Source organism: Cryptomeria japonica, chromosome 9 (assembly GCF_030272615.1).
Source record: "Cryptomeria japonica chromosome 9, Sugi_1.0, whole genome shotgun sequence".
NCBI lineage: Eukaryota > Viridiplantae > Streptophyta > Pinopsida > Cupressales > Cupressaceae > Cryptomeria > Cryptomeria japonica.
Window position 1 is genome coordinate 573,093,727 of NC_081413.1, and position 72,089 is coordinate 573,165,815.

Here is a 72,089-nt window from a genome sequence, read left to right on the forward strand (position 1 = left end):
GTTCCTTAGTGCATAATACTATTTAACAAATTTTCCTGTAGGTGTCGACGCCGGCGGAACACAGATTAGCGCTTCTACATGACAGACTAGCGCATAGACCCATAGATGTAGCGCTTCACCTGCATATTCTAGCGCGTATAAGCGGACAGTTAGCGCATGAAAATTCACCATTTTCCGAGAAAAACCGAAACACAAATCAGCGCGTCTATTTTATATATTAGCGCATCGACCCAATATAAAAGCGCTTATACAGATTCTTATAGCGCATCTAAACAGAAAGTTAGCGCATTAAAATTGCAAATTTCCCAAAAACAGTCCGCTGAAAAACCCAACCATAAATTAGCGCATCAAAGCCACAGAGTAGCGCTTCGGAGAAACAGGATAGCGCATGCAAACGGGACAGTAGCGCATCCACCGAATATTGTAGCGCGTATAGTTTGTTCTGTAGCGCATCAACAACAAAACCAACAAAAAGATTGTGTAACCGAATAAATAATTTTAGACTTGTGGAAGTCCCCCGAAACAAACTAACCGATTTCTTTTGCAGGATTTTTAACAAATTTCTTGCAGGAAAAGCGAGGAGATTTGTTTTACAAGCAAAACGTTTTTCCTTTCGTTGACCTCGAAAATCGAAATTTGCTTTGTTGACGATCTATTTTCCATAGATTAAATAATCATTGTTATAAAGGGTTAAAAAGAACACCATGCTGATTGGAGCAACATCTCCAAATAGAGGTTAGCAAACCATTGTCTTGAAGGCTAAAAAGAACAACTTATCTACCGTGTATCGAAAGTGGAAGGTATATGCTCTCCCCTTAACTGGGTGACCAAAAAGCCAAACCACTCTTATGCTTTCTTTTATTCAAGCAATAAATCCTTTAGCAGGCCTGCCTTCCCGAGGAGTTGCACTCAACTCTTAAAGCCGTTTATGGTCGGTGTGAAGGGAACGACCTAAGTGGGGAACGGCTTTGACGCCAAGAATTCCAACCCACTATAATCAAATGTGGAAAGTGACGAAAGTCCTTTTCAACGGTTGCGCGCAGCGATTAGCCTTCCTCCAGTATCCTTGAGATACGTAAAGCCTTTGTTCTAAAGGTTGGGAAGCCTCCTGAGGGAGTTTATCACTGACGGCCGAACGGGAAGCCTGATTAAGAACCTTAGCATTAGAAACTTCGAGCTGAGTCAGTATCCAAACATTTGTAACATCATAGTGCAAGGGTGGGGAAGAATCCGCCCACAAGATTACTCACCATATATCTCCCAAGATAACTACTCAACTAGGAAGCAATTCACTTTGGGTTAACTTCTAGCAAAAGGCAAAAAAACGGGCGCCCTCTAGGGGGTGACACGGCTGTTTGAGCTGACGGAGTATCGAGACTAGTGAGCTATGATGTTGCTTATGACCCTTGAATAAAGAGTCTTTCTGAAGTGTTTATCTTGTATCCAACCTGTTAAAACATTGGGGATTCGAAAACATCCTCGACAGAACATACACTTTATGTTAGATTAAGTAAAATGATTATACTTTGTATGCCGTGTTTACATTTTGTATTTTAGAAAATCATCCATCCTACTTGATAATTCTCTCAACAAAAATCAAAAACATCACAAAAGCACCAAGAGGAAAAATCAAGGCAGTTTAGCGCGTAAGAACAACATATTAGCGCGTCAAACAGTTACTTTAGCGCATCTGAAGAACAAAATAGCGCGTCCAACAAAAACAGTAGCGTTTCAACTGAAAGTAAAACAGAGACCAAATGTTTTAGCGCGTGGGATCTCTGCTTTAGCGCATCAACCAAACCAGTTAGCGCGTAAAAGTCACAGTGTAGCGTGTCAATTTTCTGAAAACTTCACAACAAAATTCAAAAAAATATGTTTTAGCGCGTGTAACGAGCATCTTAGCGCGTGGGATCTCTGTTTTAGCGCATCAACCAAACCAGTTAGCGCGTAAAAGTCACAGTGTAGCGCGTAATTATCAGAAAAACTTGACAGCAAATTTCAAAAAAGTCTATTTTAGCACGTGTAACGAGCAGCTTAGCGCGTGGAAACTTTGTTTTAGCGCATTAACCAAATTAGTCGGCGCATGGAAAATACAGTTTAGCACGTGCATATTTCACAGTCAACCACACAAAATTTTTCAGAATCAATTGTTTAGCGCGTAACCAGGGGCAAAGTAGCGCGTAGATAAATAGTTTTAGCGCATTGAGAGAATTTACTAGCGCATCGAACAACTGTTTTAGCGCGTGAGAAAGAGGAGAAAAACAGAGAGTTGGAAAAACCAAAATTTTTGAAAATCTCAAAAATATTTCAAACACAGTTTTTCATCAAAACACGTTTTTCATCAAACCAGAGTGACAAAAACAAGCCATAAAACTATTTTTCAAGTCAAATTTGCGTCAAACAAGGTTGTCCAAATCTGAAAACGAATCAAGCATTAGAGGACATCTTTTCTATCATAATCCGAAAACTTGTCATCATCAGTGTCAATTCAATCCTTTAAATATCTTACGGATCTCATCTCAAAAACACTTGTCTAGAAATTTTCCAAATTGTCAAATTTAGTTTCCAGATTGGGAAACTCTTATCCATATCATTTGACATACTTTATCGTGAAGGAATAGCTAAACCTTCATTCTGATAAAGTAAAATTTGAAATTTTCAAAACAAGAATCAACTGAGTCCAAATCAATCAAAGGAAATCATTGATCACTCATGCATGACTAATCGCCTTATTCTGAGAAAGAAGAACCTCTATCGCAATATCACGTTAAAGAAACAACAACCAAGCTTTTCCAAATTCATCAAGAGAAATAAATTTTTATACATCAATCGTCAACTCTTCAAATCCCATCGGGTATTTCTTTATCACGTCAAACGTTATATCCAAAACAAATCCAGCGAATTTGACAAAGAACCCCTGAAAACAAGAGCATACTGTCAAAAGTCTGCTTTTAATCAAAAGATAAACCGCGGAGGAAAAATCAATCCAGCATTCCTGCCCGACGAGTGCATCACATATAACACACCTAGACCAGAACCACCAACACCAAAGCAAAACATCAACGAGGACTTTGTTCCTTTCATCACTGAAAGTTTCTATTGAAATGTCTGTCACTCGTTCTCAACGAAACAAACAAAGCGAGACACCCGCGGAATCAAGTATGAATCGCAGGTTATCAAATCCTTTTGAAGTTCCATCTTCAGAAGATCCTGAAATTACTGATGCAATTCTTCAGGAATGCCAAGAAAATCCTTCATTCCAAAAACTCATTGAAAAACTCATGGAAAATGACAAAGAAAAATATCTGCTTATGCTTACAAGCAAAGGTGTCAAAATTCCTGAAGATTTCAACGCAAATGTCTTTCAAACAGGATCTCAACAATACACATATCAAGAACAACAAAGGGAAGAAGAGACTCGCATACCTGAACAACGTATTCCAGAACAACATATACCAGAAATGCGAGTACCTATGTTCGAAACCCCCGAACAACACATACCATTTGCTACACCTTTTCAAATGAGAACAAATCCAAGGGAAGAACTCTTCCCTCAGCAAGATAATACGCCTTTGGTTGCTCTTACTCAACAGATGCAAATGTTGCAAAGACAAATGCATGATATGCAACAAGGGACAACAGTGCGGTATTCTATAAACGAAATCTGTCCTTATCCATTTGACAGAAGCTTAAACATGATACCTTTTCCTCCAAACTCAGACATTCCTAAATTTGATAAATATGATGGGAAAGGTGATCCTCGAGATCATGTTCGAGAATTTTGTACTATGAGTCTTGAATTTGCTCATAATGACACGTATCTGATGAGGTTATTCCCAAGAAGCCTGGGAGGACAAACAATGGAATGGTTATCCAAGATTACACCACCTGTTAGATCATTTGACGAATTAGTCAACAAGTTCATCACCCATTATTCTTACAACATCCAACATGCCATAACCATGTTAGATATCTGCAACACCAAACAAAAGAACAATGAAACATTCATGGTATACCTTCAACGTTGGCGATGCATGGTATCAAGATATCCTCGCGATATTCCTGAAAAAGAGAAAATGGAAATCTTCATTGATAACTTGAATGGGGAAATGAGTTACAGACTCAAACTTCAATGCATCCCATCTTTTGACAAGTTAATTGAAAATGGCATCCAAGTAGAGGAAGCTTGTGTCAAAAAGGGAACACTCAAATTTTACAAAGAAGGAACGAACTCATCAAACTACAATAACCAAAACAATACCAATCTAGACAAAACTCGATTTTGGACTCGAAACAAAAACGACGACAACAATGAATCCTATGATCCTAAATCTAAACAGCCAGTGCTTGCTTTATCAGGAAATACTCAGAATACGAAAAATCCTAAAAATGCTACTCCCAACACACCAAACAATACTCAAGGACAACTCAACACCCATAATGCCAACGATAATCAAAACAAAAATCTGAATCCAGGGTCTAACAACAATTCACGCAACAACACCAACAATTTCCATAAGCGTATTTTCACACCATTGGGCCAATCATTAGAGTCCGCATTCAGAGAGCTGTTAGCAAACAAGGTTCTTTCTTTACCTCCAATCAACAATTATGAACCCCCAATCAAACCACCTTGGTGGAATGATTCACACTATTGTGATTTTCATCGAAACAAAGGTCATAGAACAAACGAATGCATGAGATTGAAACACATAATCCAAGACATGATTGATCGGGGTGACTTAACAGTAGATGGTCTCAAAACAAATAATGATCATGAAGCCTTCAAAGATCCTTTACCAAATTATAACAAAGATGGAGCATCAACTTCAAATGATACACGAGGAGCTTGTATTAATCACATCTACAACAACACAATCAATCACATATCAGCTGAAGACCATCAAGTCAATGTTATAACCATTCGAGATAAACGTGATCATGAATCTGTCAATGTAACAACCCGGACCCAGAAATATGTCTTAAAAGGGCATACTGCACCTCCAACCACCACACCAAAGATCCAATACGACTTAGTTACTCAACTGCGAAAAACTTCGGCTCAGATATCTATCCTAGAATTGTTGAAACTATCTCCAACACACAAAAACATATTGGAGCAAGCCCTCTTAGAAACAAATGTACCTCAAAATCTGGCTACAGACAGATTCCAAGCTATGGTGGCCCACATGACAGATTCTCATAACCTCACTTTCTCAGAGCATGATAATACTTCATTGAGTCATCCGCATAATACTCCTCTACATATTGAAGTCATTGTTTGCAAACACCGTGTCAAAAGAGTCTTAATAGATGGAGGAGCCGGACTTAATATATGTACTTTAAAGCTTATCCGTGCACTAGGTTTCTCAGAAGAATCTATTGATCCTTGTAAAAAGATTACCATAAAAGCATATGATGATGAGGAACGGTCCTCTAAAGGAACAGTGATATTACCTATTCAGGTAGGCCCAGTGCAAAAGGATACTATATGTCAAGTTTTAGATATTGATCTCACTTATAATATCTTACTAGGCCGACCCTGGATACATGAAATGCAAGCAGTACCTTCTACATACCACCAGTGTGTCAAATTTCCTTATGATGGACAGGAAATCTCCATATCAGCAGATCACAATCCATTTCAACATTGCAATACAATGGGGGCAGCCCAAGACAGTTTGGTTCCTTATAATAGAGAAAAGAAACAGTCTTCGACACTTGACCCACCAAAAGCAAAATCCAACTCCTTATGGGGAGATTTCGAACAGAAAATGCAAATCAAAGACCAAGGCATGGGCGAATACTCTATGGAGCCTTTGTGTTTAACCAAATTGCCAACATCACCTAGATCACATGGTTTACCTACTCTATCAACACATCTGGCAACTCAGCCCATAACTAAATTTGATGGTACCTTCATCCAATTGGGGACTCTTGCACATGAATCAGAAGATAAAGATGTTCTTAACTGGTTATACAAAGATGAAGAAGAAGCTAATAGAGCGGCTGCTCTAGACATTGTTCTACCAACACACTTGTATGGAAAAGGCTACCTGATCATGAAACAAATGGGATATGGCGGTAAAGGACCTATTGGGAAATGCCAAGAAGGAGTCACTGAACCTATAGATCTTCCTTCACAACCAAGTAGAAATAAAGCAGGATTAGGTTCTACATTCACTTTCCTATTAAAAAGGCCGCCAAATACAAATACAAAACCTCAATGGAAAGAAAAGAAGAAATACAAGGAAGAATCATGGCAGGAAGCTCTCTTTGAATCAGCAGAAACAATCCGTAAGGCAAGAGAACGTCAAGATCAGAAGATACATCAGGGAAAGCTTCTGAATCATAAGAAGACCATATCTACAGCAGTGGCTCATATTCACACACCAGTGGCTCAAGAACCAATCCTATCATCACAAGCACCCATCATTCCTCCCCGAGGAAGCACAATATATGAACAAATCCAGAATGTAGAAGATGGATCAGATACAGAATCCACACAAAATGTCAAAATAGTATCTATCATCAAGGATTTATTTTCGCCATACAACATACCTGTCTACAACACAGATAGAATTTGGGATGATGCCTATGAGACCGATTCAAATGAATATGAATGGGGTACCTGCTCCGACGCTACTACAAATATCCCCGATGATACTGATTTCATATCCATTTCTCAAGAAGAACATAACGCAGAAGATAGACCTCTTGAATTTGGACCACAACATATCTATGACGTTCAGGAAAGCGAACAGCAATATTACGAACAAGTCTATGTAGAAGATGATACCATCGAAGACCACGATGAAACCCTAAATTTCTTTAAAAACAAGACCCATCACGATGATAACTCTATTCTAACACTTACAGTAGCTGAACTTGACCCACCCCATGATTCCTTACCACTTGTCTTCCCTGATCTCATCGACTGGATTGAACCTGAGACTCATGATATCCCAATTTTTCTAGATGATGAATCTATTATCCACTACCTATGTACCGTAAATCCCGAAACAGGCTCTACCAGTGAACCGCATAACGACGTCTGTTCTTCAGGGAGTGCCAAGTCTCTCAGTCGCAAAAATGAATCAAATAATGAATCTAATGCTGAAAACCAGTCAATGGCAGCAATGGATCCCAAAAAAGTAAAAATAAAGGACGCATCTGAGGGTGAAAACCTTTTTAAGGCACCTAATGATGGGAGACTTGACACTCTTCCTGAACATTTTCATGAACGATCACCCATATTGATTGAGCCCACTCAATCAATCAACATTGGTACCACTGAAGCAGTCAGAAACATTCACCTTGCAGAATCTCTGACCGAAGAGGAAAGATTGGCATTCATCATCTTCTTTAAAGGACAGCAAATTAACTTTGCCTGGTCATATGCTGATATGCCTGGAGTGGACCCACACCTAATCATGCATCACTTGTCCATCTCTGCAGGGGTCAAGCCAGTCAAGCAGAAACTACGAAAGATGAATCCACAAATAGCACTCATGGTCAAAACGGAATTAAAAAAATTATTAGATGTCGGATTCATCCGACCTATTGACTATGCAGAATGGATTTCTAACATTGTTCCAGTCTCAAAACCAGATGGTAGTATCAGAATATGCACCGACTTCAGAGATGTCAATAAAGCTTGCCCAAAGGATGACTTTCCTCTACCAAGTATTGATATAATTGTAGATCTCACAGCAGGCCATGCAATGCTCTCATTAATGGACGGTTTCTCAGGCTATAATCAAATCAAAATAGCTCCTGAAGATCAAGACAAAACAGCATTCACCTGTCCTTGGGGAACATACTGTTGGAATGTAATGCCTTTTGGCTTAAAGAATGCCGGAGCCACTTACCAAAGAGCAATGACAACCATATTCCATGATATGATGCACACATTTATGGAAGACTATGTGGATGATTTACTAGCCAAATCTTTCACCAGAGCTGAACATCTTGGCATCCTAACAAAGATCTTTGATCGATTGCAGAAATTCCAAGTCCGACTCAACCCTAAAAAGTGTGTCTTCGGGGTTACATCAGGCAAGTTACTAGGTTACATCGTCTCAGCTAAAGGTATTGAAGTGGATCCAGCAAAGGTACAAGCCATCATGGATATGCCACCACCGAAGAATATCAGTCAACTTCGATCTCTCCAAGGATGACTTCAATCAATCAGACGATTCATCGCTCAACTAGCAGATAAAAGTCTACCATTTAACCACTTGTTACACAAAAATGTGCCATTCAAATGGGAGACTAAATGTGCAGAATCCTTTTACCAAATTAAACAGTACCTGATGAATCCACCAGTTCTAGTACCACCAATTACAGGAAAGCCTCTTATATTGTATATATCAACGACAGATGTTTCACTGGGGGCATTATTGGCACAAGAAGATCAACAAGGAAAGGAACGTGCCATATATTACATCAGTAGAACATTGAATGGATATGAGCTCAATTATACATTCATTGAAAAGGCTTGCCTAACAGTTGTTTTTGCATCTCAAAAGTTCCGACATTATATGCTAGCACACACTATCAAGCTAGTAGCCAAAATTGATCCTCTCAAATATTTACTCAGCAAGGCAGCTCTCACAGGCCGATTGGCTAAATGGGTTATGATTCTCAGTGAATTTGACATCCACTACACAGAAAGACGCGCCATCAAGGGACAAGCAATTGCAGATCAGCTGGCTAAAGCACCGCTACCAGGAAAACAAATCATGGACATTGAATTTCCAGACAGGGACGTTTTTGCTCTTTCCTCCAAACAATGGATCCTATACTTTGATGGATCCTATACCCAACATGGTTCAGGGGCCGGCATTCTATTCATCACCCCTGAAGGACACACTATGCCAAGATCATACAGGCTTATGTTTCCATGTACAAATAATATGGCTGAATATGAAGCATTGGTCATAGGCATCAAAATGGCCGTCGAATGGAAGATCACAGAATTAAAAGTCTATGGAGACTCACAATTGGTCATCAATCAAATCAACAACAACTATCAGACAAAGGATGATAAGCTACTACCCTACAAACGGATGGTGGATGATTTCAAACAGTATTTTGTGCACATCACTTTTGAGCAAATACCAAGGTTAAATAACAAAGCAGCCGATGCAATGGCTACGATCGCTTCATTACTACAAATTCCAGAACAACAGAGTCGTTATGAGTTCCTGGTAGAGCAACTGTTCTCTCCCGCCTATGACCATTCTGAATCTCATGTTATATATGCCTTAACCGGTTCAGATTCTCCGTTATATGGACCAATATATGACTACCTCAAGCATAATATATTACCCATTGACCAATCCCGCAACCAAAAACGTAACTTTATCCTACAAGCTGCCCATTACACCCTTACCGCTGATACCTTATATCGTCGGGGTCTAGATGGTACTCTTCTTCGTTGTCTTGATCATAATGATTCTGATTCAGCTTTACACGAGCTTCACGAAGGTATTTGTGGTACACATTCGAGTGGCACTACTCTTGCTAAAAAGCTTCTACGAATAGGATACTACTGGCCTACCATGGAAAAAGACTCATATCATTTCGCCAAGAAATGTCCTAAATGCCAAATCCATGGCAATCTGATACATGCACCAGCACAGGAACTGCAACCATTTACCACATCCTGGCCCTTTTGTCAGTGGGGATTAGATCTGGTAGGCAAAATACATCCTTCATCTTCAAATGGACACAAGTTCATTATAACTGCCACAGAATACTTTACCAAATGGATTGAAGCAGTTCCCATGACCACAGTAACTGGGAAACAAATTGCTTCTTTTATCTTAAATTATCTGATCTGCAGATATGGTATTCCAAGTTCAATTGTCACAGATAATGGACGACCTTTCAAAAACCAAGATGTGCAGGAACTATGTGAAAAATTCAAAATCCAGCATCGATTTTCTACACCATACTATCCACAAGGAAATGGTCAGGCAGAAGCATCTAACAAAACGATCCTAAAAATCCTTAAGAAAACAGTGAATGATGCAGGCAAAGATTGGCATATACAACTCAATCCAGCTCTTTGGGCCTACAGGACTAGCATCCGCACACCTACAGGGGCAACACCATATTCCTTGGTATATGGATCAGAGGCTATTTTACCCTTGGAGGTAGAAATTCCATCTCTTAGAGTCTCTTTGAAAGGTTTGATTCCAGATGAAGAGTATCGGGTCAATCGACTGCAAGAATTGGAACTATTAGATGAAAGACACCAACATGCTTATACTCATCTTAAAGCATATCAGCAACGCATGTGCAGGAGCTACAATCATAAGGTCATTCCTCGTAACTTCAAAGTTGGTGATCTAGTCCTAAAAGAAAATCCAAGAAACCAGCAAGATAGAGAAAAGAAAGGGAAATTTGAACCTAATTGGTTGGGTCCCTATGTCATCATTTCAGTCTATGGGTCAGGTGCTTATCAGCTAACAAATTCTGAAGGAGATGTGCTTGATGATCCAACTAATAGCATTCATCTAAAGAAGTACTATACTTAAGGTAGCCTAGTGCACGGAAAACACCAAAAACAAACAAAAAAATACAAAACTCCTGAAAAAGTCAAAATACAAAGTACAATAAAAACAAATGGTGAAAACCTGGTAAACAGGCGCCTTTGTGAAAGCCCGGCTCCTTTCTCTATATCCATGCCATTTTATCCATCAACACGCTATCGGCCATCGCCCGACACTTAGCCTCTATCCATCCAGGATATACTTAGCGTAGTCATTATCCTGAGTTATCTATCTGTATCTATTCTCTTATCGTACCACACCATGACTTGGAAATCACTGTACATAACCATATCCAGACACACACTCACCTTAGCGCATTAAACTATTCACAAACTTGCAAACATTCAAAGACATTCCAACTATTGTAAAATCTCGAGACACAGGACATCCAACAAACACAACTGCACTTCATTACAAACAACCAAAACACGAACAATACACAAGAAACTCAAGGATGGATGATTTTCTAAAATACTAAATGTTGCATAATCGCATTAAAGTCTTGATTATTTTACATTTTGAACTTTTTAAATAAATTGGAATCTTCTCATCAAAAGCTTCAAAGCCAGAGATCATGAGGAACTTCCAAAATTTTCTTAGTCTTCTGTCTAGGAGGCAATCACTTGTACTATGTGAATATTTGCCTCGAGATGTGATCCATATCACTGAAGGCTTGATCCCATTTCACGCATTATAAATGATCTACTCTTGTCTGTTTACGCAATACGCACTCAGGTCGTCCTGGTTCAAATATACCTTGGCGCTTGTGCTATCTTGCAAAATTAAAAATCATGTAAATTTTACTCAGGTTATTATGGTTCAATTATACCATTATGCTTGTATAAATTTTCAACATTTCCAAAAATCAAGAAAAGCTCCATGATGATATTTACAAAGAAAGCAAATAAATGGTTATATCGGATGGCAAATACAGAATGAGAGATGATCCAAACACAATTAGTTGCATATCATTTTACAATTAGTTGCATATCATTTTACAATTAGTTGCATAACATTTTACAATTAGTTGCATCTCATTTTATCATAAGTTGCATCTCATTATTATCTCTTCTATCATTATTACATCATTACACATCATCTTACATAAAGCCGCATATTAACATCACACATCTCCTTTTTAAGATACATCTCATAACATACAAAAACATACATATATATCATACATTACATCATGTATATAAGCATTACATCATCATGAAAAAAAAAGGAAGAAGCACACATAAAATGCATCCATAAACACACCACGTCGGTCAAAAATGGTGCTCTATAAAAAATGATCAACATCTACAAAATGTGTCAAAACTGTGTCCGGTACAAAGAATACACTGCTCAAAATACAATAGAGCCCATGTCTCTCAAGTATGACTATCCCCTGATGGAGATGGTCTAGCCCCTGAGGCACCTGCTCCCGGATCGGCAGGAGGGTCCTGTCCCGCTGGCCCTGTCACTCCACGGCTCTCCGATCGTGTCCCGGCAGTTCGAGATCGACTCGATCTCGACTGCGCAAAGCTCTCTACACGCCGCTCTCTGGGAACCGCCTCCTCATAGTACTGCCTGTAATATGCAGCCTCCTGCACACTCCGTGTCAGCTCTCTCAGGGTGTCTCTCAAGGGACCACCCGCCGCAGCTCTCTGTACGGTCGCCAAGGCCTCCTCTGCTCGCCCCCGCCGCTCCATCTCGGTATCTCTCTCAGTGATCAACTGAGAGATCTGCCTCTGATAAGTCAAAATATGTGCCTGCAGCTGCTGCACAGTGATCTGAAGAGTCCGGATCTGGGCGTCCTCTGCGTGTCCCGGCACTCGAACCTGTAGTGGTACCTGTGCTGGTGCCACTCCCCCCACTCGGCCTGTCCTGGGTACGGGAGGTGGAAGAATATCTATCCTCCTCCTCTGCACTGGTCTCCCCACCTCCTCCTCTCCTCCTCCTACTGCCGCTAATACCTCTGTAACTCTGTCCTCTCTACCAGCCCCAATGGCCAATCCTCCCCTCCCTCTCTCAATCCGGCCCAGCCGTACTGCCCTCTGCACACCTCTCCCTCTCCTCCTCCCTCTATCTCCTCTATCTCCCCCATCATCTCCATCATCCCCCTCATCTCCCCCGTCTCCCTCCTCTCCATCTGAATCAAAAACCGGTCTCATCTCCTCTGGATCTGAGATCCTCGCAACCGCCCGAGCAACAAATAAACGAGCGAACTCGTCAGTCATACCGGCATCCTGTATCTCTGGGGCATAGTCCCAGATCTGCCCGGCCAAACCAGTAAACTCCTCAATCGCAACGGCACTGTCAATAGTCGGCCCCAAATCGGCCACATCCTGCTGCCGCCGTGCATATAAGCACGTCCCCTGTGGAACACCCTGCTGCCTCCCGAACTGCCTCAAAACTCGGGTAACCAAAAACTGCTCAATGACGAACGGGGTCCTCCCAATCAAATGCCTCGTCATAAAAATGAATGGCATCTCCATCCCATCCTCAGCCCATACCTCGCAGCCTGTGTACGGTCTCCAGGTGACCGTATCTATGTCATCAAAAACCTTCCTCCAGTGCTCTAGTTTGCCCAGCTTACGTTGGACAACTAGGCCTCTATAACCATATGCATAAGCTACCCCCACGGGCCTATCCCTGTCTACCAGTGGCCTCGCTGCTGGAATGTGCTCCCAGCACCATACCTATAAGAGTGTCACCCCTGCTGATAAACTCCCATATCCGAGGTATACCACCTCATGTAGGCTCCTGTAGAGGTGGGCCAGCATCGCTGACCCCCATGCAAATCTCCGGCCCTGTGTGACCATCTGCTCCAGAACCAGCCCCCATCCCACTGAAAATCCCTTTGACCTGCGATCAGGACAAAGGAATCCTCCAATAAATCCTGCCAATACAGATGGCAGCGGTGCATAATCCAGATCCAGGAACTCCTGCCACGGGATCTCATACCCACAGACGCTCTCATCATGAAAAATCCGGCGCAGTGCCTCTGTGCCACCCTCCTCTGTCTGCTCATAGGGCAATATAGCCCCTACCACAGGAATACGCAGGATACGATAGCAGTCCTCTGGTGTCACGGTCATCTCCCCAGTAGCAAAATGGAAGGTGTTCGTGTCACTATGCCACCTCTCTGCCAGTGCTGTCAAGAGTCCCCGGTTCACAGTGAACCGAGGCATATCTAAAAGTGAGGTCAATCCACACCTCTCAATAATGTCCAGGTCTGCCTGTGATAGACGTGGTATCAGTGTCCATGGTCTCGGGAATCTCTCCCTCGACTGCACGATCCCCAATCGCTCCTGTCAATAAACAAAACATATCCAATATCAGATTCCACTTCAACAACAAGATATCAAAATAAAACTTACATCAACAACATGCCACAAATTTGCTCATCTACATCAAGTTCAAAAACCTATCATTTCATATCAACTTGTAAAACAACTCAAGTTCTCAAAAACCATATCAAAACTTGTAAAACAACTCAAGTACCACAATCACATAAACTTGTAAAACAACTCAAGTTTCCCACCCGTATCAGCTTGTAAAACAACTCAAGTTTCCAACCCATATCGGCTTGTAAAACAACTCAGGCTTCCATACACATTTGAACTTAAAAAACAGATAACACAAATAATCATGTTCTGATCCACACAAACAGCTTGATATCTATACATAACTTGGAAACATTCAAATCAAAACAAGTTATACAAATACTCATATTGGATACGTACAACAAAAACACGACAGACACGCAAAAACACAACTTTTCCAATTCGGCCAAAAACACAAATTTTTCATGCATGCGCTAAAACAGACCTTAAATGCGCTAAAACAGACCCATGCGCTCAGCTGCTTGTCCTACGCGCTAACCTATCTCTCTTATGCGCTAGATTCCATCCATGCGCTATCCTTTTCTACCTGTGCGCTATCCAATTTATCCTATGCGCTAGACTCTGTTCACGCGCTACTTTTTTCCTCCCATGCGCTACCTAAACTAACCTATGCGCTAGAATATTTCTACGCGCTAACCTATCCTCTCTAAGCGCTCTCCTTTTCATCCTATGCGCTAGACTAGTTCTACGCGCTAAATCCCTCTGCCTAAGCGCTACCTTTTCAGCCCTATGCGCTCGGTTATGCCTACGCGCTAAACCTCCTGTTTGATGCGAACTTCTATGCTTCCTATGCGCTGTGTTCTTCTAAACGCGCTATCCTGTTCTTCTAAACGCGCTACTATACACATTACCTGCGCTATTCTACATAGACGCGCTAACCTAAACGACCTATGCGCTATCAAAATCATTTCGGACGCAGCAATTAAAATGGCTTCTATGCGCTACTTCACATTGCGTATGCGCTACTATGCGCCTTAGACGTGCTAAAACGATGAGTCCGAACTTTAAAATTCAAAAAACAGCTAAAAACGACAAAATAAAAAAATCAAAAGGGGGTCAAAAACGTTGACTTACTGGTGGTCCACGCGCGGCTGGTCTCCGGTACCTCCGAACGCGCTCGAAACGGTGTCTGTGATACGGAATAGGCATTTTCTCTCCAGAGCAAATTCTCTTTTCTTCAAAGTCAACAAGCACAAATGAATTCAAATCAAGCCCTTTTCCCCTTTTATAGGAGGAAAATGAAATTAGGGTTAACTAACTGGGCCTGTAATACGGTCGTGGTCTCCCCTATACTAACACATTTGTAATTTATCGGGAGATGAATCAATTTACACACTAACTACACGCATGAAATCCTACACATCATACGAACGTCATCAATTTAAATCAGAAATTTTCCAACCAAAAAATTATTGATTCATCTCCCGAGGGGGCATCACATCAAATATCGAATCTGGGGCATCACATCAAATCTGGGGCATGACTTGCAAATCAAAGAGCGACACAAAAATTGCATTTGATCATAAAAACACAAAAACACATCATTTTCTTTGAATTAACATGTGCACACACGTCACTTCAAAGAGGGGCAAAATGTAGACGTATAAAAATGACCACATTCCTAAATGAATATTTTATGTTCATTTTTCTATTTGATTAAATCCAATTTAATTAAATTATCCACATTCTTCTATTTAATTAAGTAAATCACTTGATTAAATTCACTATACCATTTAAAGAATAAATCATTTTATTCAATTAAATCCCCCTAGCCATTTTTAATTAAATTCAAATTTAATTAAATAGTTATCCTAAATTGAATAAATCAAATTTATTTAATTACAACCAAATTGAATGAAAATCAAATAATTCAATTAAATCCTATTATCCCCCATCCACTTGCAAAATCCCAAACCCCTTCCTAATCCCTTCTAGAATCTTCTAACCAATTCTAATTAACCTAAACCCTCTCTAAACTTTGTCACATCCCTAAGCAAAGGGAGGTCACTTCTCAAATGGCCCAAAGTCTTGGATAACCATTGAAGGTTTTCAACCTTCAACCACCAAAAACCCTAAAGTCTTTGAAAACCATTGAAGGCTTCCAACCTTCAACCACTTAATCCCCAAAGTCTCCAATAACCATTAATGGTTATTTCAAACCCTCCCACATGGTTAAAACATTTGTTTTGACTCAACCTCTATCCAACCCAAGGGTCTCATCAGGTTATTAATGCTTTGACCATGATTATCTCTTAATCATTTGCACAAAGGTTTATCCTTGGATTAGATCCTAATTCAGTGGGTAAACCTAACTTAGACTTGACCCTTAGCCTTTAGATAACCATGAGGTCTCCTCAGGCCTTTAATGCCTCCAACCTCTTCTTTCAACCCAATCCTGTGTGGACATTTGTCACCATTTCATTGGTGCCAATTGTGCACATGGATCCCCAACTTTCAAACCTGGCCCTTGATTAAACCTTTCAATCCTGACCATCCATTGCCCTGTTTGTGCTATAAATAGAGCTCTCATTCCTCCATTCTTAACAATCATCTTTCAAATTTGAAGCATCACACTTATGCTCAAATTGTTTCAAGCTTTCATATCATCTTATGCTCATCATTTAGCCTCTTTTAGATCAGAATTAATCATGAACATGCATGCTAAAGTAGTTTATTTATCATTTTAGCTCAATCATAGATTAAATATAGTGTGCTAGGATAATCTCCATACTAACCTCGTCATCTTATCATTCAGTTTGTTGCATTTCTAGCATCTCATCTAGCTTAACATTCATCTCATATTAAGATCAGTTAAAAATCTCTCTCGTTCTCATATTTGCCATCCCTAAACCATTTTGCTCAGTGATCTGAGAGCAAAACATTGGTTTGAGGGACATTGTGAGATAGAGAACCATGGGACCCTCCTTGGGAAGCTGAGTAACGCATCGTTACTCCATAGCTTGCATCAAGAAGTCCTGTGTGTGTGTGGATTGGTATTTCTCGTAATTTTCACATTTTAAGTTTTATTCACCCACTTTTCCCACATACAAATAGTATAAGCCTTTTGTGGATGGTACAATTAAGAAACATGCCATCACCTACACCAATTATGCTCGATTGACTGAACTACAACCCTTTGGTTGTTAATAATATTTAAAGGAATGAATTAATAATATTGAAAGGAATGAATTACTTCTCAAAATAAAATTGTTGGATTATTGAATTAATATATATAATAGTAAGCTTTCTATATTCATAAAATATTTTCATTTAATTTTGAGTCTTTTGTGGATGGTATAATCGAGAAACATACCATCACCCTCACCAATTGTGCTCAACCAATTGAGCTACAACCCTTTGGTTGTAAGTATTTTTCAAAATAAATAAGTACTTGTCAAAATAGAATTGTTGAACTAAATGAATTAGTATACATGGCAATACGTTTTGTATATTTATAATAAAAAAAAAATTTGTTTTAACATATGTATATTCGAACAAGATTCATACATAAGCAAGACATACTCAACTGGGTACAATGACCAAGAGAACGGTAAAAAGTGTGTTTGAGATCATTGTCTTCATTGAGGTGTGGTCACCAAGAGATCACCGCAAATATGTCAATGCAACTTTTGTTGCAAAGTTGTAAAAAGTGTGTTATTTTTGTTTCAATGTTAGTTAATACTCAAATATTGGTTATGGACATTGGAGGGTTGATGAGACACATAAATATCCTTGTTTCATTGACCATAGGATCGGTTGTTGGAGGTATCGAAGGAAAAGTCAATAAAATTTGGAGATTTTCTGCAATTTTCACTATTTTTTCAGAACGTTAAAGTCCATTTTCCATCATTTTTTGTTGTGAAATTATTTTTGTTGGTATTATAAACCTATTTGAAATGAGATAAAAATTCTTCCCTGAACTTTTGTCTTTGGTTTGATTTAATTTCATTTTGATTTGAGCAAGTTATCATAGTTTTTCTAAAAACTGTCATAAACCCTTGTTAGAGTATCTAGTCATAAAAATAAATCTATAAATCATATCCCCACTAGTGAAAATTAACCCCAATGGGTGGGAACATGTATATTGGTATTATCTTTCATGTTTTCATGCTTTTTAGGTCTCCAAGATTCATTGGCACGTGCAAATAGTGACTGTTGGTATGATATTGGTCATGTATCAGACCTAGTGCAGCATCGAGGGCAGATTTGAAGTTGTAAGTGCAAGATAGACCCCCTTGGTGTTTGGAGGAAGGTAGTGAGGGGTGCAGAGGGTTAGTGCAGACCCTTTACAAGCTATTGTGGCCCTTGGGTAGGGAAAACCATCAAGAATTTTATGACTGTCCCTAGATAGTGTGTGGTTGTCCTAGTGAATAAATGAAGACTGAGATTTGGGGAGTATGATGAAATGAATAATCTTATTATGTGGTGGAAATTTGAGATAGGGTTTTAGTGATCCTTGGAAACTTTTAAATGGGTTTGGAGGTAGGGAATAAGTGGAAACAAATCATATCTTGTCGATTATCCTAATTGACTTGGCTGTCACAGTCATTGTTGTCAATCATTTGTATGTTGCAAATGGGGTTCACATAAAAGTCTTTTATTATTTAGAGACTAGTATAAATGGTGTGTCAACCTTGTGAAATTTTCTCCTAACAAAGCCTAAGGATTTTAGGGCTTTAGGAAATATTTTGTGGTGTCTTTTGTCCATCAAATGGGCAGTATAGTTTGGTAGGGATTGATTTGTGTCAAGTAAGAGCAAGTGAGAACTTTGGGATTACAAAGTTGATTTTGTGGCATTCTCTCATATTCTCAAAACAATGTAATCAACATATCCAAGGTGATATCCAAGGTGATATCCAAGGTGATATCCAAGGTCCAAGGGATTTCCAAACCTATGTGCGAGGGTTCAAACTTGTAGCGGTTCAGGATGGAGACTAATAAGTATGCCCTAGTGAGTTATTGTGTATGTTGAGTTTTCCATTATGACATACCCCCTACCTTGGCATCCTGCTATCATGGTTATGCTAGTTTGAAGAGCAACCCACATTTCAAGCATTCAAGAAAACATCAAGAAACAATTGAGAAATCTATGGTCTTTGCTATGGTATTAATTTTTATCATTTGATTTTATGCATAGGTCTTAGACTTTATTGGATGAGTGTGAATGTGAATTTGGATCTTGCATTACACTTTTTCCCGCTTTATTTAGATTCACAACAATACAGCAGAGAGAAGAGTTGTCTATGAGCCTTTGTAAAGGGCCTCAGATGCCTTCTCAAGTAGAGGGACATCATGAGCAACATCAAGGTCAACTTCATCATCATGATTAGCTGTGTGAGTACTAAATGTGTCATGGATCAATGTATTTGTACCATCATCTTCAATTATGTTTTCTGGATCATGATCGCCATCTTCCATGGGATCATTATCTTCAGCTTTGATATTCACACCTCCATGTTTGTCCACTTCAAAAACCATATTCTTCGAGTTGTGTTGATCCATACCATGTGCTTTGGGGTGCTCGACCTATATAAAATTGATAAACATAAATAAACCATGATCATGATCTCATCATCACATGATTTATTATGTATATAAATTTTTAAAATGATATAATGAAAAACTTACCAATGGATGATAATCATGTCCACCTTCAACGTGACCATGCAGCCTACAATGTTTCTTCATTGTTTTGATTAGAAGTCTTCTAGTCTTTAACCCCTTACAAATTTTGTAGGGACAATAACATTTTCCATCACCTTTTATTTTCAAGTTAGACAACAATCTAGCAATTGTCTCCTTATTTTGTTATTCGATGATATTGTCTGACATGGTCTTTCTTCACAGGCAAGAAAATCAAGCTATAGAACTAGTTATATAGAAGTTGAAATGTTAGTTATGAAATCACGTTTCAGTATAATATACCAAATTAAATTACTTGAAAATAGAAATTATCATCATTGAACCAAAACCATTTCTCTTCTTTTTCATCTCAAAACATATCTAATGGATTTGTGATATGCAATCCTTGTATAATATATTAAGTTGACTAATGTCTAATTGGGGTAATCCATGAGTGTCTAATGTAAATTCAGTATCCTAAACATTGGAGAGACCTTATCTAGCTTTCCTAATCAATGTGGTTGTTGTCCTAATATGAAATACTGAGTTCTACCCTTGCCTCTGCATCAAACTTCTCACATCATGTTTCTTCAAGAAAACACACTAATATGAATTGAGCCAGCACCATGAGGATAGAGTCAAGTATCATGGCAACTAATCATAATACGTGAAGATGGGGCTCACACATAAATGTTGGCTCTCAACAATACCACACTTCCAAAATTGTCAATCTCAAGACTTCTCCTATTGGGTGAGCACTCATTGATGGCCACAAGGCCAAATCAATGTATGTAGGCTTTGAACTCCTAACTCTAGGATAGGAGGACCCTATACAAGGTCTATGAACACTCACTTGGTATCACAATAGAAAAAGCCTTCCTCTAGACCTTTTTTTGCAACGCACACATCAATATTGGTAATAATTGTTATGATGGATGGTCTATTAGGATGGTAAATAAAATGCTTATTCTTTTTCCACGCTTTGAAACTACAACAAGGTATTTGACTTGGCAGGGTCCCCACACATCACTTCAACAACAAACATTAGGCAATTCAACCTTTTGCCTTCTCAATGCATTGTTTTTGTCTTTCACTAGTTTTCTCCGTTTGATACATAAGGATATCAGACCTTTCATGGCATCATCACACGCACCTTCCAATATGTAGTCCTTTCATATTTTAGGTGCCTACACACTATATTGTTGTTAAGTATTGATGTAGTCTTAAGACATCTCATGAATCCATTACATGTCCACACAAGGGTTTACAAACACAAATCCATCAAAACAAAAACAATATCACTAGTAAAACTATGATTGTGACAATCAATTCCCTTAGGACAGTCATAGAAATTTAATCTATTTCATTTGATTTTGATCGACAAACCCTTTCGAAGGTTGCATAGGGTCCACTCACCCCTCTCTCTATCATCAACCACTTCAAAATACCAATCGCTTGGTCTTCCCACAAAATTCTTCCCTGATATGATACATAGCATGAAAAAAGGTCTTCCCACACATTTGGGTGAATATATATATGCATGGGACACCAAACTATATATTATTTACTCCTCTCGGTAAACACTAGGTAAGGTTTTGACATTTTTTGGAAAAACTATGATATCTAATTTAAAACACAATGAAATTCATTTCCACAAAAATAAAAAATGAAGTTAACTCACTTCTCTACTACATCCAATTGACTTCCCATCAAATTATGATGATTTTCACAATGAAAAATGAAGAGAATCAGACCGAAATGTCAAAAAATGCACATAAAACCCCAATTTCATTAAGAAAAACTCTTGGATGGCATGCCAAAGGCCTATTTATTCCCATCCAAGTGGGTTACAACCTCAAACCACCATAAACTAACTTTCCAACCATATTTTTAAGAAGTTTCTACAAGAAATGCAAAAGTTGTCATGGCAATATGACAACTTTTTTCCCAATGGACCTCAAACTTTCACAATTAGGTCTCTATTTATTGTTAGAATGTGACCTATGACTAAGTATTAGAGGATCTTACTAACTTGGGTATCATGCTTTTATGTGTCTCTAACATGACTCCTAGTAACTATATAAGGATCTTACTAGTCCTAGATCTATGCCTTGTGTTTTTGATATGGTTCATAGTGAGAATATATGAATCTTACTAGTTCTAAATGTCATAACTTTGTGTTTTGCATGCTCCATGTGTGTTACCAATGTTACTCATATTACTCAATATTGTAGATTGACAATGTCATAAGTCATGGGAGCTACCACCTTTCCAAACTTGTAGTCATCTTGACTCTTCAATATCTTAGTGAAAGAATATTTGGTTTCTCCATATTTTCCCAAGAGTACATGAGCATAATTCCATACTCTTGCTAAGAGGGGGCTAAATATTGCATCATAAGTTGTATCTCTTTAAAAATATACACTAGGTTTGGACTTTATTTAAGTGGTCATGCCTTATTTATGCCTAATTGTACTTAGGTTTGACAATGTTTCCATAAATTTGGTTCATTCCCTTATTCATGATGTTCCTCATGGCTTATTTTTATAGGACTGGGGTCTTGGGAACCCTTATTCATGGAAATTGGACCTAAAATTTGAAATATGAATGTTGGATTCACAAATAGTAGGAATTTCCTCTCCAAATTTGGACTTTTGCAAAGTTCAATTTGAAAAGGTGCAAGGACCATCCATATAAGGTTCATCTTGAAAATTAAATGATAATACCATCCATGCATATTAAATGATATAGTCAAGTAATAAAGAAGGAAAACCATTTCCTGAAGTTGTCAAATGATTTTAAAGATGCACAACAGTCCACTACATGCAATTCACTAAAAAAGAAAATAAGGTATGCTACAAGATAGTGGGTAAGATGCAAGGAATGAAGTTAAATAGACAAAGAAAAACCATGAATATTACCAAGTCAAAAGGAGTAGCTATGACCTCTTAGGTGTTTTTTCACTTCCATAAATTAGACTTCTTAAGGATAGAAACACATGTAGATAGTAGTATGAAGTCTTTTTGACGATTTTTGAAGTAGTTGAAGGAATGGCTTATTTTAGTTATATCTAACCTAAGACAATTTCAACTCAAAGTAAGGAATAAAAGCATATGTCCTATAAGTTTGGGAAGCTAATTGAGTAGCTGGATAAGGTAGAGCATGACTATAGGGTAGTCTTGAGACTCTTTTAACTCAATTAGAACATGTACCAAGTATCTAGGACCTTACAAAGCCAATTCAACCATATTTCAAGTGAAAATGCAACAAAAGGAGTAAAAGCTTTGAATACACCTCAAAAACCACTCCTAGGTGGCCAAGTAGGTGGAAGTAGTCTTTTCCAACATTTTTTTTCATCATAGATGCAGCCCTATATTCTCTTTATTATTTGAGATGAGATATAGGACTCCTAGGGCTTAGTTTATCTTAGTTCTTTAAATTCTATGCCAAGTGTTGTAACTAAAAAAATTCTTACAGCAAGAGATATTATTTAATATCATTTAAGGTTGCAGTAGTGCAAGGAACATCAATATGAAAAGAGAAGGGATGAAGAAGTCAGGGACCTTGAAATTATATATCAAAACTATGATACAACTAGCTGGGATAGAATTTCCCCCTCATTGGGATAGCCATTTGACTCCTATTAGGATAGCTGACCAAAGCCAAAGAAGGTGGATAAAGACAAGGGCAAGAAGAAGGTTAATGAAGAGGGAGATGTTGAAGAGGAAGAAAAGAACCAGAAAGATCAACAAAAAGAAAATGAAGAAGATTAAGATGTGTATGTTGGCATTTCAAAAGAAAGGAGATTGTTAGCATTTCATAAGGATATTGAGAAGGTTGTTGGAGATTATTGATATAACTGAAGAAGGCTGATTACTATCTTTATAACATTATTTTGTCATTGATGTCAAGAGATTGATTTTTTGATTCAGTATGATGTTGCCATATCTTAAGAAGTATATTTTGATTAGTATTAAGTGGTCGGTAAGTGACACAAAAAGAATGTGATGAATAAGGGGAGAAATAAGTTATTCAATGGGCAACTACTACCGAGTTAGACAATGATGAGATCATGATGTTTAGATTGTTTTTATATCCTACAAATGTTGTTGATTGTAAGGTTAATACTATACTATGTCTCCGAGCAACGAACCTAGTCAGTAAACCTTAAGGTTATTGATATCGGTTAATGAAGGCAGAATGTCTACCGAGTGAAGTTCAGTATTTACCGAGTTGCAACCGAGTTATGACAGATCGTATTGGAGGAATACAAGCATTATTTAATGAAGGATAATGATGAGCTAGAGTTGATTAAATGATTGGTATGTCGTGCATGAAGTTTGTTAAGGATCTATGGCAATGGAAGATCGGGAGGAAGATCTACAGCTTAGATTGAACCGCAATAACCTAGCACAAGTTCCAAGAAAGGAATCCAAGTCCCTAGACAAGGTAAAACATTTTCAGATCGAAGGATACATTGAACTTGGTCAAGTTTGAAGATCTGATGGCTAAGATTGATCATGGGAAATGTGATCAAGGAGATTAAGCAATTAGAATTGTTTATAAATAAGGAATTGTTGATAAACAATGTATGTGGGCAAGTGTAAGCATAGGGATGCTACATAGTGATTACCGAACATAGAATCTTGAAGACCTATTTTGAATAATAGAGTAAGGAGCCTAGCAGAGGAACAAGATAAGTCCTATGACAAGATTGTTTTGAGAAAATAAGAATCTGCTTTAGCATTTCAAATGTGAAGTTGCAGAGATATTTATTACTGTTTTTTATTTTGTAAGTGACAGGAAATCTCTTAACTGAGTGGATCTAACAGTCTTATTTGTAAATCCTCTAGCAAGGTAACATTCTAAATGAGTGTTTGAAATCCTTTGACAAGGTCACTTCTAACAAAGTGAAGATCCTAAGAGATCTGAGGGAAATCCCTTAACCGTGTCACATCTAACAGGCTTTGCTTTTAACCAAGCATACTCTACAAGAGTATATTTCTTAGTGGGTCTGAAATCCCACAGTGGTTTTTCCCTATTTGGGTTTCCACGTTAAATCTGGTGTTATATGTGTTATGATGATTATGTGTTTATGAGTTAGCATGTTTAGCAATTTTTGGTTATATTGCTGAAGTTTAAGTTACCGAGGTTGAATCTGTTGAATATATTGAAGATTAAGTTTGTATGATTCACCCCCCCCTCTCATCTTGTTAGCTATTGGCATCAGAACTTTACAATTGGTATTAGAGCTTTGGACTCCGAAAGAAAAGTTTAAAGGTACTTGAGGCAAAGATCGGAAGATGTATAAAAGGGATGCACCAAAGCTGAACAAGTCAAGTTTCTCCATATGGCAGAAAAGGATGAAGCTACATTTATTAGGAATTGGAGAATATGCAACATATTATTTGGAGAATGATTACATACCACCAAGCACCAACCCGATGACCTTGGAAGAGATAAAGGCAAAGCAAGAACATATTCAAGCTATGATTGAAATAACATCAGCACTGAATGACTCAGAGTTTAATGATCTAGAAGGCTGCAATGATGCAAAAGCAATGTGGACCAAGCTTATATCTGTGTATGGTGGTGATGAACACGTCCAAAGAGAAAAAGTAGATAGTCTAAGAGGACAACTTGAATCCATGAGAATGAATGAAGGAGAAAACATAACACAATACAGTACAAGATTAAAGGAGATTGTCAATCAAATTAAAGGAGCAGGAGGAACTATTGAAGAAAAGGATGTAACAAGTAAGTTGCTTAGAACACTTCTACCAACTTATGCCATTCAAGTCTCTGCAATCAATGAATTGAGGTCTGTACCTAACATGCCAGTTTCTTTGGATGCTACTATTGGTAAGCTACATGCATTTGAGTTAAGTAATTTTGATAACAGTGGGTCTTCAGTAAATAGAGTAGAATCTGCATTCAGTTCTTTTCATATTGGTGAATCTGATGATTGCAATGATAGAATGAGTAAGTACTCTGAAGGGAATCACAGTGGAGCAAGTGAAAGATTTCATAAGAACATGGAAGAAGTGCACAAACTATATGAGGAAATCAAGAAGCAAGAAGAGTTTGAAGCATTATTAGCCAGAAGGTTACCGAGAGGCAAAGGAAAGTATAAAGGAAAGCTACCTTTGAAAAGTTTCAATTGTGATAAAATAGAACATATGGCTTCTAACTGTCCTGACAGAGAATCTAGTGAAAGGAGAGAATACTGAGATAACAAGCAGAAAGACAACCAATACAAAGGACACTGAGACTTCAGAAGAAGAGATAGAAAGACATGCTTAATAGCTGATGAAGAATCCAATGATGATAAATCTGATGAAACTAATATAGAGGAAGTTATTTATGTGGCTATTAAATATGGATTAGATGAAGAAAGGTATGAAGAAAAATCCCTAATATCTCACATAAATAATAATGATTCTTGGATCATCGACAGTGGATGGTCACATCACATGACAAGTGATAAACACAAGTTTGTTAAATTAGAAGACTATGATGGAGGTTATGTAAGATTTGGTAATGATGCACCATGTCTAGTGAAAGGTAAAGGATCTATAACACTTCTTGACAATGCTAAATGTGATGATGTATACTAGGTTGAAGGTTTGAAATACAATTTGTTGAGTGTAGCATAGCTAAACAATACAAGATACCGAATAGAATTTCATAAAGGAATTGTTAAAGTTCATGACAAGCATGGAAAGTTAGCTGCTACCGGGACACAAACAAAAGGTAATATATTTCATCTTGACTCAACTCAGAACAAGTGTCTTTATGCTAAGATAGATGATACCTGGTTATGGCATAAAAGGTTTTGTCATTTAAATTTTGATAATCTAATCAAAATAAATAAGAAGCACCGAGTAAGAGGTCTACCAAGTCTGGAAAAACCTGAGAATGCTATGTGTTGAGGATGCCAGATGGGTAAGATGACAAGATCAGGCTTTACAAGTAAGTCCTACACTTCTAAAGGAATTTTAGACCTAGTACACACTAATCTTTGTGGTCCCATGAAAGTTCAAAGTTATTATGGTGATAAATATTTCATATTATTTGTGAATGATTACTCAAGGGTGATGTCAGTTATGTTTTTAAAAGAAAAATCAGAAGCTTTTCAAATGTTTAAATGGTACAAGGCAAGAGTTGAAAATGAAACAGGAAGACAACTAAAATGTCTTAGATCTGATAGAGGAGGAGAGTTCACTTGTAATGAATTTAACTTATTCTGCAATGATCATGGTATAAAAAGGCAAGTATCTGCACCAAGAACACCACAGCAAAATGGGATAGCCGAGAGAAGAAATAGATCAATTATGGATTGTGCCAGAACCCTGATGATAGAAAAGAGGGTACCTCAAACATTTTGGAGAGAAGCAATCAGCACTGCAGTTTACACCCTGAACTGAGTTCAACTGAAGAAAGGAACTATGAAGACACCATATGAGATCTGGTATGACAAGAAACCTAATGTAAGTTATTTTAAAATCTTTGGAAGTAAATGCTATGTTCACAAAGATGACAGAAATGGAAAGTTTGATCAGAAAAGTGAAGAAGGAACATTTCTTGGTTATTCTTCTAGAAGTAAAGCATTTAAATGTCTGATCAAATCATCTAACAAAATAGTAGAAAGTGCAAATGTGAAAATTGATGAATTTGCAGAAAGAAATTCCAAAGAACCAGAAGATTATGAAGAATTTGTTTATGTTCAACTGAGAAGTCCTACCGAGAAAGTTGTTGAAGAAAATGAAGATAATGTCCAGTTACCGAGTGATGAAGAAGATCATACAGAGCCTACCGAGCCTATATTAGCCAAATATGTCAGAAGACATCATGCAGCAAGTCAGATTATTGGAGATAAGGATGATCCAGTGATGACAAGGAACAAACTGAGACAGAACACGTGTCTGATATCTGAATTTGAACTGAGAATAGTAAAAGAGGCATTTAACAGTGAAGATTGGGTAAATGCTATGATAGAAGAGATTGATCAAATCAAGAAGAATGACACATGGACACTGATCCCAAGATCGAAGGACAAAAATGTAATCAGTATAGTGGATTTTTAGAAACAAGCTAAATGAAAAAGGTGAGGTCATTCGAAACAAAGCAAGACTAGTTTGCAAAGGTTACACTCAAGAAGAAGGAATAGATTATGGTGAGAATTTTGCACCTGTGGCTAGAATTGAGGGAGTAAGAACATTGTTGGCATATGCTGCTTTCAAAAATTTCAAGGTATATCAAATGGATGTTAAATCTGCATTTTTGAATGGTATACTAGAAGAAGAAGTTTACATTGAACAACCTGAAGGATTTGTTGAAGACAAGAGTAAAGATTAGGTATGTAAATTGAACAAAGCTTTATATGGTCTTAAACAAGCACCTAGAGCATGGTATGAGAGACTGCACTCTTACTTCATCAAGATTGGTTTTATAAGGACAAGTGAAAACAACAATATGTACATGAAGAATGATGAGGACAATGGAATACTGATCTCAACCATATTTGTTCATGACATTATATTTTGTGGAAATGACTCTCTATGCAAAAACTTTGGTAATGAAATGTGCAAAGAATTTGAGATGTCACTAATCAGTGAGATAAAGTATTTTATAGGTTTACAGATACTGAAAATGAAAGATGAGATTTTTATTACTCAATCCAAGTACATAAAGGAAATCTTGAAGAAATTTGGAATGGAGGATTCTAAACCTGTAAGTACTCGTATGACTACCAACTGTAAACTATCAAAGAATGATGAATCTACATCTATTGATGAGACACTTTACCGATCTATGATTAGAAAGTTAAAATATGTTGTGCATAGTAGACCGGATATAGCACATGCAGTAGGTATTGTTGCAAGATTTTTTGCAGCTCCCAAGGAAACCCATATGACAGCAATCAAGAGAATTTTCAAATACCTGAGAAGCACTGAAGATTATAGCTTAGTATATGAAAAGAGAAATGATTTTGATTTAAAATTTTATACTGATGCTGATTGGGCAGGGAACATTGATGACTAGAAAAGCACAAGTGGTGGAGCTTTCTTCTTAGGAAACAAACTACTAAGTTGGCTTAGCAAGAAACAAGGATGCATTTCATAGTCAACAGCTGAAGCTGAATATGTCGTTGCAGCATTGAATTGTACCAATATAGCATGGATCGAGCAACTGTTGGAAGGTATAAATGAGAAGGTTACCGAGCTAGTAACTATATTCTGTGATAATACGAATGCCATTAACATTTCAAAGAATCTGGTACTGCACTCTAAGACAAAGTTTATCTCTATAAAGTATCATTATCTCAGAGAAGAAGTTCAAGAGAAGAAAGTTGTGCTGGAATATATCAGTTCAAAGAAGCAAATAGCAGACATCTTTACAAAGCCATTGCCAAGGGACACTTTTGAGTATCTCAGAAGCAAGCTAGGGGTCCTACCCCTATCTTCTACTCACTGACAGAGTTCGGTGAAAGCATCAATTCGATGAATCTACAGAATATTATGTGTGGATTGATGTTGATTTACACACTTTAGAAGGTTTTCTAAAGGTGTGCAGGAAATAGTGAATAGAGACAAGTTGCTCTGATCGAGATTGAAATGATACATGTGTAACACAGCCAAAGCAAGCACTTCACAGTAGAAGAGTTCATGATTTAGTTCTTTTACTATTTGGCATTGTTGTCAAAGGGGGAGAAGACTAAATAGTAAAGTCCTAAATGATGAAAATAAGAGAAGACTAATGACAGGGGGAGAAGATTACTGAAAAAGGGAGAAGACTAAATGCAAGACAATAGCTCAAAAGACTAATGAAAGAGGGAGAAAGCCTAGAAGACTTCAAACGATTTTTAACAACTCAAGGATAACAGGAGAAGTCTAACAATAATCTGAATCCGAATCAATTTGAATATCTTGTTGGTATTACCATTTGATTGTTGGTTTTACCATCAATGCCAAAGGGGGAGATTGTTGGCATTTCAATAGAAAGGAGATTGTTGGCATTTCATAAGGATATTGAGAAGGTTGTTGAAGATTATTCATATAACTAAAGAAGGATGATTACTATCTTTATAACATTATTTTGTCATTGATGTCAAGAAATTGATTTTCTGATTCAGTATGATGTTGCCATATCTTAAGAAGTATGTTTTGATTACTATTAAGTGGTCGATAAGTGACATAGAAAGAATATGATGAATAAGGGGAGAAATAAGTTATTCAATGGGCAACTACTATTGAGTTAGACAATGATAAGATCATGACGTTTAGATTGTTTTTATATCCTACAAATGTTATTGATTGTAAGGTTAATACTATACTATGTCACCAAGCAAGGAACCTAGTCGGTAAACCCTAAGGTTATCGATATTGGTTAATGAAGGCAGAATGTCTACCGACTGAAGTTCAGTATTTACCGAGTTGCAAACAAGTTATGATAGATTGCATTGGATGAATACAAGCATTATTTAATGAAGGACAATGATGAGCTAGAGTTGATTAAATGATTGGTATGTCGTGCATGAGGTTTGTTAAGGATCTATGGCAATGGAAGATCAGAAGGAAGATCTACAGCTCAGATTGAACCGCAATAACCTAGCACAAGTTCCAAGAAAGGAATGCAAGTCCCTAGGCAAGGTAAAACATTTTTAGATCGAAGGATACATTGAACCTAGTCAAGTTTGAAGATCTGATGGCTAAGATTGATCATGGGAAATGTGATCAAGGAGATTAAGTGGTTAGAATTGTTTATAAATAAAGAATTGTTGATAAACAATGTATGCAGGCAAGTGTAAGCACAAGGATGCTACATAGTGATTACTGAGCATAGAAGCTTGAAGACCTATTTTGAAGAACAAAGTAAGGAGCCCAACAGAGGGACAAGATAAGTCCTATGACAAGATTGTTTTGAGCAAATAAGAATCTTCTTTAGCATTTCAGATGTGAAGTTGCAGAGATATTTATTACTGTTGTTTATTTTGTAAGTGACAGGAAATCTCTTAACCAAGTGGACCTAACAGTTTTATTTGTAAATCCTCTAGCAAGGTAACATTCTAAATGAGTGTTTGAAATCCTTTGACAAGGTCACTTTTAACAAAGTGAAGATCCTAACAGATCTGAGGGAAATCCCTTAACCGGGTCACATCTAGCAATGTGTTTTTAATCTTTAATAGGATTTGCTTTTAACCGAGCATACTCTAGAAGAGTATATTTCTTAGTGGGTCCAAAATCCCACGATGGTTTTTCCCTATTTGGGTTTCCACATTAAATCTGGTGTTATATGTGTTATGATGATTATGTGTTTATGAGTTAGCATGTTTCGTAGTTTTTGATTATATTGCTGAAGTTTAAGTTACTGAGGTTGAATCTGTTGAATATATTGAATATTAAGTTTGTATGATTCACCCCCCCCTCTCATCTTGTTAGCTATTGGCATCAGAACTTTACAGTGTAACCTAGTTTTGTGTTTTATCTAGTTTTGGACTTGAAAATTATTTATGCCTTGATAATATTTTATGTTTCATGGCTCATGGAAACTCCCAACAGTTAGAAGATCATCAAACCAAACAATAAATACTTGATAAGGCATTGAATGTAAACCAGATTGATTAATTAATACTATTTGGTATAAATTCCCTTGTATATAATAGAATGGATGTTGGATTAATGAATATACTTCTACACAGTAATTATTGAGAAATACATTGTTGGCGGTTCCGTTATTACCCAATCTAGTATCGATCTCATCTTGTTGGGGAAGAATCTTGCGATCAAACCACAAGGTCTCACTGCCGATTAGTCTACTGTTACCAGGGTTCACCCTCTAATTTGTGAAATTTTGCAACTTATTTATTTTATGCTAAGTGTATCTCTGATAGTTTTCCCCTTTCATACAATTGAATACTTCCAACCATGGTAGAAGGGAAGTAGGGTTGCAAGAGTGGTACGGTGATGGTTCTGTGTGGGCAAAGGGTTACAAAGTGTACTACCCTTGGGCGTAGAGGAGATTGGCTTCTACGGAAACCTATTGTAACCTCTTTTCCCTATCATGGTAAACATTTAAATATGAAATTCCAAAATTCCTCATCCAAACATTATGCAAATCCAAAATTCCTCATGCAAATATTAAGCAAATATTATGCAAATCCAAAATTCCTCAAATGTGAAGATTCAATGAATGAAGGTGAAGATTAAACAATTTTGCATATTATGCAAATCTTAAATGAAAGTGAAGCTCACCAATTACTCATATTATCCAAATCCAAAATGAAGGTAAAGATCCTACCTCGAATGGTGAGTGTGTCGTTTTATCCTGCCAGGGGTTGAGATCGACGCAGAAGCCTACGCGGGATTGAATGCAACACAAATGACTTGCCCTCTTTTTTCTTTTTTTTTTAAGTAATGCCCATTGCCATCAAAAATTTGACAAATGCGGGCACTTTTTCAAAAAAAAATCAAATTTGGTCACAATATACCTTCTCTGTCGGAAACCTTTGTCGGAATTCTAGACCAAATGTTTTAGTGATAGCTGACAAAAGGACTCATGGGTTTTTAGTTGGATGGGGTTGAGTGATCCATGATATGATTGTGCACAGACATATGCTTGCATGGGGTCTCTGTCTACTTGCCACTCTTTATTACTAGATGCATGAGATTGTTTACTTGAGATAGAGATCCATCGGTTGTGGTGCCACTTTACTCCAAGTTTGGTCTTGGGAGTATATTGCTATCTCTCGACTAGTTATTCATTTCGATCTTGAGGATGAGCATCCTTATGCTTATAGATACACTCCAAGGATCAAACATGGGGGTTGGGGGAATACCTTGTACCAGAGGCATCAACTCGATATCTTACAACATTTCACTTGGAGACCTTATTTGGATTGTGTCGGTTAGGTAGACAATGCTCAACACTTACCATTGTGTAGGAAACAGAGGTATCTCATTAGACACGTCATGGACATGCAACAAATTATTGATATGTGTCTCCCAGGCCAGGTTCTCTGACAGTTTGGGGAGGTGCAGAGTATTCCAGATGTTACAACATATATCACTTGAGTTTCTTGTGAGGTTGGTGATTGGGGGCTTGTATACAACCTTATTTTGTTGTTGTTGTTGAGTTCGATTCTCTTCATCCACTTCAGTGGGGTTGGGCAATGAGGGTAGTAGATCCAGGGACTACTCCACAATTTGATGTTTGGTGGACAAGACATAGGCTTGTGCCATTGACTAATTTGACTATTCCAATCTCACCATAGCAAATTCAACACTGAAGACCACAGGATGGGAGAGGTGGAGGGAGAGGAGCAGGAGGAGATGGAGGAGGAGGTGGGATTATAGCTATTGCTACTATAGAAGGAGAGGAGGAAGGGGGGACAAGTGACAGGATGAGTGAGAGGAGGTAGACATCGATGGTGACATTGAGTCGAGAATTGGAAAGGATGATGATGATTCATCCTCAGGATCATCTAGCAGTGGGGATTTAGGTGATGAGAGCTCTCATGATACTGATATGCTAGAGCTTGAGGATGTTCCTATTGCAGAGGTAGGTGGGAATGGTGGATAGGGTCAGAAGGGTGATGATGAGGATCCACAATTACTTAGAGAGATTTGCAGTTTGGAGGATGCCCTAGCCATAGAGCGACAGAGGCATAAGAGTGATCAAGATTCTTTTTAGAGGGATTATGCAACACTAGCTACAGAGAGGGATCAGATTGTTGCTGAGAGAGACCATCTCTAGATAGAGTGGGATGATGCAGTTAGGAGATCTTAGTTGGTACATGATGCATATGATTAGTACAAGTCATCAGATATTGGTATGTTAACACATGATGATTACCTCATACATTTAGTCTAGGAGCATTTATATTGGCAATGAGAGTATGAGAGAGATATTCATAAGGGTCAGAGAGTATCAAGATACAATGCTTATACATTTGGGAGGAGATCTAGCTAGCAGATCTACTACTCTATAGACTAGCAGTGCGGGTGTCATGGGTCCACCTTGGGCATCCTTAGGACATCCTAGAGAAGGATCTAGTAGATAGGATCCACCTATTGATAGAGGCAATGTTGGTTGAGACACTTATTGATGATTTTATTTGATCCTTTGGTCATGATATATGATTGTATTCTAACACATTATCATTTTTTAGATATATATGATGTCGTATGTAAAATTCATCATTATTCAATTAGAATCAAAGGGAAATCATGAATCCCTATCTAACCAAATAATCTTAAATAAACTAATGGAATAATGCAAAGAAAAGTAATAGGAATATAAAATATTCAATTAAGACTCCTAATTCCATGACTGCATATGGCTTCCATTGTTCTTCTCTTCTTCATGGTATGATGGCTCTCAGATATTATGCTGGCAACTTGCAAATGACACAAAGATTTGAAGTTTTTTATTCTTCTTGATTGTTCGTGATTGTTGAAAATGGAGATTAAATGCTAAATTTATAGATTATTGGAGAGGTGGAACAGAATGATCAAAAAGTGGAACTCGGGTGAGCTCGCATGTTGATTGATAGTTGAACTGTTGATTTGGAGGTGGAACATAATAGATTGAATAGTTAATTGACTGAGAAAAAATCTAATTGAAAGAATGGAAAAGAATGATTGGAGGATAATTGAAGAATGACAAAGAAATTTTTTTTTAGAAAAAGCTAATTAGAAGATAGAAAAATAATGATTCGAGGAAATTAAAGAAATGATGCAATTAATCAATTAAATGAAATAATCAATTAAAATAGATGGAATAGTTAACTGATTGAAAGCTTTTTGGAAAAAAAACAAAGTGGAAGATAGAAATAGGAATTGAAAAGATAGTTGAATTAATTAATTTTAGCATGTGCTTGCACTTTGACTTTGATTTTCAATTTAATCTATGCATGAGATTTAATTCAATTTGTTATTTGAATATATTTAGAACTTGACTTTGGTGTTCAATTTGATTTTTTAAATCATGCACATGTATTTAAATTTGGAAGAAATTAGAATTAGAATTAGAATTTGGAGAGTTAATGAAATTAGATGAAATTAGAAGAATTTGAATTTGGAGAATTAATGAAATTAGAAGAGTTAATTAGCTAATTAAATAATTTAAAGAAACTATTTAATTATTTAGAAATTGAATTTAATTAAATAATAAAGATTATTTAAATTAAAGAATTAAAATCACTATTAACTAAATTATAAATATTTAATTAATATTTAGAAGAGGGTTAATGATTAATTGATTAGAAATAAAAATTGAGAATGAATTTATTTAAACAATAAAGATTATTTAAATTGAAAGATTAAGATCACAATTAATTAAATAATAAATATTTAATTAACATTAGAAAATGGTTTAGATGATTAAATGATGATAGAACTGAATTTGAATAATTAGTAAGATGATGAGGAAATATGAATTTAGAAGAACAAGATTAATTAAATTAATTAAATAATTAGAGGAATTTAATCAATTAGAGGAATAATTAGTACATGATCAATGAGACATTTTTAGGTGTCTACATTTGTCCCTCTTTGAGACAAAGTTGAAAGGACATTGTTTCAAAGAATGCGAAAAATTTCTACCCTCGTATGCCCGGGTGACACTTAGGGTGTAAATATGCCCCCTTGGAAAAAGTGGTCAATTTTTTTTGAAACTGAGACCATTTTTTGATATCATGCTAGTGAGCAATTGTGTGAAGTTCCATGCTATTTTGAGTCTGTTTGACTATCCTACAAGTGAGAAAACCCTAATTTTGAGCTATAAATAGTGATTTTGACCTTTCATTTGCTCATTTGCATTGTTTTGAGTTCGTGGAGATCATTGCAAGTTGAGTTTATTTTTGTGAGTGTTTGATCATCATGGCTAGCATTAGGGCACAACAACACTTGTTTGAGCAAGTATGCTCCTATCAAAGACCACCAGGGATGTGCAACATGGTATGTATCCAACCTTTTGCTCAATTTTTTGTCTGTTTTTCTCATTTTTTCCATTTTTTTCCAGAGCTTTGATTTCTTAAGCTTTATGCATACACATGTCAATTTTCATTCATTAGCCTTAACTGTGACGCATTAGCCATAACTGTACCACAATAGTATAAGTGTTACACATAGGTATTAAGTGTTACGCATTAGACTGTTTGATTATGCATTAGTTTGCATTGTAACACATGAGTAATAAATGTTACACATTCACTTTAAGTGTACCACATTCACTTTAAATGACACACATTTATTGTAAAGAATTGTTTTCTTGGCATGTGTATAATGAATTTTCATTGCATTGTATGTTATCTGATATTTTCATCATTTTTAGTGCGCAGGAGAATATTGCAATGTTATACTACCAACAGAGTAGACCTAGTGGTCTTGATCTTCGAGATCAGTTACTTGATGAGGAGGTTGTTCACATCCAACATCTAGGATTGTATCATGTATTACATTTATCAAATATTATGGCCAACATAGCCTTGATCACTGTATTAGTTGAGCAGTGGCATTTTGAGACATGTACATTCCATCTTCCTACTAGTGAGGCGTCCATTACTTTAGAGGATGTTTGGCAAATACTTCATATTCCCATTCATGAAGATAGAGTTCTATATGATCACAATGATGGTATTGCAGGACTATGTGACCTTTTTGAGCGTGATGAGTAGGATTTACAGATCAGTGGTCATTATGATATACCATAGGCTCGTTTAGACTAAAATGATCTTACTATAGTATTGTGCAGTATTGTAGGTGGTTTTCTTATCCCTAATAGGAGAGGTCATGGATTTCCAGTTGGATGGGACAAAGTACTCCATGATATGATTGTTCATCGGTGTGTGTATGCTTGGGGTCCATGTCTTTTAACGATGGTTTATTACCAGATGCACACCATTGTTTACTTGAGATACAGACCTGTCAGTTGTGGTATTACATTTCTCTAGACTTGGGCTTGGGAGCACATTTCTATCTCAAGGTCAATTATTCATGTTGACTTGTAGCCTGAGAAGCCATATGCTTATAGACAAACACCCAGTATTAGACACAGGGGTTTGGGTAGCACATTGTATTGGCATTATTAGCTTGACATATTACAACATTTCATTTGGAGACCTCACTTGGATTGCCCTGGTTGGGCAGATGATGCTCAACATTTACCATTTTGTAGACAATAGAGATATCTCATTGGGAGGACTATGGAGACATAGAGGATCATTGAGATGTACCTATCAGAACAGGTACATAGTTTGGAGAGGTACGGGGAGTACCTACTGTCACAACTTATTTTTCTCGTGTTACTCGTGAGGTTACAAATTGGGGTGCTTGTATATAGTCATGTGTGGCTCATGCAAAGTTTGATACACTTTAGGTATTATAGTGTTGGCAAATGCACACTCCAATGAGACATTATAGGTGATTGAAGGTTTTGTCATTGATGGCAACCTTACAATCCTATGACACCGGCAAGGTAATCCACCGGCACTAGCAAGGTCAGACTCTACACTAGCACACAGACCACCGACATCGGCAGTGAAAGGAAGCATACCGACACAGAGGCCAACAAGAATTTTGTTTGTAATATATTTTGTTATTTATTGTAAAATCATTGTAAGCCGACTTGGCCAGTTGTAAAATAACTCATATATATAAGAGATCATTATAGAACATTTTTGTAAGCATGGAGGAATGTGATTATGCAAAATAAGGCAGACCTATTATGTGAATTATAGGTTAAGGGTTTATGTAAGAAGCAAAGCTATAAACCAGTACTGGATCTAACATAGTAGATGCTATTTTGAAGCAATACAAGACATTAGATTTATATAATCCATTTTGTAAGTCAGTGAGTCTTCCCATTTTGTAATTGAGCAGTGAGCTCTAGGCACTTGGCCTTCCTGCATGTGCAGGCCCCTCTTATGGTAGTAATATTCTCTTATTGGCCAGTAAGTGAATATTGTGGGTCACAAATCCCAGTGAGGTTTTTCCCACACCAGGTTTTCTCATTAAACTATTGTGTTATGGTGTGTTTTTCATGTGGTTGTTGTTATCTCTATTTATTGCATTACTTTTTGTTTACCAGTATACAGTATTAGTATGTTCTACATGTTTTAAGTTAAGAAATTGCTTTAACCAGTTAGATATTGATTCACCCCCCCCCTCTCAGTATATGTGGGAACCCTAACAATTGGTATCAAAGCTTGGTCCTCTATTTTCAAAAGTCTAATAGCTTGAGGAAGATCTTGACACCGGTAGAGATGGAAAACTTGATGAAGCAATTAGAAGCAGCTCTCTTAGACTATGATATAGAAAAATTGAAAAATATCAAACTTGAAGATGATCTAAAGGTTGCACGGGATATTATTCAAGCACTTCAAGAAAATCTTACCATTGCAAGAAACAAGAGAAGAGAACTTTGTGAAAAGATGCAAAATGAAAACGATGAAAAGGAAACTCTTAGTAATCTGATAAGCAAGCTGAAACAAGAGAACATAACAACAAAGAATGAGATGCAGGATATGACTATGAGATTTTGTAAGGAAATTGAAGATAGAAAGAAGAATGAAGAAGATTTGACTAGAAGACTAAGTGATGTTGCAAATGAGAACACCAGACTTAGCTATGAAAATGATTTGTTGAAAACAGATCTGATGCATACATAGAATGACTCAAATGAACTTATGAGATAGAAAGAAATCTTAGAAAGAGAAATGGATACTGCAAATCAGCACAAAGAAAAATTCAAGAAAAGCTCAGAAGAACTTTGTAACTTGTTGAAGAATCAGAAACCTAATGATGACACTTGTGGACTTAGCTTTGAAGCTGGTGAAAGCTCTGGTACTGCAAACACACAAGATCATGGCAAATCTGTAAGACAACCTACTGCTTATAAATTTAATGGCAAATGCTTTAACTGTAACAAGTATGGTCATAGAGAAAATCAATGTAGATTGAGAAATTATTAGAATACCAATACACCCACCGGTCAAAATTCAAAATGCAAAAAAGTTGGTCATAATTTTGAAAATTGCAGAATGAATGTGAGATGTTATGTTTGTGGAAGATTTGGACACTTATCTAATCAATATAGAATACAAACCGGCATAGGATATGGGAAAGCTATTCAGAAAAATAATGTGACTTGTTATGCTTGTAACAAGATTGGACATATTGCAAAATTTTGTAGAAGCAAGTCCTCACTGGTAAATAACAAAGGTCCTAGTTTGAAAGGTAAAGAAAAAGTTGAAGAAGTTAAGCAAGAATTCTCAAAACAATGGATCAAGAAATTAGAAGTGAATGTTGATAGGAATACTCCTCCACCAGTAGAATAGAGTAACAATCCACCTACAGGAGACTCTTCATCTAACTGAAGAAAATTCTTTGAGGGTTTGGCAATCAAATGTGAAACATGCTATTATTCCCTCGGTTGATGGTAAGAAGTTGAAATTAATTCTATATCAGAAGATAAGTTAAGTGATTACTTAACCAGAAAGCATTAAATATGGTGGTTGGCAATTTAACATTATAAATCAGTGTTTTGGCTCCATTTTTACTTCACTGAGTATTCAAACATTCGAAGAGCGCAAAAACTCCTGAGAAAAGACTTTTCGAGCAAAGAAGCAAAACAATTCAGCAAGCAATCTTTCCTAAGGCAGAGAAAGGTATTTATAATCATGGCTTCTTCATTTATTCTTGAATTCATAGCAAACCCTACTGTAGTTGAAGTAATCAAGCACCCTAGACCCGTATTTTAGTTAGTTCCTGAAATAGCTAAGAAGGATGATAATGTTGGTGCATTTTCTCAAATTCCTACAGGAGTAGCTTTTGCAGAAGACCCTAGAATGTACATTCATTGTCACATAGAAGAATTAGGTGATGAGGAAATCAAGAACATGTATAAGACTGTAATTTGTGATGATTCTAGTAATGTGAAACCTGAACATAAAATATTTTAAACCCTAGGATTCACTGAAATTCTCAGTATTCTAGATTTCCCTAAGGAAGTTATAAGCATAGTTTTAAGTAGGGTACATGGTGCATTCTTCTAGTTGGATTCAATTCACAAAATCACTAAAGAGACGGTCAAGGCTATGATAGGGTTACCTTCCACCGGTAACAGACCCGATAAAACAAAGAAGGTCTCAAATGACCTAGTGACAAACCTAACAGGTGCAACATTTGATAAAAGATCCTTAAGAGTAAATAATATAACCGACATCAATGTCAGATTCATTAGCATGATCTTAGGCTACAAAACAACACATGCAAATAGGTTAAATTCAGTCTCTAGCCTATGCATAAAGAGTGCTTATGATATGATCAAGGATAATGCAAAAATAGATGTGTGTGAATGGTTGAAAGATGAGCTTATTGACAATCTTGGAAAAATTAAGAAAGAAAAAAAGGGGACATTTAGATTTGGAAACCTACTTGTCTATTTAATGTTGCACATAACAGAATAGGTGCCCAGTATCGGTAACAAGAATCTTGGTTTTGATATACCGGTAGGCAAACAACTATCAGATTTGTTGAATAACATGGGAGAAAATAGATAAAAGAATATAAATGAGTACTTTCAAGCATTGAAGGCCCGGATGAACACTAGAGTCAGATTGTCACAAACAATTGTAAATAAGTATAAGGATGAAATATGATTTGTTATTAAAAAGGATGAGATTTGGATGGAGGCAGTTATCCCAAGAAAAATTTGGGTTACTGAAATGGGTTATGAATTTGATGACAACATAATTGAAACTTACACAAAAGCCCTTCTGGAAGCACCCAAGGAACCTAAAGAAGAGGTATTTGGCAGTGCTGAGACTATTGAGAATCAAATTCAATCTAAGAAAAGGGTAAAGAAGGTAGAAGCAACAGTAAGAAGAGGATCTAGGCAAGCAAAGGCTATCAAAGAAGATGTACTTAAACAAACCGGTATCATTGAAGATGAGTTAGAAGCACTACAGCCAAAAACTCACCTTTCACCACTAGCAACTTCTTCGAAAAGTGATATGCCAGCTGCATTTAAAAGAGTTGTGAGGAAAAGAGAACCTTCACTGGTATCTACACCTTCTCCTAGAAGAACCAGGCAGAAAAAACAGGCAGTAAGGCCCTCGACTAAGAAAATAACTCCTAAGAAAAAGAAGTTAACACCCAAGAAGAAGACTCAACAACACATTGCTCCAATTGACAAACTTTTAGATGAAATAATAGAGGATGGACAACTGAAAAACATCAATAAATTGTATGATTCATTATCAACTGATGACAAAGAGAAAGTTGAAAACAGTGTAATTCTACACTTGGATATCTACAAGAAATATTTGATGCAAGTTGTGGATGAATTATCGACAGAATAGTTTAAGAGACTTGAAGCTAGAAGGCAAGTTGTTGCAGAGCTTGACAAGAAAATAAAAATTGAAAAACTACTTGTTGTATACCCAGTCAACTCACTAAAGGAGATAGATGATATGATCTCTGAGGCTAACTGGTTAGTATTCTCAATTGCACACTGACATATAGCACTTATGTTTGGTAGAGTAAATGAGGTTGCAAAGGAAACTGCCAATGCATGGGACATATTCCTTGTATAGAAGGAAAAGCGGGAAGAATATAGAAAACCCAAACCTATCAAAGTATACCAAAAGGATAAGGATAAGGGAAAAGGCAAGGTTGGTGGACCACCTAGCATAAAAATAATAGATAATCTATCCCCACCACCTCTGGATACTCCACCGATAGTTATTACTGACAATCAACTGGATAGTGAGAGCATGGACATACCACAAGAGGACACAAATCCTAACTCTGCGGTACTATACACAGTTGACATTGATACTCAGAAAGTTAATATTGTGGTAGATAAGGATACAATTGAGAAAATAGATATGGCTAATGATCCACCGGTAACAGATGGTACAAAAGGTAAACCGGCAAAATATAACACTGAGCAACGACCTGAACAACAAGCAGAGCAATAGGCTCCATCACAACAATAGGTTGATGAATACTAAGAGGGGGGGTGAATTAGTATGCCAAAAACTTCTGCACTAAAACACTTACACAGTCTAAAGATAAACCGGTAAAGCAGTTTAACAGTCAAACCGGTTACCACACATGCAAACCAAAATGCGAATAAAGCATTCACCCACAAAAGCAATACAACCATAACACAAGATATTTGACATGGAAACCCAACTGGGAAAAACCATGGTGAGATGGAACTCACAAGTTACTAGCTGTAGAATAGAAACCAAACTGGTTAAGGTCAGATCGGTTAAGGTCTTACAATGTTCTTCACCAGAACAGATCCTGTTAGGAATCTCAATCTCTGTTAGGAGATAAGTCCGATTTAAGACTACCTTGTTAGAGGATTTTAGATTCACATGTGTGAACCACCTTGTTAGAGGATTTTACAAAGGCTTTGAGGCCTACCCGGTTAAGGGCTACAGACTTGTCAAAGATGTGAGTAATCAACAAGTGTTTGATCTATCTAATAGCACAAACTACTTGGTTAGATCCAGTATTGCTCACAGCTAATGCATTCCAGCATTACTTCAGTCTTCTCTCTTTCTCTCATAGTTACAACTTGATCTTCTCATATAAGATCATTCTCACAACAACTCAACTTCCACCTCAAACCCCTAGCTCAACATTAAACCTTTCAGCAACAACTTAAAACCCCAGACATGATGTCCTTTCAAAGGAATCTGATTTCATATCGGTCCAATAGGATTACATTACAATTTCCTAGGTTCAATGAATCTAGACATACTCAGTAACATGACACAAAAAGCACCATCAATGTGTTGGCACAGTCAAACAATTGGTGGATTGGTAACTCATCACAAAATGCCGGTTGGTAACTCATCACAGAGTATTACCGGTTCATACAAAATACCGGTTGCCGATTTGACAAAAATGAAGACTGGTAAGAATGTGTTGTGCCGCTTTGCTCCCTCGTACCGCTTGTGATCTATGAACCACTTGGGGTCGACATGCTGCTTCAGACCGGGAAACACATTCTACAAAATCACTAGTCTAGAGACTAGTATACAACATACCAGTTGCAACAAATATCGGTTGAGCACAAGCTCATACATATAAAGGGGATCTCAATACAAGTGTGTGTCCATCAATGACAATCACAACATAAACATCAAAAATGCCAACAATCTCCCCCTTTGGCATTGATGGCAACACTTAGGAAAATAAAATTTTGACATCTAAGTGTTTTATAACAAAAACTTGCCATTAACAAAATTGCTCCCCCTAAGCATATACACTATCCCTTAATCAACAGAGTGTATAGCAATTTTGCATTCAGAGCATAATCATCAGAGCATATAACATATATCACAGCATATATCAAAATTTCAAAACAAATACTTCTCCCCCTGATATACTTCTCCCCTGATATATCAAAATTTCAAAATTTTAAAAACAAAAACCAAATATACTTCTCCCCCTTTGCCAACAATGACAAAGTACTGCTGAAAAACCTGTTTACTTATATATATAAAAGAGTTTATGACAATAATGAATAATACTTGTCAAAAACCACTTTATAGTCCTGCAAAAATTGTTTCATGGATAGGGACCAGGACTCAAGTAGGGAGGTTGCCACTTCCTTCTCTGTCTACATCTGGGATACCTATTCCTCCATGGCATCTATTGTGCTCAGTTCTTGTGTCACTGTCAGGGCATCCAGGTTCAGATAACACTTCTAAAGAATTTGCAGTCATGGGAGTAATACCAGTTGAAGCTCCTGCAAATCCCTAGACCATGTGCTGATCTCTTGCTCTATCTTGGCTGATTGGATCTGGAACCGGTGAACGGTTTGCCCATATGCTGCAAAGGAGTCATAAGGAGTCTTGAATGTGCCCAAGTAGGACTGTAAGTCCATTTGAAGTTGTTGTTTCTTGGCGAGCACATCATCACAGAATAGATGAGGTTGACAGATTTTGCTGAGTAGCAAGTTTCCCTCATCCAAGGCATTCCTTATGTCCTTTTGATCCTTTAGCAGTTCAGTCATAAGCTCATTCAACTTCTTTACTAGAGCAACATTAAGAGCCTTTTGGTGCTCTTTTTTTACATTGGCCTCTGTTGCTTCTTCTAGACTCTGCACCTAATCATCCACTACAGTACACAGAAGTTTGAGTTGTGCTAGTGATGATCTAATGTCAGGAAGATTAGTACCGGGGATTAAACTGGTAAGCATGTCTACAGCCGCTTGAATAATATCTAGTTCTCTTTTCCTGTGAATGCCTTCAAGGTGCTCTTGGGCAACCTTGATGCTCTGCATAAGCTTAGACTCACTTGCAAATTGGAGATCAATGGGGCTTGAGATAGCAGCCAGTTTGGCTTGGCTACTGGTTACCTTAGGAGTTTCCATCTGTGTGGTCTCCATTGCTTCAATTGTCTTGTCTGCTTCTTCCTTCTTTTTCTTCTCCTTCTCTTCCTTCTCTTTCTCTTCTCGCTTTTTCTTCTCTTCCTCTTCCATCTTCTTCTTGTCTTCTTCTTCTTTTTGCTTATGCTCTGCTTCTACCTTCTTTTGTTCTTCTTCTTCTCTTCCGCTTCCTTCTTCTTCTGTTCTACCTCTTCCTTCTTCTTCTTGTCTTCCGCTTCCTTTTTCTACTTCTCTTCCTCTTCCTTCTTTTTCTTCTCCTCTTCTTCCTTCTTTCTCTTTTCTTCCTTATCCTCTTCCTCTTTCTTCTTCCTGTCATCTTCTTGCTTCTTCTTTTCTTCATCTTTCTGTTTCTCCTCTTCCTCTTTTCTCTTCTCTTCCTCTTTCTTTTGTTTCTCATCTTCATCCTTCTTCTTTTTCTCTTCCTATTCCTTTGCCACTTGTTGTGTGTCCTCATCTTGTTCACCACTCTAATCGGCCTATTGCCCCTATTTTGTTCCCTCATAAGGTATGTCTTGAGTGACATCATCTACATCCAGGGCATCGACATCGATGGTGTCAATCGGTTCTTCCACCAGGTTTCCTTCCTCATCAAAGACCTCATCCGGTTTGGAAATAACCGGTTCCTTTTCTGCTTGGAGGTTAGCCATTCATGCTTTGTGAGAGTTGATAGTATGAGCCATATGCTGATGTGTATCCTTTTCAACATCATCAACTCTCCCCTCCAACAACCAAAGTCTTCTTCTCCTTGTGAAGAAGAGACCTTTATTTTGATCTAGGGCATCAAATAATTTTGAATTTGAGAGTTCAGGGAAGTACTGTGCAAAAAATTTCTCCCTAATCTCTTGTTCCTTTTCAATGACAATGCACCATTTATTATCCAATGCTTTAAATAATGAATCCAGTGTCTGAGATTTAATCTCTGATGGTGACCGGTCATTTTTACATAAATAAAGAATGATTTCCTGTAGTACCTCATCTTTTTCCTCACTATTGAACTCATCATAATAATCTATTAAATCATGAAGTAACTTTCTCCTAATATTTTTTACTATTCTTTGACAATGTGTCAAAGGTTTATACGAGGAGATGTCTATATTTACCAGTGCGGATGTTACCGATTCATTCTTCTTCATCTTCTTTGTCTATCTTGCCTTCTTTGGCTGCTCATCAGACTCAGTTTCTTCGAAGTCTGGTTCATTTTCCTTAGTCTTCCTCTTTCTTTTGAAGACTTTTGCCGGTGTTACCTCTGATTTCTTCTTTGCCGGTGACCGCTTGGTCACTCTTGGAGTTGCAGTGGTAGCCGGTTCCGATGCTGCAAGCACTGCCTTAGCTTTCTTAGCTATCGGTTCTTTTCCTTTCTTTACCGATGGTTCTTCAACCAGTGCAATCCTCTCCAAGTAGGTTCTGGTCCTCTTAGCCTTTGGATCAAGAGGTGAGGCAATAAGGGTTGAAGCATACCCTTCCAGCATGTCAAACATGACCTCATAGCCCATAGGCTCCACTTCCTCCATTCTAGGCTCAACAGCCTCCATTAGACATTTGTCCACTTGAATAGCGAAACAGATGTCATCTTCATATTTCTTCACTATGTCACCTGAGATTCTTACCCTCTGACTCATCTTTCTTTTGAACTCATCAAAATATTTGTTCAGTACCTCAGGGTAGCCGGTTCCAATGGCTTGCATGCTTTCCTTTATCTGCTTGGTTACCGGTTGGTCAGGTGACCACTAGACATCTCCTACACCCAGAAAGTAGCCTTGGAAATAAAACAACAACCCTACCAGTAGTTGTCCAAACTTAAACCTCAGTGAGTTGTCCTGCTCGATTGCCTTAAGATTTAGCAGGATTTGCCTCTACATGCCGGTGCATAAGTCAAAAGATGCATCCTCTTTTATCATTCAGTAAGCGGCATTTACTACTGCATCAGATACAGAATTAATCCTGCTGGCTGAGAATGTTCTGTATCCAATCACCATGCATGCGTATTTCACTAGATCATCCTTGATAGGATTGACTGTCATGCCCTGTGAATCACTTGTTGAACCGGTGAGCTTGGTCATTTCCATTTTGCTCACTTTTCTCAAGGCTGGCACTTCCCCTGTGTCGCAGAAACCGGTGATTGCATGAATTGCCTGAGGCGTGATATCATGCATCTTCTCCAGGTACATCTTGTCACCATGGAATCTACTCAAGATGATCCTAATGTGATCCTCTGTGAAGTCTTCCAAGAAATATACTGCATTGTGAAATTTCTTCTTCTCTATGACACTAAATTCTGGTTTGATCCTTTTGTCCTTTCCGCAAAATAGACCTAACTGAGTATGAATGGCTAAAGACCCTAGGGCTTCTATTTTGCAATCAATATAATCAAAAATTCCTTCTTCGACTATGACTCCAGCTGGAACTTGTGATAAAGCATTATACTTGGACTTCCTCTGAATGAAACTTTCTAACTCAATGGATGTACTTGAACTGGTATGAGATGCGGAAGCCATTGAAGAGTATTTCAAGAACATGAAAAATACCTTTCAAATGTGAATTTAGGGCTTCCTAATTCTGCTTCACTTCACTCTTCATCGGATGCCAAATCACCGCTTTGAGTTCTCCACTACCGCTCGCAAACTAGATTTGAATCTCTTTCAAGGTTATCCAATTTCTTGAAATCTAAGCTCAAATCGCCTTTTCTTCACTCTGCACTTGAAAACTTTTCTTTGCTCGAAAACAAATAGTGAGAAATGATTTGAAAAATACATTTATACATGTCTCTCACCTACCGTCATTAATGCTCCTCTATTAGGGCGTAAACCCTAATTTGCCTTTTTTTTACCATTTTTGGTCTTCTACCAAGTGACAGGTATCACATACCAGTTAAGGTCTTTTACCGGTGTCAATCGAGGGTTCAAAAGCATTTCGCCATTTGCTCCCCCTAAGCCTTCGAGGCTTAGTTTGCCGGTTCTGATATTTCCACACTAGGTGCAGAAACCGGTTCCTCTTCCGACAATATTGGTTTCTTCTTCCATATTTTCTTCATGTCTCCTTAAACTTTTTCAACATCTATTTCTCCTTCCTGAGTGACCAGTATATCATCAGATATACTTTTTCTGCTTCTGCAGAATCTTGCAATGTGACCCGGTTTGTTGCAGTGATAGCAAACAAGTCCAGGTGCTCTCCAAGGTCCATTGTACATGTTTCCATTCTTCTTTCTGCATGTTGCAGCAGTGTGACCATGACCATGACAGATCATACAACTTTCTCTCCATCCGGTTGCCGCTTGATGGCCACCGCTTCTTGACCGATGATTGAAGACATTAAACCGGTTGTTGTATCAGTTCATAAAAGGTTCAGGACCAGTTCCTTGGGTCCTCTAAGGATATCTTCCAGTGTTATCCATTACAGACCTGCATTCAAATACTCTATGCCCAAACTTGTTGCATGCATAACAATGACCATTGAACTTATTGGATCTAGGTACATTGTTGATAAAATAAGGAAAATTATTGTAGGCTTTGCTCCTACATACATTGATAGTGTGTCCTTCTTTAAGATAGTTAAAGCAAACAGGTTTGAATTTTTGCTTACCTTTTCCTTTGAGTGCCAGTTGCTTCTTTGATACTTCAGCATTTGTTCTTAAGGATTCTCCTTCCTCATGTCCAGAAAAACCACGACCATTGGTATTCTTTGCTAGTCTAGATGACTCAAGCTTTTGGTCTAGCTTGACAGTACTTTTGCCAAACTTAGCAAGTATTTCCTTTGACTCAAAGAGTTCTTTGGAAATAGCAGTCTTTGTCTCCATTAGACTTGCATTTTCTAAGATGGCAATGTTTAGTTCTCCTTGCATGTCTTCTTTTTCCATTTTGCTTTCATGAAGGCAAGCAGTTAGTGCACTAATCTCATGTTTCAACTTGGAGATCTCATGATCTCTGTCCTTTACCAGATCTTCAGCTTTTCTTCGGTTCTCAAGCTCTTGACTAAATCGAATAGTCAGCCCTTCCAACTCCTTTCTCAAATTGGAGTTTGAATCATTCAGCTTATTCACTTCAGCAATCATGGCTTCCATGTTAGCTTCATCTTCATAACTACTTTCAAATAGTTCCATCAGCCTCTCTACATGTTCTCTCCTTTTTGCTTGAGATGCCATGTATTTGACCATAAGATCATCATAGGCTTGCTCAGACTTAGTGAGTTGTTGAGTAAGTTCCCTCAAGGTATATTCCCCCATATCTCTTTCCAAGTGGTTAAACTTATAGAAAGGTAGGCTCTGATACCAATTGATGAATACTAAGAGGGGGGGGTGAATTAGTATGCCAAAAACTTCTGCACTAAAACACTTACACAGTCTAAAGATAAACCAGTAAAGCAGTTTAATAGTCAAACCGGTTACCACACATGCAAACCAAAATGCGAATAAAGCATTCACCCACAAAATCATTACAACCATAACACAAGATATTTGACGTGGAAACCCAATTGGGAAAAACCATGGTGAGATGGAACTCACAAGTTACTATCTGCGGAATAGAAACCAGACCAGTTAAGGTCAGACCGGTTAAGGTCTTACAATGTTCTTCACTAGAACAGATCCTATTAGGAATCTCAATCTTTGTTAGGAGATAAGTCCGATTAAAGACTACCTTGTTAGAGGATTTTAGATTCACATGTGTGAACCACCTTGTTAGAGGATTTTACAAAGGCTTTGAGGCCTACCCGGTTAAGGGCTGCAGACTTGTCAAAGATGTGAGTAATCAACAAGTGTTTGATCTATCTAATAGCACAAACTGCTTGGTTAGATCCAGTATTGCTCACAGCTAATGCATTCCAGCATTACTTTAGTCTTCTCTCTTTCTCTCACAGTTACAACTTGATCTTCTCAAATAAGATCGTTCTCACAACTCAACTTCCACCTCAAACCCCTAGCTCAACATTAACCCTTTTAGCAACAACTTAAAACCCTAGACATGATGTCCTTTTAAAGGAATCTAATTTCATGTTGGTCCAATAGGATTAGATTACAATTTCCTAGGTTCAATGAATCTAGACATACTCAGTAACACAACACAAAAAGAACTGTCAATGTGTCGGCACCGTCAAACAATCGGTGGATTGGTAACTCATCACAAAATGCCAGTTGGTAACTCATCACAGAGTATTACTGGTTCATACAAAATACCGGTTGCTGATTTGAAAAAAATGAAGACTGGTAAGAATGTGTTGTGCCGCTTTGCTCCCTCATACCGCTTGTGATCTACAAACTACTTGGGGTCAACATGCCACTTCAGACCGGGAAACACATTCTACAAAATCACTAGTCTAGAGACTAGTATACAACATACCGGTTGCAACAAATACTGATTGAGCACAAGCTCATACATATAAAGGGGATCTCAATACAAGTGTGTGTCCATCAATGAAAATCACAACATAAACATCAAAAATGCCAACACAGGTTCACATAGAGTCAATGCCACCAGCAAGAGCTGAGCAATACAAACCTTTGCTTAAAGAAATGGAAACACAAACTGACCTACTAGAGGTCACCACAAGCAAATAAAATGCTCCCACGGGCGAAATACAGAGTGTTGGCTCTTCAAGTACAGAAATTAAACCAACTAATGTAACAAAAGTTCTTTTGGATTCCATAAAGAAAATAACAAATTGTAGCTCCCAAGCATACAAGGCAATAGATGATACCATTCCAATTTTGAAAAAGATAGCACCTAAATGTAATGTAGGCAATAAATATTCTTTGAGTCAACTTGACACTTTGTCTAAGTATATTACTGAAAACACTATGACAGTTGAACAAATAAAAGAGGATGCATTCAAGGAGAGATTAGAGAAGGAAAAACACAAATTCTTTGAGGAAGAAATAAAGAAGTGTACAAGGCAATTTGACACACTTCTACCAGAACTATGTAGTACATTAAAGGAATTTAAAACCTTGTACAAAGACACATGCAAAACTAACTTTTTGACAATTGATATAGATAGGAAGATTAGCAAGATACAGGAAGAAATAAATCAACTAGCTGACAATTTCATTAATTCATCTAATTCATTATCAGTTTTTGAGCAGAAGATAACAGGTTTTGAGGAAGAACTGTTAAAGTTGTAAAGAGAAAAAGAAAGAATAAAAGATAAGGCTAAAGATCTTAAATGGAGACTAAGTCCAAAATTGGACTATCTCCCCTCCTTAAGGAAAGAAATATCTAATGTCTTGATTCAAGGACAAAAAACATCGGCAGAGCTAATGCAACACCTCACCGGTATAGTTGAAAAGACAGTAAAAAGTTTCTTGAGAGCCTGAATCTAGTTTTGGCAGATCTTTTTCAGATTGTAACCATCTGGTTTCAAGGATGAAGCAGGAAACCACACTCAATTGACACTTTGACAACCTTTGTCATTGATGCCAAAGGGGGAGTAATGGAATGAGAAAAATAATTAGTAAAATGACTCATCAACTCAGGGAGAGTACACATTCGTTTGTACACAATTTTTGGTAAATACCGACAGATTCTTTTTGGATGACAGTTTTTGGATTTTTCTCATGAGTGTTGCCATTAATGCCAAAGGGGGAGATTGTTTGCAAATGCACACTCCAATGAGACATTGTAGGTGATTGAAGGTTTTGTCATTGATGCAACCTTACAATCCTATGACACCGACAAGGCAATCCACCGGCACTAGCAAGGTCAGACTCTACACTGGCACACAGACCACCGGCACTGGCAGTGAAAGGAAGCATACCGACACAGAGGCCGACAGGAATTTTTTTTGTAATATATTTTGTTATTTATTGTAAAATCATTGTAAGCCGACTTGGCAAGTTGTAAAATGACTCATATATATAAGCGGTCATTATAGAACATTTTTGTAAGCATGGAGGAATGTAATTAGGCGAAATAAGGTAGACCTATTATGCGAATTATAGGTTAAGGGTCTATGTAAGAAGCAAAGCTATAAACCGGTATTGGATCTGGCATAGTAGATGCTATTTTGAAGTAGTACAAGACATTGGATTTATATAATCCATTTTGTAAGTCAATGAGACTTCCCATTTTGTAATTGAGCAGTGAGCTCAAGGCACTTGGCCTTCCTGCATGTGCAGGCCCCTCTTGTAGCAGTAATATTCTCTTATTGGCTAGTAAGTGAATATTGTGGGTCATAAATCCCACCGAGGTTTTTCCCACACTGGGTTTCCTTGTTAAACTATTGTGTTATGGTGTGTTTTTCATGTGGTTGTTGTTATCTCCGTTTATTGAATTACTTTCTGTTTACCAGTATACAGTATTAGTATGTTCTACATGTTTTAAGTTAAGAAATTGCTTTAACCGGTTAGATACTGATTCACCCCCCCCTCTCAGTATCTGTGGGAACCCTAACATATAGTGGGGTTGGAAAGAAGGTGTTGCAAATCCAGGTACTACACCTCAATATAATGCATGGTGGGATAGGCATGGGCCTATTCCACTTACCGGTCTGATGATTCCTATCATACCTCAACTAATATGTCATCCAAGACAACAGAGGAGGGTTGATAGGGAGGAGACGGGGGAGATGGCAGAGGAAATGAGGGCAGTGGAGGAGATGAGGAGGGTGGTGTAGATGAGGAGGGAGAGAAAGATATACACATCAGTGGAGACACCAAGTCTAGTAGTAGTGGAGATGATAATGATTCTATATCAGGATCATCGAGTAGCAAGGATGGGGATGATGATGACATGCCTGAGTTAGAGGATGTGCTATCTGCAGAGGGGGTGGAGATGGAGGATAGGTTGGTGACCAAGATGATGATGATCTATAGATTCTAAAAGCATGGATTCAAAGTCTAGAGGATGAGGTGGCAAGACTGAGGGAGTGATGGGGTACTAAGCAGGATCTATTATGTAGGGATTATGGTGTGTTAGAGAGAGAGAAGGACCAGATTGGTAGTGAGAGGGATCATCTCTAGAGGGAGAGAGATGACTCAGTGAGGAGGATACAACTGGCACATGATGCATATGATTAGTATAGGGCTTCTAATACGAGTAGGTTGGCTCATGATGAGAGGGTTGTCCAATAGGGAGAGCGATGTCTTAGCTATAGTGTGTATGTAGCTAGTAGGAGATCAAGAGATACTAGTAGCGTTGTCATCTGGGTCTACCGCAAACATCTTGGGGACATCCTGGGGTAGGATCTAGTAGATAGGATCCACCTAGAGAAAGAAGAAGTGTGGGTTGAGACACTTTAGATCATAGTATCTGGGCCTTTGGGCCTTTTATGATTATTGTATTCTGACACATTACCATTTTTGAGTTATATATATGATATGCGATTTTTTGGTTGCGATCCATTATGCTTTGCATTCTATGTATGATGTACGATTCTATGCATTATGTGATGCATGTCTATATTATTTATGAATGATTTCTATATATATTAATGCAATGCTTTCTATATGTTTTGGATATAATGATTAATGCAACGTAATTTAGACTATATGAAAATGATTTAAAATGAATGCAACCTATATTATAGAAAATGTCCTAAAATGAATGCAATGAATGCAATCCATATTGTATGTAATATGATTTGAATGTAATGAATGAAATCTAAACTATATGAATATGATTTTAATGACTAAATGAATGCAATTTATTTTTGTTCGATAATGTCAAATATTGCTTTATCTCTCTTAACTCAGATATATCTTGAAGAAATGTTAGTAAGATGAAAGAGAGAAAATGTTGATGAAAGAATAATGTTAGATGATAGAAAATTATTTAGAAAGAGATGATAAGAAAAGAACCAGCAAACTAAAAATAAGCAAATGAGATGAAATGAGAATGATTGATTCATGAACTTGTGTCATTATTTATTATGCAATATAGATTCATCACTGAGCCTTATTATGGAACAATGGAGATTAGCACAACACCGTATAAGGAACCAAGATGTAAAGATATCTCATTGACCAACCAAACATGTAACAGACAAGGAGTGAACCCTCCATTCTAGGAATTATGCTAGGGTTCGAGGTATGTGTGGCCTTCACAAGCTAAATGCTCCTATCATAGACACCCTCTAGAGAAATTACCCCAAAACTTCATTGGTTCACACCACAAACAACAAACAAAGAAAAAGATAATGCCCATCATGGATCCTCTAGTCACTTGTGGACATCCTTGAGTAGCATAGGAACATAATATGCTCCAAAATGATAAAAGATAAAGACTGACCCGAACAAAATTTAGCAGCTATCTTGATTTGTGCCTTTGTTCTCAATTGCTTGATGTAATGGTTGATAATGTCTGATCTCAAAAAGTTGCGAACCCCATTTGATATTGATAGTCTGGTTTCGAGTGTATCCATCTCTGTTTAAGACAAGATAATGATCACTTGATATGGATATGATACGATTGATAAGATAGTTTGATCAGTTGATTGCAAATGTTTGACTGGATAGTTGTATCCTTTGTTAACTTTGTGCGAAGCGTTTTATGGATATTTGCTAGGGTGTTTGATTCTTGCAAGACATTTTATTGCAAGTTTTTCAATTGATTTTTGATTGTTTTTTATTTTCAATTGATATTTGAATGTTTTTTATTGATTTTTTTAGGACTTTATTTGAATGTTTTTGGTTGATTTTTTCAAGATCGTATATGGATTTTTTTGGTATATTTTTGTGTTTTCCCAATGTTTTTGGTATTTTTGAAATATTTTCCAATGTTTTTGAATTTTTGTGTTTTTCCAATGTGCATGATGAAGATGCATTTCCTATTCAATCAAGGATGATTGTGTTTGTTTAGCCTTTTGTAATACACTAATTGAATTGGAGCTACAAAACATTTAATAGATAAGTAGTCAAACAATCCTTAAGGTCCCTTGGAACATCCAAATTAACACAGTGACTAGGATTTAAAAATGGAGATGCGAAAAAGTTCCCCATTGGTTCTTGAAACTTTGATCTTCTTTTTCCCATGTGTGTGCAAATAATTTAATTCATTCTCTTGTGTTCACTGAATATCCTTAGCATCCTATATGACTAGCTACGTGGATTATTCTAACTTCAAAAGCATTCTGAATAGAGCCTCGCTACCAACAAGCTTTTAGATCTTCGATGAGGTTATAGACTATAATCTCTCAAATGTTGCTCCATTACTAGCAGGCATCCATAGCCTTGATGGAGTTACTCGCATGTTCCCATAGTCATGCTTTTTTTCACACTTTTTACATGTGATATTTCAATTATATATCATTTCTCTTTTTCCTTGAGATGAATATTTGGCATAGCACTTTTTATTTTTTATTTTCTTGCCTTAACTTGTAAATAATGAAACCTACATGGGTGTGACAATTACAACAACGCTGAAGTAGAATGTTGGATTTTTCACTAGTCATATGATCAACTAGGTGTCTAGAATGAATTAGAGATTTTGTTAATGTGTTTGAGATATACAAATTGATAGATTTTGGGTTAACAAGTATCAAATAGTGAAATCACTACCCAACCATAAGTAAAGCATCGTCACAATGTAATGTTGAAAATTATTGACCATAGGACCTCAAAGACTTTATGTCTGAATGTCTAAGAAAGGAGATGACCCTTGTTTGTCTTGAATGCACACAAATGATAAATTTGGACAGTTGCCTTGTTTTATTGATGCTGATATATGTCAATGCAGAAATTTTGTGAATGTGATACATTTGAAAAATAAACCACATGTGATGAAGCGTTTTGAATAAAGTGAGATGCAATATGGAAAAAAAAACCTAAACTAACCTATCCCTTAGATATAGTATTGTTTAAGGTACATGTTTTTCATAGGGTCAGGGACTTTTGTGTAGGTAATTCATTGGTCTTTGTTTGAAGAGTCGGATAAAGATGTATTTTCCAATAGGATATAAGGACTCGGCTAAGTGTACATGTTCAGCATGTCCAATATTGATTTCCTTAGTTTTTGGATTTTATGGATCATCAGAGGGAAATCCAACTCTAGAACCCATGAATTTAGCTATAGCCTTATCATTTTCAAAGCAATCCAACCGTGGTAGATCCTCTTACCCCCAATCTATCAAGTGTGGGTGTATGAGGCAAATAGATTTTGGTTTCAAAGTTGTGACCAAATTGACCTGTGAAAATGGAACACATACAATCATTGATAAATTATTCTCCGCAGTATGATCAAGATCGGTGATTTCATTGATAAGGAGTTCATGAAAAACTTGTGTAGAGGGATTGGGATCATGAGGGGGACTAGGAGAAATGGTAATTTCATTTGAGAGGGAATATTGTGAAGAACATGGAGGATTATGCTATGGAGATGAAGGGATGGAGGGATCTTGATTAAGATCTGAAGAAATAATGGGATCTTGCTTAGGACATGAAGGTGAAGGAATACTTTGATATTGACATGGAAAGGGATTATTAGGGAGAATGGAAGGGATGTCTTGATCTTGATTAGGAGGTGGATGTTTAATGGGACTTGAAAGGATACTTTGTTCTTGAGACAAAAGGGTATCATTATGAATGTAATAGAAAAGAGCGAGGGGATCATCATAAGATTCTTGGTCGGTGGGATCTTGATCAAAAATTGGGTAGGATGGAAGGGTTTATTCTTGATCTTTATTTGTTTCAAGACTTATTTCTTCTAATTTTGGATCATCCTCTCGACACGAGGAAGGAGTTTGGATATGAATGGGAGATTCTTGGAATGTTTCAACACATTGGCCTAATGAGAAAGGATTTTGAATGAGACTCTTTGAAGTGGGTTTTCTTGGAAATGGAATATATGATGGCATTGGATCTTGAATTTCCAAAGCATGGAAAGGACTAGCATCATGACTTGGATTAGATTGGATTTTTATTATGGATAGCCCTTGGGAGGTTGCGTTATTAGATAAAGATGATGTGGAATTCTCTTGTGTGACTTCAGGGTATGAGGAAATGGTGGAAGATATGGAGGCTACTTGAGGTGCAAAGTCTTGATGGGAAGAGTCATTGCTAGACATGGGCATGTGAACTTGTTGCATGATAGGTGAAACATTGACCATGCTCAATTGATGTCCAAAGGGTGAAATGTTTGTAAATACACTTTCATTCATTGGGGACACCCTTGGTGGTTTATTTGAAGACATAGGAGGATATTCACAAACATGTGATGTGACTAAAGGCAAAATTGACTGTGTGATTGTGTGTGACCTTGGTAGTGGTTGACTTTTTTGCACAATTTGTGGTGCTGAGAGTTGTGTTGTTTGTAGTATTGGTTGTTGGACTTGTATTGTTAGATGTGTTTGTTATTGATATTGGTTTCTCATGTTTATTTGTATGATAATAGTTGGTATGTATGTTTTCATAATAAGAGATCGCACATCAACTAGCTCTAAGTTTGTATTGGGTCTTTTGAATTTTTGAAATAGTTTGAACATATGGAATCTACTCTCTTCACTTTTCTTAACCTTTTTTCCAAGATCTCTATTTATCGAGCTAATTTCTCTTCAAGCGATGGAGAAATATGTATGACACTTGTTTGTTCCTGATAAGTTTGATGCACCTTTTGGGACATGTATATGTTGGATTGAGATAATTGATTATTTGGTTGCAATGACATGGTCCCATGAAAGTTGGAAGTTTGATAAGGGTATTGTTGTCTCCTAGAAGTTTGAGAGCTTGTTTCAACTATTGCACTATATGCCATTTTTGGGGGGGATTTTTGAAGTTTAGAGATGAAATGCAATGCAACCAAAGGATGAAAGTGCAACCCTATTTTTTTGGATTTTGAGAATTTTGAAAATGGACAAATGCAACCTATGTTTTTGAATTTTTTTGACAAATTGGATTAAGGAATAACAAGATGAAATTCTAAAGAATGACAATGCAACTTATATTTTTGTTGTTTTTGATCAAGGAATGACAAGATGAAATTCTAAAGAATGATAATGAAAGTTTGGACTTGGAATAAGGAACACCCTAATTTTGATGATAATTTAAAATGGAGATAATGATTTGACCCTATGGGTGCCTGTGAGAAGTCATTAATGATTTGACCCTATGGTATTCTAACACATGTGTGACCCCTTAGGACCCCATATGACCCTTAACGATACCATATGACCACTTAGGACATTATATGACCCCTTAGAACACCATATGACCCCTTAGGACACTATATGACCCTTCAGGACACCATATGACCCCTTAGAACACTATATGACACCTTAGAACACCATATGACCTCTCAAGAAACCATATGACCCCTTTTAACATCCTAGTACATGACATGACCTCTTAGGACACCATATGATCCCTTAGGACATTCATATGGTGTTTAAAGTGATCAAATGGTGTCCTTAGGAGTCATATGGTATCGTTAGGGGTCATAAGGGTAACTAAGGGGCCACACATGTGTTAGCACACAATATGGCTTCTTAGGACACCATATGACCCCTTAGTACAATATGATATCCTAACGGGTCATATGGTATCCTAAGGGGTCATATGGTGTTCTAACACATGTGTGGCCCCTTAGGACCCCATATGACCCCTAACGACACCATATGACCCCTTAAGACACCATATAATATCCTAATGGGTCTTATGGTGTCCTAAGGGGTCATATGGTGTTTTAACACATGTATGGACCCTTATGACCCAATATGACCCCTAACAATACCATATGACCCCTCACGACACCATATGACCCATTAGGTGTTCTAAGGGGTCATATGGTGCCCTAAGGGGTCATGTCGTATACTAAGATGTTAAAAGGGGTCATATGGTGTTATGAGGAGTCATATAGTGTCTTAAGGGGTCTTATGGTGTCGTTAGGGGTCATATCGGGTCATATGGTGCTGTTAGGTGTCGTGTAGGGTCATAAGGGGCCACACATGTGTTAGAACACCATATGACCCCTTTAAACACCATATGACCCCTTTAGACACCATATGACCCCTTAGGACATCATATTATCCTAAAGGGTCATATGGTGTTTTAAGGGGTCATGTCATGTACTAGGATGTTAAAATGGGTCATATGGTTTCCTAAGAGGTCATATAGTTACCTAAGGGGTCATATGGTGTACTGAGGGGTCATATGGTGTACTGAGGGGTCATATAGTGTCCTAAGGGGTCATATGGCATCGTTAGAGGTCATATGGTGTTCTAAGGGGTCATATGGGGTCCTAAGGGGCAACACATGTTTTAGAACACCATGTGAGCCCTTAGGACACTATATGACCCATTAGGACATCATATGGTCCTAAGGGGTCATATAGGATCCTAAGGGGCCACATATGTGTTAGAGCACCATATGACCCCTTAGGGTGGCATATGGTGTCCTTAGCGCTCATATGGTGTCCTAAGGGGTCATGTCGTACATACTAGGATGTTAAAAAGGGTCATATGTTGTCATGGGGTCATATGTGGTCCTAAGGGGCCACACATGTGTTAGAACACCATATGACCCCTTAGGACATCATATTATTTTAAGGGATCATATGGTGTCCTAAAGGGTCATTTCATACATACCAAGATGTTAAAAAGCATCATATGGTTTCATGAGGGGTCATATGAGGTCCTAAGGGGCCACCCATGTGTTAGAACACCATATGACCCCTTAGGACACCAAATGACCCTCTAGGAGATCATATTATCCTAAGGGGTCATATGGTGTCCTGAGGGGTAAGTAGAGAGGTGGAGGTATGTATGAATAAAGAGAGAGGAAGAGGGGAGATAGTGATAAGTTTAGAGAGGGGAAAAAGATAAAGAGAGGTGGAGAGGGAATGGGATAGGAATAGGTGAGATATACAAAAGTGGAGGGGAGAGTTGGAGTAAGAGGGAGAAGGAGAGGTATTCAAAAAGAGGGAGGGAAGGAGAGGTATTCTTTACTCCACCTCTCTATTAAGTACCCATCTATCTAAACTGTCTATCTCCCCTCTCCCTTATGTATTTATCTCTTCTCTATAGATATGGGTATCTATCTTCCCTCCTGCTCTTTTTATCTCCCCTCTCCCTCTCTCTACCTACCTCTCTTTCCATCCCTATCTACTTTTATCTCCCCTATTTGTTTACCTCTCTCTCCCTTTATCTCTCTCCCTCCCTCCTTCCATCTCTGTAATCTCTCTCTAGCTACTTATTTCTATCTACCTGACCTTTCTTTAAATACATCTCCTTCTCTCCCTCACTCCATGTCTCCCCTCCACTTTTGCATATATCACCTATCTATATTTCTCTCCTTCCATCTCTACCTCTCTCTATCTATTTTACCCCTCTCAACTTATCACTATCTCCCCTCTTCCTCTCTTTCTTTCTCTCTATATATCTCCCTCCATACAAGACCTCTATTTCTATATTTTATTCTATCTCCCAAACCTTCCCTTATCACTTCTATCAATCTCACTCTCTCCCCACTCTCTCTCTGTTACCTTTTTCTCAACCTACATCTTTGTTGCTCCCCACCTATATCTCTACCTCTCTCTAGAGTGAGATAGAGAGGTAGAGAGGGGATAGAAGGGAGATAAAAGTAGAGAGGGAATGAGGGAGGGGTGGAGAGAAAGAGAGAGATGTTGGTAGGGAGGGACAAAAAGGTATGTAGAGATAGATAGGTATATTTAGAGATATAGAGGTAGGTAGGGAGTGAGGGGATTGATGGTATGATGAATCAATAAGGATCTGGATAACTACTAAGAGGGGGGTGAATTAGTAGATAGAAAACTGACTAAACTTTAACCAAACTAAAAAACAATCTCTCAAGTCAATCTTAGAACTAACTAGTTCAAACACTGAACTACAAATTGCAATATTACTGTCAAGTATATTGGCTGACTGTCATAACAAAATAACAGTATAACAACTTTGAAACTCTCAACACCTTTTAACAAAAACATTCAAATACTTTACTAGCAATAGTAAAAGCATATTTCAGATTACTAACGGTCATCTAATCATATCAAAGTGGATTTAGCAGTTAAGAAAATAAACTATAGAAAATATAACCACAAAAACATTCACCACTTGACACAATGATTTTGACATGGGAACCCAAATGGAAAAAAACCACGGTGGGGATGAATAACCACAAGTATTCTGAACTCTTCTAAAGTTCACCCTATTAGGAGCCAAGCCTGCTAAAGTTTTACAAAAAGTCCTATTCAGAACAGATCATGTTATGGACCACTCGGTTAAGGGATTGACTATAATTCTCTATTAGAAGCAATACCCTATTAGGAGTAACCTTGGTAGAGGATTTGAAATCCAAGCTAATGGATCACCTGGTTAGAGGATTTAGATAGCACTAAGCCTATTAGAGCTTACCCTATTAACGGATTTGACTGTTGTAATTGTTAGAGAACAACAGGGGTTTGCTGATCTGGTAAATAGCACTACTCTGCTTGATTAGATCCTTTTCATGCTCCTATCTGCCTTCACACATACTGTAGATACACCATCTAGTTAGGCAACCAATCACTCTTACACTTAACCAAAATTGCCAACACTATAACAAAACAATGGGTCGGTAACACATCACAAACCTAAGATCTCATAAAGATTACAAACAAATCGGTTCAAGTATTACCATTGGATTACATAGCAATCATTGCACATCATTCAAGACAACCTTGACTGCTCCTTGATCACCTCTTCATCGGTTCTTCTAACTCATCACATAGTTTCCATTATATGCAATGTACTCACTCATTCCCATGATAAAAACTATTATCTCTATGCGTCAAAACTATTTGAAACTCTTCACATACAACATGCATATATGGCATAATCATTACTGTTCATCATTTGATCATAAACCAATACAACCGATTTACCAAGCTCCATCGGTTAGGGTTTAGCACATCAAAAGGTAGGGTTACCGATTGATCTCACTACTTCTCAAGTAATACCGATTGTAAAACAATATCAACACAACATCATTAACAGTTATAATCGACATCAATGACAAAAAAATAGTTCATCAATGCAATCTTCATGCAAATTCCAATAGGGATGTGTAGAGATGGATGAGATAGAGAGTAAAGAGTTAAGGATGTGAGAGAGAGGAAGAGATAGGTCTAGATTTTAGGAGAGAAAGAAGAGAGTGAGATAGAGAGGTAGAGAGGAGATAGAGGGGAGATGAAAATAGAGAGGGAAAGAGGGATGGGTGGAGAGGTACAGATGGAAAGAGAGAGAGAGAGAGATCTCGAGTGGGAGAGAGATGTATGTAGAGAAAGATAACCTGGTAGGGAGGGTGAGAAAGATACCTAGAGAGAGAGAGAGAATTACATATGTATCAAAATAGAGGTAGATAGGTAGTCAGGGGAGGTGTGTATCTAGAGAGAGGAGACAAAGAGAAGAGAGTTAGGGATGTTTGAGAGAGATAGAGAGATAGGTCTAGACTTCAAGATATAGAGAGAAAAGAGATATAGAGGGAGAGAGGGGATAGAGTGTTACTATTTACTAAGTTGTCATTAGTTTTATGTCCAAAGTCATCCTATATACTCTAGTCGGTTAATACTACCGAAATATTCAGTCGGTAAGCACTACGAGTGTCGGTTACAAAAGAAAGGCTAGTCACCGAGATGATATATATCGAGCTTTCTACCGAGTAAATCTCCTATGCCCATCGAGTAGCAAAGAAGGTATACCGAGTTAATCTGAACCGAGTGGAAACATGTTACTAGATTCAATGAACTTGGACACATCTATGGAAACGTGTTACAAGATTCGAGAATAGGGAACCGTTAGTTCATAGGGAATTGCACTTGAAGATTTTGTATGATTTTGAGGAAGTTTATCCAATGAAATAATTTCTATGTTTATTCATTCGATAAAACATGTTTGTATAATCGATGTATGAACAAGATCACCACCTTAGAGATCTATATACATAGAGTGATTTGAGTATCTATGATATAGAGAGGGAAGATGATGAGTTGAAAATGAAAATCTTGCGAGAAGTTAAGATGTGATGATTGAATAGAGGTATTTAGAGGTCACCGAGAAGATTTTTCAGATAACAGTTCAAGGGACAGAGAATACAGAAGAGATCACCGAGTTGGTCTATCAATTAATGAGGTATGCTATGAGCATGGTAATTTCATATTGAGCACATAGAGTCTGCTATAACATTTCAAATGTAAAGTTGCAAATATTTTGTAAAGATTTTGATTGAATTATTTTGAGTTGTGCTAGAAACCTTTAACAGGGTAAAAGACTCTAACAAGGTCTATAAATTGTAAAGCTTTTAATCAGGTACAACATTTTGTAAAAGTGTTTGTAAAATCCTTTAGCAAGGTAGATCTAAAGATCTTAATACTCCTAACAGGGTAAGCTATCAGAAATAGCTAAACATGTAGCTCTAATCAAGCAACCTTTATTATTGCAGTAGTGAAGTTGCCGGTGCCATACCCACCATAGTTTTTCTCTCTAACCAAGAGTTTCTGTGTAACCAAAATCTTTGTGTTATGGAGTGAAATGTGTATGGATGTTATTTCTATGATTATGTTTTAGTATCATGTATTATGAGATCAACTATACACAGTTTACGTTTATTAGTAAGATTGTTTTTATAGAAAAGTTTTGAAGTATTGATTCACCCCTCCCTCTCAGTACATTAGCTTTCCTTGTTGGACCTAACAATTGGCATCAGAGATTCACTCTTGGAAAAGGGTTTTACAGCCTAAAGAGAAAGATCCCATCAATGGAAGGCTATAAACAATCGCACAAAATTGTGAATCTCCAAGAAGAACTGGATCATGCTAATCAAGTGATTGCAGACATGCAGAGACAAATGCAAAAATCACTGAAATTCAGAAGAAGATTGTCTAATGATTTACAGGGCTCACAAGAGTTGGTGGAACAAATTGAGACATCATCTGAGAACAACATATCAGAAGAGTCTGAAGAAATTATTGTAGAATTGAAAGAAAAGAACAAAGCACTAAGAGAACAACTAAAAGCAATGAGAAGGGAACATGAGTATTTCAGCACACAGATGACTAAAAATCTTGATGCATTGAGAACAGCTGAAGATAACATAAGAGATATAGAGAGAGAAAAACAACAGCTAGAAGCATTAGTATCTGAAAAGGATGATGAAATCAGAAGAATGACTGGAATTCAATATAATATGTCTGATCAAGTGGGTTATGCACATCATAAAGCAACTCTAAAAGAAAATGAGAACCAAGCAGTGAAACTTGAATTATCAAGATTGACCAATGAACTTGAAGCAGAAAAGAAGTCAAAAGAAACACTAAAGAAAAGTTATGAAGCGTCAAGAATGTTGGATGAGCAACTAAACACAAGATCATCCAAAAAATCTACTAGGCTCAGTTACAAAAGAAACAACTCTACCACTGAGAAAGGAGAATCATCAAAGAAAGCTAGAAACAAAGATAAGTTGAAAGATAAGAAGCCTATTTGCAACTACTATGGAAAACAAGGACATACTACCAACATGTGTCGAATCAGAAAAGGTAAGCAACCGAATGTCACTAGGTCTGATAGTTATTGTTACAACTACAATAAGTATGGTCACACATCTAAACAATGTAGGACAAAGGCTGTTAGCAATTATCAGAAGGCAAAATTCAAGGGGTTTTGCAAAAACTAAAATAGATATGGACACAATACCGAGAAGTGTTGGTTTAAGCAGAAAAACTATATGTGGTCTACACACCGAGCAAATGATAGAAGCTACCGAACTCACACAGATCTCAATCGACAATATACTGCAATACCATGGGATTATAATACAAGGATATGGTGTGAATGTTGTGGAAGGTATGGATATATAAGTGCAAATTGTATGATAAGGTTTGGAATGAACAACCGGAGATCATGGAGAAATCCTGGAATGGCATGCTTTCATTGTCATAAAGTTGGACACTTGGCTAAAGATTGCAGAGATCAATGCAGACGAGATACTGAAGAAATAAGAATCAAATTACAGAAAATCTGGAAAAAGAAGGAAAATGGGTCAAATAATGAAGAAAGCACCTTACCTACCAAGTTAGGTGCATCTACTTCCAATTAATGAATAAAGGTATGAAGGGACTGCGTTGTTACAAGGTTAGATCTTAACAGTTCCTAATTTTAATCATGAATATAATTCCAAAATCTGCATAGCCAAGATGTATTAACATTTCTAAAATTGTATCTAGTCTTAAGAGTTACCAGTAAAGTCGGTAAATATAGTAAACCTGTCTAGTCAGTAAAAGCATATAAGGAAGTTAGTCGTTAAAGAGAAACCAAGTGCATTTAATGCCTATCTTACCGAACTGCATGAAGCCTGATAAGGTAAAGGGTGTATTTAAAGTTTCTTGTGCAGTCATTTTACACTTACCAGTTTCAAAGAGCAGAGCTAAGTGAATCAAAGGCGATCAAAACATCTCCAAGAGAAAATTCAAGGTATTTTCACACAATCTCAAATGCATTTTCGAGCAAGTTAACCGATCAATATCAGTTGTGAATATTTGCATTATGCTTACTAAGTCGAAAGCATTTTTTGGTTAGTCGAAACCCTAAGTTAATTCATTAGTAGAAATTGAAGTTTGAAATGGCTCCCAAGATGCAGAAACCAATTGTAGTTGAGACTATTGAGAATCCCTCACTTAAGTATTCCTTACCTCCCAAAGTGGCATCTGAACCCAATGAGAAAAATGCATTCTCTCTTATTCTGAATAGGGTTCTATTGGTTGAAGATATCAGATTTTATACTAAGTGTCGTGTAGAAGAGCTAGGTCATACCGAAATTAAGGACATGTATGATGAACTATGCACTGATGGAATCCTGGATAGTAAGTATGAGCATATCAAGGTTAAGGGATTGACCGAAGCTCTAACCTATCCTCGAGTTTTCAAACCCCAATGGGTCAAATTTGTCTTGAGCAGAGTACATGATGACTTTATGTGGTTAGAGGATCAACCGTTCAAGATCACCAAGGAGATTATTCACATAATCACTGGATACCCTATATACGACCATGCCTGAGCACAAAAGATGATTTCACAGAAGGAACTAATAACTCTAACCGGAGTCAAGTCTGATTGCAGAGGTCTTAAGCTGAATAATGTAACAGATGCAGAATTAAAGTTTGCAATTAGAGTCATCAATTATTGTTTCTTTCAGTCAGTAAGAGAAAATAATGTACTGTGTGCAGCTGTGGATTTGGCCTATAAAATTGTGAAAAGGGTATGAAAATTGATCTATGTGAAGTATTGTTGAAGAATCTATTTGAGAATCTCAACACAATAAGGAAGCCTAAGAAGAATAACACTGCTAACACACTAAAGTTTGGATCACTCTTAGTGTGCATGTTCTTCTATTTTCAGAAGTTCTTTCCTTTAGTCGGTAACATTGTTTGGGAATTACACCGACCAATCACCCATCACATAAATGATTTTATCAATCAACTAGGTGATAATTTCAATGAGATAATGGATGATTACTTTAATAAATTTTAGGAAAAGATGCATAACAAGTACAGGATCCCACCTCAGCTAGTGGAAAAATATAAGGATACTATATGTTTTTAAGTAGACACCGACTACTATTATGTCAATGCAGTAGAACCCATAACTCAATCTTTATCACCTATGGGTTATGAGATTGATTTTGAGATCGCTCAATAGTAGATAGATGCCTTTCTGGCACTTCCAAGGCACTCGACTGAGATCAAATATGGTACCTATGAAGAGGTAAAAGAGAAGGTAAAAATGAGCATAGTTGTACCAAAGGCTACCAGAAAAGCCACTAAAATGATAAAAGACTTACCTGAGAAATTTGGAGAAGGTTCTACCTCCACACCTACTAAGTCAACAGGTAGGAAAGATGATCAACTTTCAATTGAGGAAGAATCTGAAGCTCAAGAAGAAACCATCACTCTGAGCACCGAGTTGACAAAGGGCAAAATATTGAAAAGGAAGAAACAAGATACAACTAAGGTATCACCGACTCCACCAGTGAAATGACCTAACACTAGATCATCTACAGTGTCACCCGGTAAGAGGCAGAAAAATGTTGAATTGCCTAAAGTTACAAAGACTTATAGAAAGTCGACCAGGAGACTCATTTTGAATAAGGAGTCAAGTGACACAGAATTTGAAGACAAAAATAAATTTCAGATTGTTAAAAGCACAAAGGAACATGTACACAGTGTTGACAACTTCTGTGTAAAACTAAAACAATATGGAGGATTCGGGTCATTCAGGTATGTAAAATATGACTCCCGGACTGAAGAAGAAAAGAGGCAAATAGAAGAGTCAGTAGTATGTACACTTCTCAAATTCTGAGTAGTTCCATTGGAAGTAACTAACTTTCTTCCAAAAGAATTATACTCTCATATTGACAACAGATGGAAATATGCTATGGACTTGGAGAAGCAGATAAGAGAAAGAGTTTTGGTACATCTCTTTCTAGACATGTCGGTAGATGATATCAAAAATCATTTGAAAAACTACCAAACAAATTTTCAAGTGAATCAAAGGGCCTTGAAAATGATGAATGGACTTTATCTTGAAGTAGAAAAGGAAACCAAAGAAAAATGGCAAGAAATTTTTCGCATTCAGACTGAAGAACCTCAAGGTGAAGTTGAAATAGTTGACATCATCGAGCAAGATCTTGCTTCAACTATTCAACTAGATGAAAATGTCATGGACACTGAGGCACAAGAAGAAGAAATGATAGAAGGAAATGCCTATGCCAAACTAGTATCCAGTGAATCAGTCTTGGAAAAGGTTAAGTCCTATCCTCTGGTAACTCAACAAGTGTCAATTGAGAAACCTCAGGACACCAAAGAAGGCAAAGAGGATCAAAAGGCTACTCAAGGTGAATCCACCTCTTAGGCCACAAGCGAGCAAGCTTCTCAAGCTCCTGCAAGCACTGAAACTACTGCCACTAAGACTCCAAGCAAGAAATCACCGAAAGATACAACAGAGGCTATAGGAATCAATAAAATTTTTGCTCCCACCGAGCAACATACCCAGGAAGATCAAGCCTCCAAAGCCATTGTACTCATTCAACCGGTGAAGGCATCATCATCAAAGGAAAAGAAAGCAAAGAAGAACAGTTTCAAGATAGATCTGTCAAAGCATATTGTGCTGCCGAATGTTGACATTTCAAAGCTAAAAGGGCAAGCACTTATTAAATTTGGTGAGCTATGCAAAGCCAAAGCAGAACAAGAAAAACAGACAGTCATTTAGAAGAAGAACCGAGTACTTCAGAAGGTTAAAGCATTATTGACATATATGCTACCTAAAGCTACCGTAAGTAAAGATGTTGCCATCCATATGTAACTAGATGAACTAATCACTCAATTGGAAACATCAGGAGTAGAGGCATCAGAATACCTTAGCAAACTAAAAGACAAAGAGCTCACTGCCAAGATGATTGAAGAAGTGCAGAAAGCAATTGCTATAGGAAAAGTCAAGCTTGTTGGATTCATTGTTGAGTTGTCCCCTCAACTCAAGCACATTATTTATTTATTCTAGAAATTATGTACATTCTCATTCTTTATTAAAGATATCCAACATAAGACCAAAGTCATTGAGAAAGAGATTACCGATCTCTCCAATAAACTGACTGCCGAGCCAAATTCTATTCAAAAATTTTATACAAAGCTACAAACTCTTATGGCTCAACACTTAGAACTTTGGAATGAAGAGCACAAAATAAGGATGGATATTATGACTCTTCAAACATTATTTATTCCCCATCTATCATCAATACAAGAGCAAATCAACCGAGCTACCCAACTGTCCACACAAGCAGAGGGAAGCACATTAGATGGTTTGATTTCATTATTAGTTGATATTACTGCTCAGAATTTTTTAATGGAAAGTGTCAAGGGTGCACTTACCAACACTCTTAATGATGCTCGTACTAAGTATAAATCTATTTTTGATCAGTTGCCCCCACAGAATGGTAACTAGTTTTGATGTTTGTCAAAAAGGGGGATTGTACCGAGTGTATACAGAGTATCTAAGTGTACAGAGTTCATACTATCTACCGAGTGTATAGATGAAATTGGCAGGGGGAGCATAAAACATCAAGGGCATGCAAATCTCCTTGATGTACAACATATTGATAAGGGGAGTATGTATTTATAGTATGTATTTGAATGAATGTATATACTGTCATTTCAGTCAAACTTTGTAAGTATATAGATTTTATGTTATGACTTTGAAAGGATTTTTGTCAAACATACCAAACTAATGTCAAAAGGGGAGATTGTTACTATTTACTAAGTTGTCATTAGTTTTGTGTCCAAAGTCATCCTATATACTCTAGCTAGTTAATACTACCAAAATATTCAGTCGGTAAGCACTACGGGTGTCTGTTACAGAAGAAAGGCTAGTCACCAAGATGATATATACCGAGCTGTCTACTGAATAAATCTCCTATATCCATCGAGTAGCAAAGAAGGTATACCGAGTTAATCTGAACCAAGTGGAAACATGTTACCAGATTCAATGAACCTAGACACATGTGGAAATGTGTTACAAGATTCAAGAACAGGGAACCATTATTTCATAGGGAATTGCACTTGAAGATTTTGTATGATTTTGAGGAAGTTTATCCAATGAAATAATTTCTATGTGTATTCATTCGATAAAATATGTTTGTATAATCGATGTATGAACAAGATCATTGCCTTAGAGATCTATATATACAGAGTGATTTGAGTATCTACGATATAGAGAGGGAAGATGATGAGTTGAAAATGAAGATATTGTGAGAAGTTAAGATGTGATGATTGAATAGAGGTATTCAGAGGTCACCGAGAAGATTTTCAGAAAATAGTTCAAGGGACAAAGAATACAAAAGAGGTCACCAAGTTGATCTATCAATTACCAAGGTATGCTATGAGCATGGTAATTTCATATTGAGCACATAGAGTCTGCTATAACATTTCAGATGTAAAGTTGCAGATATTTTCTAAAGATTTTAATTGAATTATTTTGAGTTGTGTTAGAAACCTTTAACAAGGTAAAAGACTCTAACAAGGTCTATAAATTGTAAAGCCTTTAATCAGGTACAAAATTTTGTAAAAGTGTTTGTAAAATCCTTTAGCAAGGTAGATCTAAAGATCTTAATACTCTTAACAGGGTAAGCTATCAGAAATAGCTAAACATGTAGCTCTAACCAAGCAACCTTTATTATTGCAGTAGTAAAGTTGTGGGTGCCATCCCCACCACAATTTTTCTCTCTAACCAAGAGTTTCTGCGTAACCAAAATCTTTGTGTTATGGAGTGAAATGTGTATGGATGTTATTTCTATGATTATGTTTTAGTATCATGTATTATGAGATCAACTATACAGAGTTTATGTTTATCAGTAAGATTGTTTTTGAAAGAAATTTTTTGAAGTACTGATTCACCCCTCCCCTCTCAATACATTAGCTTTCCTTGTTGGAACTAACATAGAGGAAGAGATATATGGAGAGAGATGAGTCTAGAGCTCAATGGAGATAAAAAGAGCAAGAAAATGTTGATAGAAGCCCACTGATTACTAAAATTTGACTATCTGAAAAATTTATAAGATCTTCTAAAATCCAGAATTTGCATTATAACTCCTAGAGATTTGAAACCACTTTCAAACATCTTTCCAATATAGATATGTAGAGAGATTACTCTAGAGATCCAGGAAGATAAAGAGATAGAGTTAAAGAGAGCTAGAAAATGTTGAACTGTTGATTACTGAAATTTGACTAAGTCTGAAAATTTATAAGATCTTCTAAAATCTAGAATTTGCATTATAACTCCTGTAGATCTGAAACCACTCTCAACATCCTGCCAATATATACATGAAATATAACTTAAAGTATAAGAAAGGAAAAAAATGAGAAAGGGAAATGTGATTTATACTTAGATGTTATATTTCATGTATATATAGCTTATTTTTAATAAATAAATTTAAAAAAAAAAAAGGGATCCGGTTTTGTTTTGAAACTGGATCCCATTTTCAAACGGGATCCTATTTCTTAGATTTAGACTCGGGATCCTAATGCAAAATGGGATCACGTTTCAAATTTTTTCTCGAGATCCAAAACCATAATAGGATCCCATTTCGTTTCTCATGCACTCCACACAATTTGCCATTTTTTCTAAGTGTAAAACTTCCACATTAAGTGGACACAACTTATTGCACTTACCCCCAAGATCAATATTTTGATGGAGAAGATGAAGGCATGTTGGGTGGCCTCTGGGTGCAACATAGTATGGATGGGTGGATGGACATTAGAAATCATCCACTCATCAACATCATGGTCATATGTGCAGAGGGCCCATACTTCCTTAGAGAACTTGATTGTATAGGGCATCACAAAGATGTTGTTTTTTAGTTCTTGGTCCTCAGGGAGGCTATTGAGGAGGTTGTGTTAGCACATATTTTTACAAAATATTTTTGTGCTATATATGGATGCTTTTGCATATAGTTCCATCATGAGAGAATTTACTGTTGGTTTGTATGTGTAGGAGTTAGGTTGCAGTGTCTTCATAAAAGGGCATTACTTGGGCATATTCAAACGAAGTGTTAAGTGAAATGGCATTCTGACAATCCTCATCTTCAAAATTAGTTTCATTACATAAGCACCTTTTGGAAAATCAGCATAGAGAAGGGTGGCAAACATGTTCAGAGATGTCAGCAGCATGGGAGAAACCTTTCAATATGATTATTAAAAATTGCATCCATGGAGAAAGGCTTCTTTTGTAAGAAATGCAAATTTTTTGCTTATTGGCATAAGTTACCTTGATGAGATCACACAAGAAGAAAGGAGTATGTTGATTGGAGTAACTCATACCGAAGGTGTTTCCTAAAGCGAGAGCGGCAAGAAAAGATGCAACTAAAGGGAGATCCATCGGGGTGGGCTATAGTGGTGAAGTCGGAGTAACATATACTATCGACAATGAGGAAAAAATGTCATCCCAATGCCCGATGGGATTATCGGTGAAACTCTTGCTTACATCCGATGGGGTAGTGTATGTATAGAAATGTCATTGGGTTATAGGGAGGTCCTAATTTATGTTACCCCAATACCCAATGCACTAAATAGAGAAGGCGACTTTATTGGAGAGACTCTCTGATAAAGTGATACCAAGCAAGAAAGGGAGTCAAACTCATCGGGATAGCATACATTATCGGGGATATGTGTTTTGAGTTATCCTGATGCCCGATGAGGAAGATGAGATCGGCACTAATGAAGTGAGTACATCGGGAAAGCCTACATCGATAGACCGAAGCAACCCGATAAGGCGAGTAAGGTGTAAGAAGACCCATCGGGATAGCTTACGCTACCGGAGAAGAACTTTCAGAGTTGTCCCAATGCCCGATGGGCAAAATGCCACAGAGGGTGGATCTATCGGGGAGACTATTTAACTATCAGAAGGAAGGGAAATACGCTAATCTGACACCTGATTAAGCAAAAATAAAGTTAGATGTCATGGGACTACCAGATGAAGTATTAAGTGATTTCATCTCAAAGGTCAATGGAGCGAGTGGAGGAATAAATAGAGGAAGGTATCATCAGAGAGACATACTCTGATGTGACATAAAGAAAAGCTAACTAATATAAAGGAAAGGTGGATCCATCGGGATAAGTCAAGATCAGAGGAAAAAGGGGAAACAGTCGGGGTGAGATCCGAAGGATCAGTCAGGACGACCTACGCTGATAGACAAGACAAAACTGGGTAATTAAAGAAACACAAAATTTGGGTGTCACCAAGTAATTGAATTATCGGGTAGGGTTATGCCAATTAGCCTTTAGGATGTCTGATACAATAGCCATTATTTCATGCTCACGATCAGGTGGATTGGATATGCATGAAGCAAATCTGATGAGTTTTGATCATTACAAACTATAGTTGTTGCATATCCAGCATAAAGAAAGAGTCTTCGTGCGAGATTTATTCACATTCCTCCAGCCATCAATATTGAAATTGCAGACAAGAAGCGTGGGTAATTTGAGAATTCAAGCATTTATTCATGGAGGCTTCTAGTTCACAAGGGAAAAGGAAGGTCATAGAGGTTTCAGATACACAGTCAACTAAATCAAAATGGATGAAGTCTATGGAAGTTATGCAAAAGTGAAAGCTAAACCAAGACATGATCGACCAGATGGAGTCATCG